The 72,089-nt window shown below is 42.7% G+C and overlaps 1 protein-coding gene across 1 annotated transcript; it reads right to left on the reverse strand.

The window, feature by feature from the left end:
* Positions 1–36,321: 36,321 nt before the first annotated feature.
* On the reverse strand, positions 36,322–38,950 carry SCG2 (secretogranin II). The gene has a single exon (XM_065748113.1). The coding sequence runs from the start codon at positions 38,657–38,659 to the stop codon at positions 36,767–36,769; it is 1,893 nt and encodes a 630-aa protein (XP_065604185.1). The 5' UTR covers positions 38,660–38,950; the 3' UTR covers positions 36,322–36,766.
* Between the last annotated feature and the right edge of the window lie 33,139 nt (positions 38,951–72,089).

Here is a 72,089-nt window from a genome sequence, read left to right on the forward strand (position 1 = left end):
CCGTGGTGCCATGCTCACAAGCATGCCGATGCGCTGGCGGCACAGTGGGCAGTTGGTCCTCTTATTATTTAGTTTATTTGTTATATGTTGTGAATGTGAAGCAAGATTTTAGTTTGTTTGGGTTCGAAAGGAGAACGGTCATTTGTTTTGCCGGAAGGCTCAAAATGTATTCACTGGTTCCAGCACTGTCCATCCAGCAGGATGTGTGTCCTGCTATTGAAACTGTCTCCTCAGTTGAACAGACTTAACCCAGTTGGAGTTCATGTCCTGATCTGCACCCAACATCATGTGAGACTGTATTTTATAAAACAAAGCCTTGAGGATTTGAGCAGCTTTAGTCTCCTGGAAGAGAGGAGAAATACGTGGGATCACTGAACTGATACATTTTGTTCATAGACCTGAATGGTTTTTGCCTTTTCACTCTACTGAGACAGAAAGAGAATGTACTGTCAGTATTTTCGTACTGATGAGGAATCACAGCTACTGTGAAGCCCACAAATTGCACATCAGTGCCTGTCTGTAATCCTGTGGAGCCAGATTCTGCCATCTCTATAACTACTGGATCAGTCAAGGCTGCTGGGGCTCACGCAGACTTTGCTAAGAAAATCTGTGAGTTCTTATGAGGTATACTGAAGAGTAACTGCAGATAATCTTCTTTCATATGAGAGCATCCACCAACTGACTTTCTTTTCCCAATACTGGAATATAAGCCCTTTCCTTTATATGGTAGAAAATATGGGAGCACACTAAAAAAAAAAAAAAAGAGTATTCAGGTATTTTTGGCATCTTGTGTGTATTCGTACTGTGTGATTTTAGAAATCCTTTCTTTCAAAGCCTAAAATTTTGCTGTATAGTTGTATAACACTGAGGCTTTTTCCCAGTGGTTGCTTTCACTTCATGAAAGCTGTATTTCAGATCAACACTGGTGTTCAGTGCTCTGCTGTGCTATTGCCGTAACATATTCATAGTTTCAACCTCAGCTAGAAATTGCTTCTCATCTTTTGTACACTCTCATCAAGTTTTGTGAGGAAGAGTGTCTTGAATGGAGATACAGGCTCTGAGCTTGTCATTGTATTTTGGTTCTCACCCTGACTTCCGAAGCCAGTTGCTTGATATTTCAGTGCCTGATCAGTTCTCATACTGAAGTAGGTCTCTGATGCTCTTTTGAAGTGGCAATGCAAACATAGACAAAGGATTACCACCCTGTCAGATTTGTCAGGATGCCATGTTCAGGCTATTCTGCCATATCATAGCTGCTACCATGGGGATATTTTTATCTGTTTGTTAGAGCTGTTGAGGTCCTGAAATGGGAGGACTGTGCCATAAAACAAACCTCCTTCTGTTCAGGCTCTCTGACTGAACCTTACCTTCTCCCTGCCCAGAGCTAAGCACATTCATGTCCTGTCATTGCTGCTGTGTAAGGCAGCACAAAAGTGGTCTCTCGCCTCTGGAAGGAGGGACAACTGGAGGACCAGTGTGCACTGCCTCCTTTTCCTGAGTGAGAATCACCCACTTCAGGTATTAATTATTCATGCTGATATTTCTGCACCATTTAGGAAGAATCTGGTGGCCCAAATGGCTCCAAGAATAGCTTCCCTTCGTTATTTTTTAATGTGAACATTTTAGTTTGCTTCATCATCCAGGGATGTTCTGGCTAAGATGGCATACAATCTCCCTGCTGAAAGCAGATGAAGCATTAAACGTTCTACCCTGCTTCTTTTACTTGAATGTCCAGCTGACAGATGGCAAAAGAGTCCTGCTGCTCCATATCGTATTATCTCTATCTACTCGGTTCTCCAGAGGTATGGATATAGCATTGTGAGATGCTAATATTGTTTTGCAAATGAGTGGCCTGCAAGCTGCCTTGTGCATGGTGCACTCAACGAACGTTTTCTGCTGGATCTCAGGAGCTGCAGCTGCTGCAAACTCTTCCCCTATCATGGAGCACTACCAAACAGAAACGTGTCTTCTTTCTGTGCATATTTCCTTGAAACATGCAGACCTCTCTGGTGGCATCACTTGTCTCTCATTTAATGTAAAACACAGATGAGAGGCAGGCTGACAGTGTAAGGCAAAAAAAAAAAAAAACAACCAGAAACCAACAAAACAAAAACATCCAACAAGCTGCTGGGGAGAAACTGTTTTTAAACCTGCAGTTGCATCTTTGCTTTCCCAGAAATAATACATGCAGCAAGTAGCCCTTTTTCAGAGTGTCCATTTTGTTTGTTTGTTTGTTTTCACAACAGGCTTCTGAGTTCTGAGAACAATTAGCTGCACTACTTCCCTGAGATAGTTGTTCTACTTACTCTTTTTTTTTTTTTTCTTTTATAAGTGTACTGCTGACCCAACTGGAGCCCTGTCCTGAGAGTTATTTGTGCAAATATATAGAAGAGGACTATTTCTCCATATGCAGTCTCAATATGATGTAGAAAACAGCAGGTGGCTATGAGGAGCCAAGCTCAAGGTAAGAGCGAGAAGCATTAGCCACAGCAGAGCAGCTCCCAAGCCACTCTGTACAGTTTGTAAGAGGAGAAGCTGCAAGAATTTTTAATTTTGCTTTAAATGAAAGTCTGTTAGCTTTTACACAACAGAATTTATTGGTGGACACACAGGCAGATAGTTATTGGCTGAAATAACACGACAACATTTCCTGCTTTCATCCCTTCTCTGACTGCCAAAAACTGGGGCCTAAACTAATAGACAAAATATTTGGGACTGTTATCATAGAGCTGTGAGCTGCTTTCAGATGCATCAGCTTCCTGCCCTGTGTCCCCCAGCCTTCCGCCCCAGGGACATGCATTTCTCAGCCCATGCTGTTTCCCATATGCTGGCAGGCTGCTGCCTGCTAGCTCAGCAGGGCAGAAAGCCATAGGAGAACATGGGAGATGTGCTCCACAGGATGCTGGAGGTCCTATCAGAAAAGTGTTTCTCTGTCTGTCCCATCTCTTACCAGTCTCACTCCAGCCATGTCTCCTGCCTGCTACACTTGTGGCTCATTTGGTTCTCCCTGGACCCACGGAGGAACAAATTCAGCTAAGTGAACAAGAAACTTCACTGGCTTAATGGGGAGCTCAATTCTGCCAGCTTGAGGGAGGTGCCTGGCAGGTGTCAGGCAGAAGCTGGACTACATTACTAAGAGCAGGAACGGGAGGAGGAAGAAATGTGGAGGAAAGGGAAGATTGCCTATCTCACTATGAACAAATACTGGGCTGGCTCTACTGCTAGTTAAACTAGAGGAATGGTCTGAGCAGGAAAGCTGATCCAGGACAGAGCTTCGGTTCTTGAATGGTTTGGTGATGGTGGAATGCCAGACATGCAAATCCTGCACTTCACAAAGATAACAAGTGCTGCACGCTATCACAAATCAGCCTCAGAGGTCTATGTCTCTTGTTTCCACACAGACAAATCAAAAATGGAGTAGTCTCAATTTTTTTTCAGGATTTGCTTATGAGCTATTAAGTGTGCTTGATTTTGGCTTCACACATCTGTAGAACAGAAGTTGTATTTACATTTTGAAGATGGGGAAAATTGCTCCATGTGATATTTGATGTATTGCAATGTATCTGGCACCTGTTTGTTTGGTTTTCAGGGGCTGGCTGAGTTTGTCCACTCACAACTACAGACCTAGGTGATTTGTTTTGAGGTCATGCACACTTTTAATTTTTTTGTTTTGTTTTGTTATTACTATTTAAATACAGGTGTGCTGGTAAAGATTTATTGATTTAGGAAAGTGCCTACTTTGCTGCTGGGATTTTTAATTGTCACCATGGTTTTATTCCTGACATAGCCTGCATTAGCTGTCCCTGATGTGATGAAATTTGCTCACCAATGTGCTTCCCCTTCCAATGGTCTGAGACGTCCACCTTTAAGCTGCAGTCTCAGTGGTGGTGGTGGGAATTCTGCCTGATTGAGAACTCTTTGACCCATTTTTCAGTGACACAACTTGCCACATGTGTGTGAGCTTTCTGATAAACCTTCCCACCTGTGCATGCAGCTGTGATTGCTGCCTTTCAGAGCACAGCATTCTGAAATGTGTTTCTCCAAGAGTTCAGGATCTGCCTGCAGACAGACATGAAGAGCTGGGAGAATTAAGAAAAAACAAACAAACAAAACATTTAAGTACGGTTGTTGTTTCTTTCCCTTTTTTCCCCAGATGTGTTATAATTGGTGATTCCAGTTTATCCTGCCTTCAGAACTTAATGGCTGGAAACCTTGAGTAGGAAGAAGCCTGGAGAGATTAGTGAAGCCACTGTTTTCTTTGTGTAAATTCTAAAATCTTACTGGTAGAAGAATGAATTTAACCTTATAGGAGCTCACTGGTGTATTTGGCACTGTCCTCCTCAAGGATTTTCAGTTAACATATAAATCAGTACATCCAATAGCAAAAGAGCAAAGTAAAACTCAGTTGGTACCTGCTTATCCTAATAGCTGGAAGCCTGAAGGGCTGCAGCCCTGCAGTCACGTCCGCCAGGGCTAAGTGCAGATAATGTGTGTTTATTCGATAGCCGAACCACATCTTACTCTCATTAGTTGAGAATGATTCATGAGGTCTGAGAATGCTTTTCCAACTTTTTTTTTTCTTAACTTCAGAGTGGCTAAATCCATGCCTGAATTACATGTGAGACCTGGCCTGATCTTGGAAGCAGTCTTACTTGTTCCATGCTTTGCTTCTTCTTGCTGAAGTTGCATTTGTTATTTCCACTGTCTTTCTCAGGACTGGAAGTGCAGGCTCTCATCAGGAAGAAACTATAGGAGAGCATTCAGGTTCTGTGAGTGACATAGTGCATCACCCGGGGAAGCCACAGCTCTGAACATTGCAGGAATACTGGGGGGGCCAGTGAGTTACAGCAGCAGGAGCCTGGGTGGACAAAAAGACCCCACTAGGGGTAGGTGCCCTATGTGTTTGCAATCCAGGATCTCTTTCTAGATCCCACCCACCAGCTCAGGCTGCCCAAAGCCCCATCCAAACTGGCCTTGAATGCCTCCAGGGATGGGGCATTCACAGCTTCTCTGGGCAGCCTGTGTCACCATTTCATCGTCCTGTGAATAAATACATTTTTTTTCCATACTCCTAGATCCAAATTCCTAGCTTGTTATGATTTGTGATGGGTTTCTTTTTCAACAACAGGAATCAGTAGAATAGCACAAGAAGTAAAAAAATGAGGATGTGTTTTACTGATCAAAAGAGTCTGATCATTTTAAATTTGCTGTTTCTTCTAAGTAGGCACAGAATATCAAAGCCGCCTATGAACCTTCCATGTGCAGTTATTTTTCTAAATTAAATGACTTGAAAATTGAATGTGTTCTGCTTTCTAGAAGCAGCTTGAGATAGTAAGTTATACTAAAGTGACAAAGCAGTTTGCAATGTGTAATAAATATGTATAATTACTTGAGGAAAGTGGACTTACTGTCATAAAAAGAAACTGAAAAGCTGTTAACATCACTGTATGTCACGGTTTGTGCTCTGTGATGTCACAGTTCTGACAGCAGTTTATCTCTAATGCTGGCATGTTGATAAAGAAAACACAATAAAGCTTATAATAATATTTTTGTTTAGCATAGAGGTTTTCATAAGGCAGCAGTAACTTGAAGCTGCAGTAACCTGAACTTTAAATCCATATTTATTGAGAAAAACTGTTGAATTGTTCTTTCTGGAAGAGTCTAAAATATAAAGGTGTAGGCAGAATGTTTGTGTTTTTATTTTGCTAAAACATGGAATCGTTAAGGTTGGAGAAGACAACCAGGTTTATCTAGTCCAACAATCCACTCCCCACCAATACTGCCCTCTAAACAATGTCCCTAAGTACCACATCTACCCTTTCCTTGAACACCTCCACAGATGATGACTCCATAACTTCCACTTACTATGTTTGCTCCCACTTCCCCTCCTACCCCACAGTGTCAGCATGAGGACATCCTTTCACAGAGGCATCAAATGAAGAAAGTAAAAAAGAAGCTGCCCCAGCACCTTCTACCTCCTGCCCTGATCAAGACCATGCAAAGAAGTAACAAAATTGACTGAGTGGGGCAAGGTGGTGTGGAATCAGTAACGATATACGTGATATTAGCTTCTTAACACACTGTTACTGTACATTTGTGTTGGAGAAAGACTGATAAAATGGGGAACTTCAGTGACATGCTATAGAAAACAAACATTCAGCTGGGGAAGAAATTATGAAGTTGCAGCAATAAAACTGGGGATGTGAAAGACACTATTTCATAGTTTTATAGCAATGTATTAGGCTTTCAAGAAAATACGTATTTCTGGGAGGCAGTTGAATGGTTGAAGACCTGGTTTCCATAACATGTGTATGCTTGTGTGTCCACTCATTTTTTGAATCAAAACTGCTGGACAGTTATACAAGGTTCTAGGACAGATTTATAAAAATTGTATGCCTGCATTGAAGCAAGTCATTCCCTCCAGAATTCATAGAGAATCTGAATAATGCAAGAAGTGTATGTGGAAGTGCATTATCTAAGAGAAGATACTGGTTTCCTGAGTTTGTATTTCAGCAAGAGAAGAATATTGGCCACAGCTCAGAAGACCATCATGAGCGATGTATACTCATGTGACAACAGCCCTTCATTTTCCACAGGCAGGATGAGACCTGTTTGCATCAAATATGGCTGTGGTGCTGGTCCACTGGAGCTGCGTCGCCACATGTGCTGCTTTCCATCAGGGAGGAGCTGAGCAGAGACCCAGGCCCATCTCACAATCCCAGCCCACGTGGCAGGCATGGGTCCGCCATAGCCCCGTGCTCCTGCTCTGAAGTGTGTTGTTGTGTTGACCTCTAGTGGCTGCAAGGAAGAGAGGGCCAGACCTCCAGGTGAATGAAGCGTACAAACTTGCAGCTACATGTATTAGGGTAGCATTCCATAAAACCCATAACTCATACATCCATGTTCCTCTTGCCCTCCGTGCTACAGATTTTGTGATCCTTCATAGCATGCTTTGGCCATTTCACATTCTCAATGCAGTCTTCTGCCTCCAGGAGCAACTACAGACTGCCTTTGCAGGGGGAAATGGGAGCAGGACATTCCTGAGCTAAGCTCTCATGAACCATTGTTTTAGAAATAGAGATCTGTAGATTTGGGTGTGGCATGCTTTGGGCGTGTTCCTCTCTTCCAGCCAAGAGACAGAAATTTTGATTGAGCTAGGAAAGAATACTGTCCATTTCAAATGATACTGTGAATCGACTCTCTGTGGAGTATTTTGCCCTTTCAGTGAGAAGTACCACTTACTGGTTTTGCTGATGAGACAGGTAAGCCAAAAGGATCATTCATAATCCTGTGTGAAAGCAGCAGTTCTTCTGAACAGTGATGGCCCCAAGGCAGCTCTTGATGTTGGGTTTCTGGGCTGGAGGTCAGCCCTGTCCCCGTGCCTTCCAGTAGATGTTCAGCCTCACTAGAGCCTGAGAAGGCTGTCAGAAGTAGGCAATGTTTATCCCAACTGAAGTTCAGAATTTCACTGTAATTGAAGCTTGTACTGAAACCCTGTTTGGAAACTGTAAAAAATGGGCTATCTTGCATCTGTAACCAAAAGTGGGCATAAATAATTGATAATAGATAAAATTTGCTGAAGTATATCATGGATGTCATCTGTCTTCTTGCCAGTTTTCATACTGAATAATCAAAAAGTTTTAGTGGAGATGGATGATGGCATTTAACACCATCCGTTCTGTGCACAGTGTTATTATAAGTTGCCTGGAATTTGAAAATTGTGCTGGGGGCTAAAGGAGATTGCAATAGGAAAACAAATACCAGGAAAACCACCAATACAGCTCTTTGAAAGAGATGCAAGTGGAATGATGTGTCTGGCACATGTCACAACAGTACTATGGAAACTTCCCAACTTGCCCTCCAGCTGAGACCCTGCTTGCTCAGGGCCTGGCTGGGATTTGCAGGCTGCTGTACCCTGGTGTGTGTCCCATCTGGGTCTGAGCTTCTCTTGTAGAGATATTGCAGTGCAGGAGCCATTGCTCATCTGACAGGAAAGTAGCTCTTACTGGCCTCAGGGTGCTTGAGGCTATGAAATACCTAAACTAGGGCCTGTTTTTTCAGATACATCACCTGGCTTAAATAAAAGATTACCTCTTCTCACACTCTTGTCTTCTTAAGAAGAAAAGAGTAGGGTGCAGAAGATGGTGACTGTAACCTAGATACAGGTAGAGTGTGATGTCAGTTAATGTCAGTGAATCAATGAGGCAGCTTCCTCCATTTTCTGTCAGCTTTTTCCTGTAGTTAGACAGGAGCTATTTAGTAACCCAGTTTCCATGTTTATTTAAGCTTGTTATGTACTTTAGATGGTAGGAATCAGATATAGTGCACTAGTATTAACTTGATCATAATGAGTCTTGTAAAGTAAGGCCATACATTTAGATTTCTTGATCTTAATCTCGTTTTTTAAAACCTCTTTTTTAGTAAATAGCTGAAAGTTTATGGCTAAGTTTAATGATTACTCTCATTATCATCACAGCAGCTTCTTCTACTTCCACATTATGTCTAACTTAACACACCATGACAGTGGGTAAAATCTCATCTCTAGAAATGAAGAGTAAAACTCCCTTTCATATGAGCTGATTATTCATCTTGTGTATCTGACAGCTGCAGTGACACATTTCACACTCCTCTTTGACCTCCCATTTGGAAGAGTACGTCAGGTAATTGATAAGCTAATTGCTAAAGGGTCCTAAAAGGCTCTAAATTTAAAAGTGGGTATTAGAGGTTGTTTAGAGGGTGGTGATGGACAGGAACAGGTTGCCCAGAGAGGTTGTGGATGCCCCATCTCCAGAAGTATTCAATGCAAGGCTGGATGTAGCTCTGGGCTGCCTGGTCTAGTGGTTGGTGACCCTGCCCATGGCAGGAGGTTGAAACTAGATGGTCTTTGAGGTCCTTTTTCAACCCAGGCCATTCTATTATTCTATGATTATGCATTCAGCCAGACAAAAAGTACATTACAGGGATAAAGCTAGTTACGTGTAAGCAGGAGGCCTGAAACTTGAGTGTTTCCAAAATTGATGGCAAAATATTCTTACTACCTTCTGTTGTAAACAGTTTTAGTCTAGTAGACATCAGTTTGTGCTTATACTTAAAAGGAAAAAAAAAAGTAATTTCTACTGCTAAATCTTTCTGTGGTCTGCTCTTGGCAGGCTGCCTTACTACTTACATGATCTGTGCTGAAACAGTAAACTTGAACAATGTAATGCAGTTATCAACTCCTGCTTCCAATGCCCTCATTTATTCTTTAAAAGGTGTCCAGCCAATGGAAAACAATAACATTAATTCAAAGAAATACTGTATTTTTCTACTTGTTATTAACAAAATCACAGTTCTGGAAAGCTTTATGAAACTTGTGCTAAATTTGATCTTGTTTCTGAAGCTGTCTTCCTAGAGTATGTAAATATTGAAACTGACGGAGGAGAGAATGGAATGAGTCAAAGTAATTTGTGTTTATTGTAGGAGTTGTATTGTTTGAGGTGCTCTAAGCAGAGAAACAGTATGGAAATGTCAAATCTTCTACAAATCGGCAAATTTTTATTGGAGAGACTTCTGGTGTTCAAAGATCAAATTCTGTTGGTAGTTTAAGAAAAAAAAAGACCCCTTTTCCCCCAAAATTTTACTACTTCTTTTGCCGGGTAAAATTCAATTGTAATGAGAGATTTTGTTAATGCAGATGTTGTTCTGTGTGTTCTGTGTATCCATGTCCATGAAATGTGGTTGTTATAGCAACAGGTTTAACTATTAAGCAGATTTTAATCTTAGAGCTGCTTCATAGCATATAACATAACTACGTAACAAGGATTTTGTAGCATCTTCAAATATGCTAGGCAGTATAGGATACAATACCAATTACCTCCCTAAGTAATTTAGCTGCAAATTATTATTTCTCTCTGAAGGCATTATCTCTAATGTGTGCATTATTAGTCTGCCTGATTCCTTCTGCCTGAATGTGAAAAGCATTATTTACATATACAGTATTAAAATGTGTCAAAATGCTCAGATTTCCAGCAATTCTGAAACCAAATTCCAAGCGTAGCCTTTCAGCATTAGAAAGTCTTATCCAAACCCTGCAATTGCACTTTGTAACTCACTGTGCATTGTTAGCTGTCATTATATTCCCATTGCTTTGAGGCTGTGCTGCAAGCTGTTCCCAGCCAGATGAAATGAGTACTTTGAGATGTCATTTTGGGTCTGCTTTTTGCTTAATATTTTCCTGAATTTGTACTCTTCTCTGCTGCTTGAGTTTCTAGTTCAGAACTGATCTATTTGCAGAATCACCTGATGGTGGGAGTGAACTCTATAAGGGCAGCACAATGGTGAAATGCCACCATAAATATCAAAGAGCAGGCAGTGTGGAGTTACCTCCAGAGCAGATTAGTGCTCTGGTCACTGCTGCAAGCAGCAGCTCCTTGGGGTCATGGGTCACTTAGCATAATGTTCTCCTTCCATCTGAAGTCCACCTTTTTGAGCTCTCACCTTTCTTCTGGGTTGATGATTTGGGTTGTTTTATTGTATTTTGAGACCTGAAAAAAGGAGAATGCTGCTTAACGTGAAATAATTGCTTGAAGGAAGAACTGATCTTGTCTGCAGTTTTCACAGCAGCTTGTTGTGTTGGGGGCCTTTTGAAGTAGCTTTGTTGTTCTTCCTTTTCAGCTGAGCGTTTAAATTCCCTGTCTGGATGCTGTTGCACCAAAACATAAAGCCTTTTTTGTCTCTTAGAGCTTGCTTCCAAATTCTGGAAATGCAATGAGAGAAGCCCTCTGAAGTTCTGAGGGATGAGGGCAGGGAATTGTGCTGTTTTTCAAATAAGAATCATAAAATGGCTTGGGTTGGAAAGGTCCTTAAAGATCATCTAGCTCTTAACTCCTTGCCGTGAACAGGGTTGCAAACCGCTAGATGAGGTTTCCCAGGATCCCGTCCAACCTTGCCTTGACTGCCTCCAGAGATAGGGCATTCACTGCTTCTTTGGGCAACATGTTGCAGTGCCTCACCACTCTGAGAAAAAAATTTCTTCCTAACATCTAACTGAAGTCTCCCTCTTTCAGTTTAAAGCCATTTCCCGTTGTGGTATCACTATCAGACATGTAAAAAGTCAGTCCCCCTCTTGTTTGTAAGCTCCCTTCAAGTACTGGAAGGCCACAATGAAGTCTCCCCAGAGCGTTCTTTAAGCTAAACAAGCCCAACTCCCTTAGCCTATCTTCATAAAAGAGGTGCTCCAGCCCTCTGATCATCTCACACCCCTCCTGTAGACCCACTTCAGCATTTCCACATCCCTCCTGTACGGAAGGCACCAGGCCTGGACACAGTGCTCCAGATGGGGCCTCACGAGGGATGAGCAGAAAGAGACAATCCCCTCCCTCTCTCAGCTTTTCTTCTGATGTGGCCCAGGACACTGTTGACCTTCTGAGCTGCAAGAGCACATGACTGGCTCATGTTAAGATCTTCATCTACCAGGACCCCAAAGTCCCTCTCTACAGGTCTGCTCTCATTGAGTTATTTTCCCAGTCTGTGCTCATGTCTGGGATTGCCTCTACCCAAGTGCAGCACCTTGTGCTTGGCCTTATTAAACCTCATTAGATACATGCCCACATTTCAAGCACTTCCAGGTCCTTTGAATGGCGTCCTTCCCTTCTGTTGTGTCCACCGCACCACTCAGTTTGGTGTCAGCAGCAGACTTCAGAGGGTCCCACTCAGTCCCACTGTCTGTGTTGATAGAGATGTTGAAGAGCACCAGCCCCATGGGAATTGCTAAGTCATGGCTTGAACTGATGATTGAGCACCTGGTGAATAGACACAGCCAGCCCTGGGAGCACAGGTGAAAGCAATTCATTTAAGAGCTGGCTACCACAAGGGAAGGGTAGCTACCTGGAGATCCCTCCTTGTGGATTATTTGCTGGGCCCTGATCCTTGGGATGGGTGAGCAAGTTTTTCTTTCTTTAACTGGATTGTGACCATCGCTCTTCTTTGGGTAGTTTAGAATTGATTATCTGCTGTTGCCTTTCTGTATGGAAGACTTCCTGGGTTTAAAGCAAGTAATAGTCTATTATTCTAAATACTGCAGCAATGTTTATGCTTCTGGTGCTTTTTTTTTTTTTTTTTTTTTTTTGTGTGTGTGTGTGGTGCTCCCAATACATTTCAGTAAATGGGGTCCCAAAATTAAGATAATTCCAGAATTTGCTCATTTACTGCAACGTGCGTGGTCCAGACTTGTCTAGGGTTAAGTTACTAGGCCTGAAGATCAGCTTTTAATGGTAAGGTGACAGACAGTCTCCTGAGAAAATGCATTTGGTTTGAGGAAATGATGAGTCTAGGATGAAAGAAACAATGTTTTTGCTCTTTGCACTTTACTTCTGTTAAAAATAGATGGGAAATCTCAGTCATGCCCTTAATGGGTGTCTTCAACTTGTTACCATAAGTTTGTAAATTGTCTTTTGTCAGTTTGAAAAACAACTATTGCCAGAACTCATATGATACACTTACTCAATATTACCTTTTTAAAAATATAGTTCTGAACTCAGCCTTCGAACTCTTGACACTTCAGGTTTCAGAAATGTTTAATTTGTTTTGCAAATCTTTCTGCTATGCCCTCAGTCTATGATCTCTGTTGCTCACTCTGCATCTAGATGGGGAATAGCTGGATGTTTTTTCTGCTCTTTAAGTGACCTCTGGAAATCACTGATGCTCATAGAGGCTCTGGTTTGTGTGGGAGGGAGTAAGCTATGCTGAAGAATGTTCTGGAATAACAGAATTGTAGGATCATTGAGGTCGGAAATATCTCTAAAATCGTATTGCCTGACCATGAGTGCAGGGACATGGGGCAGAGCCAGGACCCACAGAGAGGAAGCACTCCTCTGGTGCTGCTGGGATCCAGGGGTTCCTGTCTGGAAAGATGTGCTCCGTTGTGTAGAAGCATCACTTCTGCCCCTGTGTGGTAGTAGGGGTGTGCATCACCTTTGGACCAGCCTTGAAACGCGTGTGGAGATGTAGGATCCCACCAGCCAGTCAGCACAACCTTCAACCTGCTTCCTTAATGCATTGTGTATGAATACTGATTGGCTTCCTACATGTCCTGAGGCAGCAAAGAAACATCTACCAGAGATAGTGACAGGTGATTCAGCAGGTGCTCTGGTGACTCATTTAGTGGCTGAGGAGATTAAAATCAATTCCTGCTTCAAAAAATGATGAACTGCCCTTTGGTGTCACCCATTAATCTACAGCAACTTCTTGGCTGGAAAGAAACAGTCCCTAATTGTTAATGTAGCCACGAGAGGGAGCTCATAAATCCATGAATACCATAAGAACTTCTGGAAATGGGCCAATTTGGGGATTTAAAATTCAATTATTAGGAAACAGTTGATTGCTTCTTAATTCAACTCAACTTTTTGCATTTTTTTGAAGGACTTTTTTTCAGAAGTTTTCTGAATTTCTTTTCCTCAACTTATCTGTTAAATATGCAACCACATTTAGGTGTTTTTTTGCAATTCTTCTGTTCAATATATTATTCACAGAATCACAGTATTGTAGGGGTGATGGCCATGCTCAGGGGCATCTGCTGACCATCTAGGGCAGGACACAGCAGAAGTACAGCGTGCGTTCCACATTTTGTTGCTCAAAGAACCTATAGGCTAATGTATTTTCCATAAATTATATCTAAAAATTTAATCATCTCTTAAAAAATGGGGAAAAATGATCACAGACTTCTCAGAACAGTAGAGAAACTGTGCAGCTGGTATGCCAAAGGGAATAATTTCAGTTAATTAATCAGCAGTGTAGAATTTTTCTTTTTTTTTTTTTTGTTTTTAGTTTTCTCTGCTAACGTCCTGATGACACAGGCTAACTGATCTTTTTTCAACATCATCTACATTCCTTGGAGTATTCTTGAAGCAAAAAGAGCAGTGATCCTCATCTTTCCTTGTATACAATTCTTGAACAATTTCAGAAGCTTTCTTTTTTTCCACCTAAATCTCTGAAATGACTAATCATTCGCATCCTGAGGTTATTCTCATCTACATCATTTTTCTTTTTTATTTTTTTTATTTTTCCCCTCTTCCCCTGGCATTTCTTGTTTCTGGTCCAGTTGAAGAAGATGGCTGCATTATATGCAGTTCTTGATGATACTCAAATGTTATTCTTCCGAAAAGGAATTGTTGTGTTGTTGGTCTGTTTTTTGAACGTTCTGGAAGATGCCTTAAACTTTGTTTCTTCTGCCTCCTGCCTCAACACAAGTCAGTAGATTCACTCTTAAATAAATAAAGAAAATAAATAAAATCTTGAATAAACTCTTACAATAAAATAAATAAATAAGTCACAAATAAACTCTTGAATGATTCGTGCTTAAGGATGTATTTCTCTACCGTCTGCCAAGCTAGAAGATTCTCAGTGTGTCATAGTTGGATTTGGCTTCCTTTACACAGGAATATTACGGCTCTGAAACAAGAAAGAAAAGGCAATGTTTGTGGCTACCTGCAACCAAGGAAGTGAGGGTTGGTGTTCTGAGAGCCGATCGAAGCTTGAAAAAACTAGAGAGAATGGACTTCTGGTAACTGCCCCTACAGCTGCATCCCTGAGTTCATTCCCCTCCAGATTCCCACAGCTTTCCCAATCAGACCCAAGGCTTACGCTGAATTTGTTGAATTTATTATGTTGAATTTGTCTTCTGCTGTATAATCTATAACTGCCATCTGTGTGAGTAGCCTAATGGGACTAGATGATACAGTGTAGGACATCTGGGTTGCCGTCATCTTTTGGGGCTGACTTGTTAACTTTCTCAGATTAACGCCTGAGAAATTACACAAACTTTTTGCTGAGAAAAATGTACCGTACTGATGGAATTTTCAATCTTTTCAAATGTCAGTCAATCTGATCACAGAAATTAGCGTTCTCATCTCTTGACTCCTTGACCTTAATAACCAACAGAAATATCGAAACAACCTTTTAAAACTGAGATTACTCATTTAAATCCAATTGAAAAACGTGGTGATGGCAAGGAGACAAATGTCAAGGAATCTGGGGGACTAAGTTACATTTGTCTAATTCAGGCTTTTAAATCTGGCATTTCCCTGTTGATTACAAGTTCTACTGCTTGTGGCAACTTAATTTATTGGCTCTGATGTTACAGATTGGTGTGAGCTTTTCTATTTCGTTCCAAAATATGTCACTTCAATGGAACATCTTGTGCTTTTCTGTTTCTTGTTGCTAAGTATCCATTCTTCACCTTTGTATCTTGAAGTATAAATTTAATAAATGTGTGATGCTTACTCGTTTTCCTATGGAGCCACCAAAATTCTACTAAAAGGAAGAAATGTATTTTTTTTTAGGTCAAACTGTTCTTTCCTCAACCTAAGCTGGATAGAAGCATACTGTTGAACTGGTTCTTCAGCTAGTCTAGAGGGCTCAGCATGCACTGAAATTAACTGATATTGGCCAGCTGAACTGTTGGCATAATATTATTTTGACCCTTTGGGAAGCGTGCTTTTGCTGACAAATGCTGTATTAGAAAGAAAGGGAGTTATAGAGAAAATAAAACATGAGAACACAAGTTCTATATCACTGCTTGTTTTTTTCCTGGACTAATAACTCCCCTGTAGATAGCCTGCCTTGAATCTTAAGGTGTGGGAAAATATTGACACTCTCATATAGTAACAGTGCAAAAATACCCCTCATTTTGCTTGAAAAATGAAGTTATGCCTACTGTGATGAATATCAGGGATACATGCTTTTGGATCCATGGAAAGCCTAAAGTCCACATACAATTGATGTTCTGCTTCCTTATATTAAGAGCTTTTAACTGTTGACCTCACCTCTGTTGTTGTAGAATTTACGCTTAGATTGATAGGGATTTGGCACATAAGAGCAAAACTTATCTGCTGTTTTGATTTCTCAAAATCTTAACGGGATTATGGAGAATCTGTGTTGTAGACAAAATGGAAATGTGCTGTATAAGGTTCCTATTTGTTGGATAAAGTCCAATCTCAATAAGTTAGATGTTGATTTTGACACCCTGCCCACGGAGAATTTTAAGACATTTGTCTCTCCCCTTAATCTTCATGACTTGCCCTTGCGTTTCTAGTGGGTTTAGCTAAGAATCTCACAACTTGGATTTGAAATTTAGCTATATTCTCACCAGGAGCTGGCTAAGGACATTCTGCTTTGAGCCCATTCTTTCATAATTTGTAATGAACCAAAAAAGTGCGGTGCATTTCTCCCCTGTGTACTAGTAGGAATTGCTAGTTCTCTAAATTAAAATAGAGCAACTCAGCATTTTTTGGCTTGGATCAACATCTGCATGATAAAATAGCTCCCTAAAACAAATAACATTGTTATTTCTCAAGACGAAACAAGGAAACAAAGGCCCATTTTGCAATGCAGAGATCCACAATGATAAAATCACACTTTGTTGGGGGGAAAATTAAATACTCCATTCTGAGTGAAACAATTTTCCTTGATGAGCTGTGTGTTTAAATGTGACCATCCCCATGTGGAGTCAAATACCTTGTGAAATGTTTTAATTTCAGCAGAATACTTTTTTTTTCCCTCACATATTCTTTGTTCTCTCAAGAATTTGGGATTTTTAGAAAGCTAGCAATTTGTTCCCATTCTGATTTGGTTTTGAGCCTCTCAGAGCTATGGGAAAGTACACAGGAACACTCTGTTCTTCAGGTGAGTAATGAACAGCCTCAACTGCTTCTGGACTTCCTTCAAACTAGAGAATTACTTAAGATAATGATAGGTGACCAGCTATTTTCAGAGAAAGGTTAGTGACAATGTGCATCTTCCAGTAGCAATGAAATTCTTAATTTCCAGGCTGGCTTTTCTCCAGTGTAGGACTCTGGTTTTGCTATCTAAAGAAGAATATTGCAGTATGCAGAGTGCCTTCAGACTTCCGTGAAGGGGCTTTGTTGGATGCAATATAATTTCTAAGAATCCATCCCTAGGGAATGCTCTCAAACCCTTTTGCGGGGTAGTCCCACATCCCAGAATAAAGGAAACTCATGATACACATCGTCTTGCTAGTAAGTTCTTCATCTTGGGAAATCCTTTACAAGGATTTATGATATCTTAAACTTTCCACTTCAGGTGACTTGATGAGACAGAACAAGTTGGGCACTTACTTTTTGAAGACTAAGCTTTAGTTGGAGATGAAGCAATAGTTAAGTTAAAGTAGCTTTCCAAGTACTCCTAAGAAGTGGTCTCTATAAAGCATTTCAAAGCTTTTAAACACATGAAAGAGTTAAAAATCGTTTTTTTTCCTATTCTTTTTTCCCAAATGCCTTGAAAGGTATGCTCTAATCTTCAGAATATCTCCCATAAGCTTTTCCCATGAATGTCCTTTACAGACTTTTATAAAGTCTGTCTACTGCTTTAGTATAATACCCTCACACCTTGTTTTATATTGACTCATCTTCATTAGAATGCCTTTAACTGTAATTTGCAGCTGATCTTTATGCTGCCCACAGGCATCAAAGGCCGTTCCTTAACTATCAAAATAAATTGTTTTCCAAAAGTTTCCTTCCGTTCCTGTGGATTCAGTGCTGGCACAGAGAGAGTGACTGATTCATTTATTTACCATTCTGGTTTTGGTAGGTGTCTTCATTTTTCTCTAGGTGACTCTTGTAGTTTAATGCAAATGGCAAGTAATGTGGACCAGTGCTCTGCTTACTGTGTAGGTCTGCACCGCTTCAGATAGGACAACAAGCAGATGCGTTAATCCAAAACAGTTTGTAACTCTGGACCATCTGGACCAAAGGTTGACCTATAGGTTAGGAATGCTGTCACGAGGAAGGTGCAAGTTTGTAGTGGGGAGAAGGGAGAAATAAACCCTTTCAGCTTAATTGCTAACTTATTTTGACTGTGTTTACCTAACTGCTGTGCCAAAAATAAAAAATAAAAAAACAGTCTGATTATGATTTATTCTGCTACTGAAAGAGGTGCACAGAATAAAGGTGGGTGTCAGGCTGCAGATAAAAAGAACAATGACTTAAATCAATCCAAAACCACTTACTCATGCCGAAAAGCAGACATAAGATCAAAAGTGATAAACAAGGAAACCTAAATCCCATATCAACAGTACAATATTAGAAGGGTGATTAAGATTATGGGCCTAAGGGAGTGTGCACACTGTAGTACTGAACATGGAGTACCCGACTTTTAGACTACCTAGAAAAACTGGCAGGCTTGACTGACCTGTGCAAGTGGTGTGTAATATATTACACTGATGAATCAAAGGACTGCAGACTGATAGCCTTTGGCATTAGGATGCTATGCAGGAAACTGCCTCCAGAAGCTACTAGGAAAGACATATAAACAAGTTACAGTTGGAGAAGAAATAAGATACTTGAGTCGGTCTACACTGATAGTGGAAAAGGGAGCACAGTTCTGCTATTTGGGAATTTGTTTATCTACCTACAGGTTGTTTTCCAGCATTTACCATCGCACTGCCTGATGAATTGAGGCTAATTGGCAGATTTTTCTTGAAAGAGATGACAAAAGTGATACAGATTTGGAGCTTCTAAAAATAATTGCAAGAAATAAATTTTTATAATTAGCACCCATTAAAATATCTTTATTATCCTATTACAGTGTCAAGTATTTGTGTCTTCTGTAGGAGAAATGTTATAACCCACACAAATTCACCAACATTTCTTTGGATCCCAGCATATCATTGGTTAAGCATGACCCATGCTGAGTATGTGCTCCCTGCGGCCGTGGTGACACACAGTGCCTTGTGTCACAGGTGCTGGACAAAGTGCTTGCTTTGAGAGAAACATCAAGAAGGAAGCACAATGAAACCGTGCTGTTAGAGGCTGTTCAGCTGCTTTCAGGAAAGGCACAATGGAACTGTGCTTGTAATACAAGCACAAGGTTCTGCCTGGAGAGAAGCAGCCTCATCCTGTGCTGATGCTGCTGGCTGAGTCACTCCTCGCCTGACTCAGCACTGCCCTGGCACATCTCCCCATGGGCACCAGCCTCTGCCCAGTCCAGAACACACAGAAGCACCTTACTGCTGGTTCCAAGCAGCAGTCTGTCTTTGCCCTTCCTGAGAAAGGCTGTGTTGTGCTGCCAGCTGCTACTGCGCTGCCTGCACTGGGAAATGCTTTTGACTTCTGCACTGCTGTTGTCATGGCTTTGCCCTGGTGTAAATGAGATCAGAAACTGGCTCAGTGCCACCAAACATAGCATTTGCAAGGACTGAATTATGCTTGTCATTGTTTGCTTTTTGTTTTATTTTTCCTGAACAAGAGTACCAATAGTATTGCAGACAAAATCCTCACCTTGAGAAAGATGTAGTGTAGGTGTTGCCTTTAAAAGGGAAATCCAACAAAACTGAAGAAAACAGTCCCTATATTTGGACACTGTTGCTCCAGATATGTTTTGAGAGCCTTCATCTTCATTTTCCTGATCAGTAACTTCTGTTACTGCTTTGCTGAGCAGTGGGCTGGGAGGCCAGAGACCCAGCACAAATCTCCAGCTCTGCCACAGGTTGGATGAGGGTAAATAGCTCAATCTGTTGGTGCTTCTGATCCTCTTCTAAAATAACTGTATCTTCTGCATTTTTGAGTCCTTAGATGGCATTGATAAGGTCATGGATTGGATCTGTTACAGTCTTCTACTAGGAGTACAGTACCTAGGGCAAGAATCTGGTTTTTAAATTGCTGAGAGTGAAGAAGGGTGATGCGAGTGGAAGTCTGTGCAGGAGGTTTGTCTCCTTCCTACCATGCATGTTTCTCCTATCTCCTTTATTTATGTGGTTGGGAATATTTTTCAGAACAGGGATTTTCCATTCTTTTATGTATAGCACATCTGTACTGAGTTTTGCTATGTAACGTATGTGCAAAACATTCAGAACTTGTGTGAGCTGGTAAGAATAATTGGGCAGTCTTAACAAAAGCTCCTCCTTCTAAAATGCTGCAAAGTTTTCTGAAAATGTTAAAATTAAAATACATTCATAAACGTTGTGCCCCTAGCATTCGCTATATGAGGAGACATCTTCCTGTAAAAGAGTTATTTTTTATTTTCATTATCTTTTTATGGTGGTTTAAATTATCTTGAGTTATTCAATAAAACCCACAAAATTGCTCTTTATGCAGTTACTCAGGGAGAGTGCTCCATTATATGACAGTCACATAACATCCCTTTCATCTATAACTTTCTGCTACTTTTGCCCACTAAGAGTCTGAGAAGATGAAGCAAGATTTAAATATCCGGATAGACTTATTCTAGCCTGGGTGATGATAGTGGCTGGGAAAAAAAGCCCAACAGTTGATCTCCGTGTGGTCTAAAGGGGCCTATTAGTTAGGATAAATAGTGTGGATGCGTCACATTACTCTAAATGGGATCGTGTGATTTGATTCGCTTTCATAATTTCAGAGCATCTAATTTCTGTCCTGAGCAGTGACCTTCTGGTGGGTGGCTCTTCCAGCACCCCAGTGTCTGGAAAGTACCCAGAAAGAAAAATGAAGACAGTTAAACTTTTGGTTCAGTGGGTTTTTGGCAGCATTTATAGGCATGAATTTGTGGGTCTTGTTTTTGAAGCTTGGTTCTTATGGATCCTATATTCTTTGAAGATTGGACTCTTTGGTCTCTTCATGCCTTGGTTCCCAGCTTAAAAAAGAAAAAAGGCAGTGTTTCTGTGTCCCACTGCAGTAAGCATAAATGTATTAAAAATCACAAAGCTCTCCAATGCTATGGTAGTGGAGGCTATATAATAAGAATAGGCAGATATCCAAAAAAGCTTTTTGTGTATTTGACTTTGTTGGGGTTCTTTAGTTGGGTTGCTTTTTTTTTTCTTTTTTGGAAATCTCATGACACTGAGCCAAGTTCTTTATTACAAATCAGCAGTTTCACTGATTCATTGAGAATAAAGCTGTCTGAAAAAAAAACTGCAGACATTTCTATGATGTGAGCTTCCTAGACTTATAGACACATGAGGAGGAGACTTTCCAGAGCAACCTTGGGCACGGGGATCCAGCAGAAGACTGTCCAAGCCAGTTTTCTCATCCTAGATACCAGTAGGGTGTTCCAATAAAAGCTTGGTCAATAGAAGCCCATAGTTGTATTAAGCATTGAAAAGTCCCCAGGTTCAGTATTTAATCACTTCTGAAAATGTGGCATTTTAAGGTATATCAAAGCCTTCTTTAAGATGGATTACATTTTTACTTTTGATTGTGCGAGGGCAGAGCTCTTTTTCAGCCTAAGATCCGTTAAAGAGCCTGTTGTACAGAGCTGGCTAAATGAATGTTAATGACAAACAGTCAAACACAGTGCAAAAGCTTGAAAAGCTGCAGGTGCAGGTCCCTCAGCAAAGCTTTTTGAAGTCAGATTTGACTTTGAAGAGCTTTTCAGGTTTTACCTTTACCTTCCAGCAAGCCTCCTGGCTAGCAAGAGAAGTTTTTCCTCTGTAACCTGGTTGAGGGCTGGCATGTGGATGCCAAGGGCATGTTCATTCCTCAGAGCTCCAGGAAGGCTGCAGAAGAGCTGTGCTGGCAGCTCCGTTCTTCAGAAAAGCTCCAGAGCAGTTTGGAATAATGCAGCGATTGAATTTTTCCTGTTTTTATTAGAGTTTCTAGGAAAAGGAAAAAAATACCTTCTTCTTGTGAACTTAATAGATTCATTTTTGAGGGGGAATTATGGGTTCTGGTTTTAAGTTTCCAAAGCAAGGTGCTCCGCTCAAGTACTCGATTAGCCTCAGATTAAAATTGAGATTAGTGACCATAACCACCACCTCTTTTCCTGTAAACTTGTGTCTTTCCACCTTTTTGCAAAAGCTGATGGCAGATCGTTCTCATTTCCCACGAAGATAGGGCTCTCCCTTCCAGTATATTGAAAGAGAAATTGTGATTGCTGATACCTTATGCCTATAGTCGCCTAGAACTCAGTGAACTTAGATAGCAGTGATGGATAAAGGAGAGAAAAAAATAGAATATAAATGGAAAAACTTGAATATCTCTATCCCTGAATGCATAGAGGGGAAGATGATTTTGTCTTGCCAATTTATATGCAAACGAGGAATTATTCTTTCCTTGACCCAAAAATATATGGAACAAATTGGTAATATGTTTTTCCTAAATCAGAATTAAAATGGTAGAAAATATTTCTAAATACAGTAGCAGAATGCAGTGCCCAACTTATGTTGATTGATTCTTGGGTGGGTAGGGGAGGGAGAAGTACAAAAAGCACAACAGAATGTTTTTGGCAGGATGAGATCAGCATAAAGCACTGAGGATTGACCCATAATGTGGCATCCCTTTATCTATACACATTCGAATGGACTTGCAGACCACCTTTAAGGAGTTTGGCTGTGCCCAATGAGAAGTCTTACATCTTGTTTATAGAATAGTGCTCTTTATAAGAGCAACAGATGACAGATTCTTTGAATTGTCAGTGATAGATAGATACAGAGCACGTGCAAATACCTATAGCATGAATAATCCAGCTGACCACAAATGTCTAAAACTAGGGAATAACTTGATAGAGATTTCTGAGTTTTCTGGTACATCCAAGTATGTGAATCTAACCTTTATGGTAGGGAAGCAAGGCTCAGTCTGTCAACTGGTCCCAGAAGCCAGCAGTGTCCTCCCAACTTGTCCGTGATAGTATCTCCCCAAAGTCCTCTCTCTCTCAAGCCATTTTTATACTATTTTCAGGTGGAGCAACTCTAATCACACCTCTCTTTGTTGTGTTTGGTGCAATAGAAAATGGAAAACCCCGCGGTGGTGGTTGTATGGTTTATCAGTTCTGTGGTACCACCAAATTCCTATCCATGTTATCTTACCACAGACTTTGGCTGTGAGCTTTCAGACTTCTTCCCACCCTCTGCACTGTATCTCTTAGAGTCAGCATACCAAGCTCTCCCCATGCTGCTATCAATCTAAGCTTTGCAGGTCTTATACTACTTAGGGAACAGTCACGAAACAGACTCCTTGTGTATTGACAGCATTCTACTCCTGAGGTTTCTTCAACACTTTGTTTTAGAAGTGGAGTATCCCAATTAGTTGTTTCCAGCAATTAGTCTATGTAATGCACCCCATGATTCCAGTCACTCAAGCTTTTTGATATTTAGATGAAATTGAAGAGATCACATGTAGTCTTGTCATGAGAGTTAGAGCTGAAGGGGCTCCCAGGTGCTCGCTATTTGTGGGGTAAGATGTTTGGCTCATAGACTTAGTATTTAGCAGGCCAGTTACCAGTCCTGGTGCTAACACTGCTTATTAAGGCCTTGGGCCTTAATTAATAAGTCCACAGGAGGCTGGGAGCAGGGGAAAACCCACTGGCACACATTGCCTTCATCAAGTGAAGCCCTGGGCTGTTTCTGCCTCATGCATTTTCTCTCTTTGGTTGAGAAAGATATATTATAGTTAACCTTTAGCATGTTCAATTCTTCCATGAACATCTTACGTGTAATTACTCATAGGTCTGTGTGCGCGTACTTGTGTGTGTAACATAAGCTGATTATTTTATTCAGTAAGAGTTTGTCTAAAAATGTAGATGCGTATATTGAGAGAAAACAGACTCTATAAATTACATCCTTTTATATAATCAATTTTCTGAATATCTTTGAGATCAAACACATCCGATGATTCATTTAGTCAAACGCGTGGTTCTTCGATCTGTTGCTCAATGAGTGTGCTTTAATCTAAACCCTCTCCGAGCTGGAGTTTCTGTCAGAGGCATAAACAAAAGCTTGCTCATCTCAGAGTTTGTCACTGGGTAAAAGTCAGAAAACATTACAATGCAAAAATGAAATAGCGAAATAACAAACTAATGAAAAGTGTTTTCTTGCCAAATTGTGTTTGATATGTAATAAAAATTCTGCAGATCCTGCCGCCCATAGTCATGAAGCATTTACCCCATCTGAATGGGACAGGCTGGGCAAATTGGTTGTTCTCCTTTCCCTACAAGCTAGGTTTGTAAATTTGGGTCAGTTAATTAATGACAGTTAATTATGTCCTGGTGCTGACAGGTGAGTGGAGGAGATGCTGTGTGTAAGAGGTGCAGGCCACTGGGGCTCTTCCTTGGGATGATTATCACAGAGGTGTCAGAGCAGATAATGAAAAACCTAGCAGGGAGGATTTGAAGTGAGATTCACACGTGAGTCATGTTGGAAGTGGGGTAACAGCTTCTGTGGTGTTGTAGAGGCAGGATGAGTCAAAGTGGAAAGATACAGGTTGTTTGAGCTGGCTGTGGTGGTTTGCACCCATCTCAGTACCTTTATGTTCGTGTTCCTTCCCTGTTTCCTTCTTGCTGTGCTCATGGCAACAAACCCCAGAAATCCCCTTGGCATGCCAGGGTGGTGCTGCTGAAGAATGTCCCTTGGGTACACTGAGCAAACAAACCAGGCCATGTGTGCTCATATCAAAGGGCCATTTCGATGCAGACTCAAACAGTTTTTTCAGTGCAGCTGCCCCACACCTTGATTGTGCTAGAAATGCCCACCTGTTGGTTATGCCCTGCTGGAAGGTAAGCTGGGAAGGCAGAGCATGAGCCAACGTGCTGCGCAGAGGGACTGGGGCTGCATCATCAATCCCTCTGTCTTGAGCCACTCTGTTCTGCCTCCCTGTTGCTAAGGCATGTTTCTATGGCAAAGGCCCTCCAAGAAAGTGAGAATTAGAGAGAGTTAATGTTCAGAACAGATGAGCTCGCTCTTTCTGACAGCTGGCTTCTTTGGGGGAAATGAGCTGCTGTGGAGAAAGAGCTGCCATCTCAGATGCTGTGCAGAGCGGGAGGTACAGCTGGCATGTTTGCTCATGGCTTGTGTTCATTTGTGCTAAATGAAACCTATTAAACTAAGCGCTCACTGAGATATATACTCGTTGTAGGTGTGTTCTTGGAGGATGAGCTGGCTGCAGACCTCAAGGCCAGCTGTCGTGCTGCTGGGCAGCTCTTGTATGCAGGGGTGCTGTCACCAGTAGGGCTTACACCCGGAGTGCAACCTTGGAGAGCAAGCTGTACTTTTTGGTAGCTGCTGTGAGAAACCTTGTGAAAACTATTTCTGCTGCAGAGCTGCTTGGGTGCAGAGGGCCAAAGTTTCCATCTTTGTGTTGCGTGGCTCTGTTTATTTCCTTTTCTGTTGTAAGCCTATGGATGGTGCTGTTAATTCATGGTGCAGAGCTCTTTTTGAGGCAGTAGGAAATGAAACTCTTGAGGTTAAGTAAGCGACTGGTTGTGACTTGGCAGTTTGTTCAGTATCTGCATTGTGCTCTGTGGTGCACAGCTGGTGGTTGGTCTTTATGCAGCTGGTTAGAAGGAAAGCAATTAGAGAAAAAGCCTCCATTAAGGTCAGCTGCTGTTCTCAACTGGTGCGACTGGAGGAATGCTGGGGCCACCTGCCCTGCAGCCTTCCTAGGGCACTGGGTGGAGGCAGATGGGGACAAGGCCATACAGCTTCCCCTGATCCCACCCTGCCAGGTTCCCTGCCCCAGAGTGCTAAGGGACTCTCTTGTTGGAATAGGATAGTTTTCTGGATTGCTTGTTTGGGTTTAGAAGCCTGATTTCTACTAGTATCCCATCCAAAATGATCTCATCACGCTGTGGACATAGCTCACCCTGTCAAAAATTGCTTCCATGTAGCTATGGGGACAGAAAGGAGATGTCATGTTCATCTAACGTTACCTGAAATTAAGTTACTTGAGCCAAGATAAGCAGATTTAAGCCTAAATAATTTTCTCAAAGCTATTAAATGTTCATACTACCAATTTCTCATGCCATCGTGATTCTCAGCTCTAAACTTGTAAGGGGCTTGACTTTCTTCCTAGGCAGAGTGATCACGGATGGCTTTGAGAGGTGCAGTAACGTGTTGTAATGGGTATGGTGATTCTACAGACTTCCTTGGGATGCTGACAGATACTGCATTTGTGATCTAGGCTCTAATTACTCTGGCAGTGTCTTTGCTCAGAGTTGCTTACCACAAATAAGAGTTATGATTTTTTTAGTAGGTGTTATTCATAATTTAAAAATGCAGCTTAAAGACATTACAGACCATTGCCAGAGTAGTGATGTATGGTCTGTAGAGGCTTACTCCCTGGTAGATGATATTGTAAAAGTGACTTACATTTCCACCCTCCGTTAAACAAAACTCTAAATGCCATTGCTGTTTACACTATTTAGCAGGGTGCTCAGGAGCGATGATCTGAGCTCTGATGGCCCTCGTGCCTCTGTAAGCAGCCGACAGATTCACGGGTTGGTGAAAGCTGGCTCATTATCTCCAGCAGTAAATCCCCCTCGTAAAGACTCTTGCCTGCTCAAGCTGCAAATGGAGTTTGCATATACTGTAATGAAACATTTCCTAAGTACAGTCATAAGTATTTTAACATCCCCGATACTTTTTCTCATTCCTAAATGCTGATAACTTTCCTCCAAGCTTTGCAAAGGCTTGCCTTCTCTGTAAACACAGTCAAAACAGCAGAGCTCTTGTGAACCTGTGTTTGTGGTCTTCTAGAGGGAGTTGTTGCTGGTGGATCCCAGACTCGTTTGGATGACAGCAGGGGATGCAGCTACCTCCTGCAGGGCCCATTGGTACCCAGGCGTTGGGTTCTCAGAGCAGAGCAGCTGGTGGTTCTGCTGGCTCCCTCTGAAGACCATGGGACCACCCTGGGGGTGGTGTGAAGCAGTGGGGTGAAGCTCACCCTTCCCTGCATCACACAGAGCCTTGTCCCAGGGATGGATAGCTGGGGATCTGCTTCTTGCCATACAAATCTTTGTGTGTGTGAGTGTATGGCGGCAGAAATCTGTGGAAGCAGGCATCTCATCTGTTCTCTGGTAAATAGCTGTCTGACAGGGCCACAGCAGACTGAGCTCACAGAGACCCGCGAGCCCTTTGCTCTGTCATTTGTAGTGCAGCTCTTTGCATTCAGGCATACCAGGAAAACACAACACAGTTATGGCTCAGCTAATCTCACTAATCTTCTTTTAATGAATCCGTTTCAACAGAATTTCATTTCCACTTGCAGTCAACCCAAAGAAGTCAGATTGTCCTGCAGAAAGAAATCACCCCAGCAGAAAGATCTCTCTGGAGATCAGGCCTGGGAGGCAGCAGGCAGGCAGCAAAACGGATGAATAATGATAACAGAGATGGAAATTGAATAACAGTTTACGCTGCCATCTCTCCTAAGTTGCTTGTTCGCTTTGCATGTGCCCAAGTGAATAAGTAATGGAGCAGAGACAGCTGCTGTTGCCAATGGGAGCCAGCATCTTGTCAGGGCTGTTGAGGTACTGGTCTGCATCTGTGTATGCCCTGGGAAGCGTTGTGAGATGGAAGGGGGCTGCCTGGAGCCTTTGGAGGTGACTGCGGCTCTTGTGTTGGCTGAGTGGTTGGTGTTCTGTAGTTTTCTTCGTCTCCTGATCTACATAGGTCCTGGGGTTGTGTCATCAGTCGGACTCCCACATCATACCTATAAGCATCCTGGTACAGCTGCACTCTTTGCCAAAATCTTGAGCACATTGTCTTCTTTAAGCATAGGAACAGGCTGAAGTATTTCTAGAAGCTGTGGAAAGCAGATTTGAACACAAGCTTAAAAAGATGCATTAGAAACAGAAGGGAACTTACAGACCCTTTCTCAAGGACAGGACCTCTTTCAAAGGCATGGGCTGTAAGACCAAGTCAAAGTCTGAGACCTGGTGGTGGTGTACTCCCATTGAGTTCAGTGCAATCAGATTTTCACCATGAATTTGTTTCCAGGTATTTGTTAGTAGAGCACAGTTAGACAAGTGATGACAGGCTCTGCTACAGCTCTGTGAAGAGGGAAATCAGAACGTAATAAAATCAAAATATTTTCCCAGTGAGAGTAAATACTCTGTATTGCACTTGGGAAATGACTTCTAATTTATCTCATGGACTCCTGAAGTCTTGGAGTATCAGAGAAGTGTTTGGCAACCAGAAGTACTTGTAGCTGCTTCCTGTATCTCCATTCATAGAAACTGAACTTCAGAGGCCAACTTCAGGGATCACTGTGACCTCATTTTTATGTTGATTGTGTTTATATTCTCATATATATATATTTTCATGAGATGTCTCAGTGAAGAGCCAGCCTATTTCTGCCCATAGGTACATTGCACAGCTTCAGCTCTCACTCAGCTTGTAATATCCTTGTGAGGAAGCCCAGCAGAAGCCCCACTTTCCTCCTGCTGCCCATGTCAGAGCTGGTGGCAGAACACATCCCTCTGTATCTCCCTGTCAATCCAGGAAGGTGAAACTTGGGCCCTGCAGTTAGGCTGTTGGTACTGGATGCTCCCACATCCCGACAGCCTTTGTTAGAAGGTGTACTGGAATTCCTGTGCTCACCTACTAAGAATTCATAAAGCAATTCATTCCCTGTTCCTTGGCTTTTGAAAGATGTAGAGTAGCAAGCTATAAATCAAATTTGATACTCAGAGGCTATGTAGGAGGACAAATAATCATATCTTGTCAGTCAAATGGCTGTTTAAATTGGTTTTCCATCTTGATACATAGGAAGCTACAGACACGAAAATGTTCGACTCAGTAGGTAAAATATGCAACTGGCCTAGAAAAATAGAGCATCTATTTTGAGGTGGTGCAAAACACATGTTCACCAAGACGAATATTAAAATATTCATTTCCTAAGGACATCAGCCTTGGACTATTTAGGAGATAGGCTACTGAATAATGAATTGCACAGGCAGAAAAGCGTGCACCGTAAAAGGTGAGCTACGAGGCAGTGTCATTTCCTCAGGAATAATGTGAACGTGCCAAAAGTCATGGTTTATGATAGCTAAATTCTGCTCTATATCTGCAGTGTGACAGGTGAAGGATGCCTTTCTGTAAGGCCTCATCTTCTGTATATTTATAAAACAATCCTCTGCTGCTTTTGGCTGCTTCTTGGAAAGGTGCTATAGCACAGGAATTAATTCTAAAACATGCCCACAATCTAAGGATTGTTTTTATTTATTTATTTATTTATTTATTTTTGCGCTCTAGACTGTTTGGCTGATCAGCAAGAACTTTTCCAGCAGTAAGCTATACTCGGAATTTATCGTGAAGATGATTAAGCAAGGTTTACTGAGTCATGCTCTGAGCTGAGCCACGAGGCAGGAAAATGGAAGGAAAGGAAATTACCCAACCTGATTAACAAATGAGTTAGCCACGAAAGTAACCACAGAGGTGTCAGCTCAGAGATAGAAGGCTCCCCAGTGCCTGTCGCTGCACAGGAGGCCACAGGCCTGGCAGCGGTCACCTCTCTGGTTTCCCCCAAACAACTCCATCAATCTGTCACACAGCCAGGCTGCCAATTCCCATTTATTTTCCTGTGGCAGGTGGTGGTAGGCAGGTGATAGGGATGGGAGGCCTCCACAGCATCATTCATCACTTGTCTTTGGAGACCATTTCAGTGAGCACTGTATTAAGTTAAAAATGTAAATGTTGCTTTTATTTGGGTTAATGAAATAAAGATAATCTCATTTTTTAGCAGTGTGCTTCTAGATTGGATGGATGGGCGGAGGTGTTTGAGCATAGTATTTATTATATTGATTGCACCTCAGAATTTTCTTGGATGGCTGCTGTCAAAATATTGTTCCTCAGGGACTTGATCCACCTGCTACGATTCATCTTGGTGTATTTTTAATGTTCACACTTATTATCCCCTTCGTTCTTGTCTCAAGGATGATAACCACAAAAAAAAACCTAACAACCGTGCTGGAGGATATATTCCTGTCCTTTCACAGTTTTGTGGTTTTGGGGTTTCTACTGCAGGCTGTTTGGAAAGGAGACGAGGGCTAAGGGGAGTGCTATAAACAGTGTCTGCATGTGGTGTGGAGAGAGCTGGGGTCTGACATGGCCACCTATGCATGAAGCACAGGTCAGCTTCACAGAGGGTGTATGAGCCCACCTTCAAAGGATGTCATGGCCACTGTGAGGTGACTGCCAGAGGTGGAAGCTGTGTTCTCACTCCTGCCAAGCTTTCTTCCTGGTCACTAAAGAGCACCTCAGTTTAGAACAACGCCAGTGTTGTGAGGGGGAGCCCCAGGAGGGCAGCAGGCAGACTTCTGTGGCACCACAGCAGCCCCACGTACCATCTCTCTCTGGCAGTGCATGGGCTGTGGGGGCACAGCCTCAGCCTGTGCACTCTGGCAAGGAGAGAGCAGTGGTGGCAGCTTCCAGATAGAGATGAGAAAGGCAAAAAGAAGTAGGGGTGAGCTAACTTCAACCTGACCCTACTTCTATACGGAAGTCCAGAGCCATGTGTTAAGATTAAGGACTCAAGTTCACACAGTACCAGCATTTCAGTTGCCTGAACTGACTAGTAGAATCTGATGGTATTTGCAGACTAGCATACAGAATATGGTTTTCAGATTTTGTTCCTTATTCACCTTGTACTAGTGACTAGTCACTGCTGTAAAGCTCCTGCCTTCTTGCACCTGTGTTTGCAAGAAGATGAATTGACTCAGTATTGGCTCTGAGTAAATTTAATTTTGAGGAGAACAGTTTTCCTGTCAGACTACGCTTGCATCCTCAAACAGCGACTTGACACATCTCCCCTTGTCGTGCCATGTAAATGGCAAGTGAGGCATGTTGGCTTTATGCCCTTTAATGATTTATCTTTATTTTTGCTGTGTTTGTACCCAGTGTTCCCGACCTGGCTTTCACATCCCCAATATGGGAGCATGAATAGCGGTAGCATGTAAAGTGGTTTGCTACTCTGCTGTGAAATTTACCAGCAGGTGGCAAAACACATAGGTGCCAGGGTAGAAAATGTGTTCCTTGCAGAAGTGATAACATTATGTCTCCAAACAATTCGATTCCTTCTCTTACGTCAAAGAGGAGAGAGTAGACAGCAGGCTTCCTTCCGAATTTAGAGACAATGCATTTACAACGTGAACCTACATGGAATCTCAAATCTGAGCTGGAAAAAAATACCCTCAATTTAAAGGAAATGCAATTCTGGAAAGAGATTTAATAGACAATAAGGCACAACTGTGGTGAGGATAGTGATAATGTGCTACACCTGGTGATAGGAACACAGTGTGCCTTGTCTGCTGCATGCTGCAGTACCCAGCATGGTGCTGGCATGTGCCTAGAGGAGGAAAACAAGCCAAGAAGGCTTTGCCCATGTGCCCCCAGCCAACACTCAGACAGGGATGTATCCTGCTGTGTCCAGAGGGTGCAGTACTGCAGTGGTGGTGGCTGCCCACATGGGCCACCTGCTTCAATGGCCAGGTTTAAAAGAAAAACCTCACAGCTACGTCCAGGGAGACTTGTTCCACCTTAAGTACAAAGCAAAACAAACCTGCCAGACCCAAATTTGGTGGCAGAGGTGGCATAAAGCTCATTATTTCCTCTGTCTGCTGCCCTGCTCGTATTCCAACTGCAGCACCGTGCTGTGGGCACCCTGCTGCCCCTCCTGCCAGGATGCAGTGAGGGGCTCTATTTTTAGATGGACACCAGGAAGGTGTTTGGGAAGCACATCATGGAGCTGCAATTGTATGAGCTGGGGAGTTGCCAAACAACAATTTCCGTGCTCTCCTCCCCTGGTGAGGCAGAGGCAGAGCTTTGTGGAGTGCTGCACCAGCTTGCTGGTCATGCACTGAATGACTGTTATGTAGAATCAGAATTGAGTTTCAAACTGCTGTAACAGAGGTATTCATCAGCATACATTACATTTGCAAGCAGGGGTTACTTTTCTTTCTTTACTAGGGGAAAACATTGCAAGTGAGCCCATAATTTTGACTATGCTGATTCCAAGACATTTGCAGATAGCAAGTGGTTTCCTGGAATAACAGTGTCTCTCAAGAGAAATGTCAAGTGCATTTAATCAGGCACATTTAGAGCTCTGCAATATCTGGAAATGAATTATTAACGCTTCCAAACCTTTTTGAATGATCCAAAAGTCATGCTGTTCAGATCATCAGCTCTGATTCAGGGCTTCTCCTTTCCACTCTGTGCACTGGAAGCTCTGCACCTTTCTGCTGCAGCCAGACTGAGCTCTTCAGCTCCAGAGGCACATGGGGAACAGAGCAAATGCAAAGTGCAGCTGGCACCTGGCTGTGTCTGCATGGATTTGTACCTCACTGCAAACAGCCCCATGTCAGTGTTGTGCACCTTGGGGGGCAAGATAAGGGATGCTTCAGGAAATGCAGTTCCCACAGAGCCTATCATGTCTGCACAATGCAGCATTAGTACTGAAGATGTGGAAGATTGGTCTGGGCAGAGCCTGCTGGAGAAGAGTTTGAGGCTTCGGGCTCCCTGTTAGCTAGCAACAGCAGAAATGGCAAAATAATGGCAGGAATTGGAGTGCTGCTCAGGACACCTGCCTTCCAGCCACAGCTCAATCATTGGCATGTTCAGTAAGTCTCAGCTGCCTCCTGTTGCTTTGCCTGCAAAGCAAAGAGAATCTTGTAAAGTACTTAGGAGATGCTGGTGGCTGTCGTATGTATGCAAGTCAAACTCCTTTCTCTGCAGTGTAGAAATACTCTCTAAAAAAATAATTGCAATAATCCAATTTCTTCAAATGAGATAATGTGGTTACATTAATTTTTGAATCAACACATGTTCTCATTTCAGAGCCCCAGCTGACAAAATAATGGAGCCAGCAAGATGCAGATGTAAACAAAGCACTTGAGGTAGTGTGTGACTTTAGTGGGGGAAAAAATAGCAAAAAAAAACCAAAAAGGTATTAACTCTCCTGGATACTGATACAGTGAATTCTGGTGGATGCACAGAGAAGAACTCCCTCAGATCTTCAGAAAGGTGTTTGGCAGCTCGTTAGGTTGAGACCAAATGCAACATTTCTGTTCAATCTGCTTGTTGTAGTATGAGAATACTGTGAAGCTGACTGCAGCCTTTAGGGGTGAGATATGAGCAGAAAGGTTTTTTGTTGCTAGACAGAAGCCACAACAAACAGCGTGCAGACTGGCTGCATCCAGGGTTCTGTGAAACTGTGGCACAAAAGAGGAATTAAAACTCTGCCTCTTCCTTTGCCTGAGGAAAGCTTGCAGGGTGGTCCGTTTTGTGCATTAGTATAACAACAAACTTGATGTTGTGTTTGTTGTGCATTGCGTGTTCCTTATTAACAGTGTGACTTTGTCTCACTGCACTCATAAAGCAAAGCATAACGCATGGGAGATCCAAGTGCAGTGGCCGGGGGCATGGGAACAGAAAAGCACTGCAGTGTATATGTATCTGGGCAGGGCAGCGTGGCTCACGGGTAGCAGTGTCCTGCAGTCAGGTGTGACTGTCAGCTCTTTTGCAGGAGCTTTGGTTACATGTCCAGAGACAGCTATAGCTACCAAAGCAGTGCTGCCTATATAGTATTTGCTCATTTCATTTAAAAACGAAGTTGGGGATAAACTAATAGGAGTAAAGTATTTTTACAATGAAATTTGTTATCTATTTTCTGAGTCTGGAAAAGGAAAGGATATAAATGTTGCTTTTCAGTTTGAAATCAGCTTGAAACCTCCATGTAGTTCTATTGTACAATATGCAACACTGTTATTTGAAGCTTAACAACCTTTTCCTTTTTATGAAGACTAACCACAAACAACAAAGCCCTTAATGGCTTGCACACCCTGTGTGAAGATCTTACAGGCTGGTGCAGTTCTTTGTGCTGAAGCTTCTGTTTTCTGAAGTTTGTTACTTCCACAGCTGAAATGAATGTCTTGCTTTTCCTCATCCCCTCGTTTCAGACCCTGATGTCCCAGCTGTCTGTTGGGAGGCCAGAAGGAGCACTGCTTCTGAACGGGTCCCTTAGACATCACAAAGTTCATACAGCTGCCATCAGTGCTTAGAATAATGTGAACAAGAGGTAAGCTGTAGAGGGAGCAGACTATGGGAAGTCTCTCATAGTTCCCTTTGTGTGAGCGGCTCATGTATGCAATGAGGAAGGCAGAACATAGTGAGGCAGGGGGTGACATCCCTTCTGCATTGAGGTAGGTTTTATTTTCTTCTGCACAGTCTCTGAAGTAATCTGTCCCCTTATAAATGGATTTGTACAATACTTCAAAGTGCTTCAATCCCTTAGACCCTCAGCTTGTTCTTGTACCCCAGTTTTTCCCTGAGTTTGCCTTGGGTATGAGCCAGGGGGTTGTGTTTGTGCCAGACAGCTGCCTGGGGCTTTGGGGAGCCTGAGGGAGGACTGTGGTAGGAGAGAAAGGAGATTAATGGACTTAAAACTGCAGCTGGCCTTGCTTGACTGTGTTTCCTCTGTGTGGCATCTCAGTCGTGTCCCTGCACACCTTATAGCTGGAGGTGTGGCTTTGCTGGGGTGTTTGAGCACCCCTCACCCCTTCTCCAGAACTAGTCTTTCAAAACCAAGGAGGTTGGCTAACAGTAGGCATAACAATAGCTCTGTTAACAACTGCCGTAAAATGTAGTTTTGATGCAAACTTGTATATACATCGACTTAAAAAAGCAACACAAGAAAAAAGCCAACCTTAAACCACAACGCCTACAGCCTGCTGACTTTGTTTTCTACTTGAGGAGAACATCAGGGTCTGTGAGTCAGGTCCCTCAGGATACCCTGAGCTCTGGGAACCATTGGTAGCATTAGGAGAGCTGCAGTGCTGCAGGCATCATCAGCACCAGGGAAAGAAAGGGCTGAGCCCACACGCAGCACAGTACCAAGACCCAAGGGCTGTGGTAAAGGCCATCCAAGCTCTATCTTAGCACAAAGCAGAAACAAAGGTGGTTTCTGCAGAGCAATTTTCATTACCATCTCTTCAGCGCTGCTGGGCCACCACAGCCATTGCCTGCCACCCTACTCCCAGCTGCCATAGCAACCTGGGCAACCTCATGTGGTGCTTCTCAGGGCTCTCTTCCATGGAGAATGTGGTGAAGATGCTCCTTACTAAATCCACCCTTGTATGTTGCTATTGAAAGAAGGGAAGGGGAAAAGGAAAAAGAAAAGGTAAGGGAAAGAACCAGTGATAATATTGTTGTATTTTCTGAACCTTTTCCTGATAACTGTTTTGTAGTCATTTAGCCTGGTATCCTGCTGGTGCTCAGCATCTGTGTGGAACAGCACATCTGCATGCCTGTTGGCCTCCATGTAGGCTGTGAGTACCCGGGGCCCTGCACAGGCTCCTGCTGTGGGACTCTGACCCAGCACAGCATCTGTTCCCACCACAGGCTCACCCAGCCCTGCACAGAGCAGTGCTGTCATCAAGGAGGATGACACCATTAGGAATCAAAGTGGTAAAAATGATGTGTGTTTGTATGTGTATGAGTATATATGTATATTTAAAGCACAGTGTTGTTTTAAATGAAATACAGTGATTTCATGTCACTTGCAAGCAAGTACCACTTGAAAAGCAACAGGTTTGTCTTTTCTTAGAGTATAGAAGCAAAACTAACTGGTAATTTTTTCAGTTCTGTGCTTAGTGTTTTGACTTATCCATTTAACAGAGAAATGAATAATTTTAATGTGGCCCAAAGCAAGAGCTCTAGATGAACTATCATCTGCAATTGCTCCAGGTAATGGTGATGCTGGAAGTGAAGCCTTATTTCTGCAGCCTTTCTACTTCGCTTTGTTGAACATTACCTCACCAAAAATCATCCCCACCCCACTTAGCAGAGATGAGATGCTGAAGAATAGTGCAGGGAGAGCTACTTTTAAAATATAATCCTGGAAATGCTTATGCCTGAGCTGTCCTAGTGAAAAACATGTATGACTCATGGAGTTACACAAGCGCATTTAGTTCTGGAAAGTAACTGTAGCTTTTCCAGAACATCCACTACAGTTCTTGTCAGGAGCTTGAGAGACCTTTTACATGGCCAGGATATCAGGTAACGTAGCAAATGATAAAGATTCTGTATGCTTATGTGTATACCAAACAGTCATTTCACAAAAAGTATTTTTATTAGACAAGAAAGTGATGTTACCATCAGTGGTAGTTCTCCGCTCGCCTTGCCTTGGGGCTTGTTTCTTTCTGCATTGTAGCTGTTGTGAAAGGTGGCAAGGAATCCATCTGTAGAAATCTCTTTCTGCTCAGATAAGAAGGTTCAATTTGGTATTATTCAGAGCTTCGCTATAGAATTTGTCTTAGCTAAAAAGATCACTGATCTTCCCCCCACTGCCAAGAGATACAAAATAATTAGTCAGCTGGGGCTCAGTTTTCAAACAGTGTAATGCCCCAGTTCACTTTTGATTTCAGCAAGATCTTCAGGTACTCAGTACCTGAAAGATAATGCAGCCAGTGGTGTTAAAACCCAGGAAACCAGAATTATGCCATCAATTTAATTCACAGTAAAAGAAAAGACCTCAGAAAAATGTTGTAGAAGTAAAAAAAAAAAATAAATAAATGTTTCAGTCTCTGATTACTATGACTTTTATCAACTTCCAGAAAGAAACACAGTCTATTGTCCAGAAATAATTTATTCATTAGCAATAAAACACTGAATAGAAAAAGCCTTGTAAATAAAACTATATATATAATGCTTTATTTTTTTATTCGATACTCCACAAAAAACACTACAGACGGTAACAAAATAATCCAAGTAATCTTAAAAATTTCAAATGATAATTGTCACTCTTCGTTTATCATGTTTTATTAACAATGCAAAGGTCATTTGTTTACATATTACAGTTTTACTTGATTTCATTAAATTGTTTCTTAAAACACCTGAAGCAATTTGGTATTTGCCCCATAATTTATAACATACATAAGTATACCAATAAACAAGATAACAGCTCTGAGAAAGATATGCAGACTGTTCAATGGTAAGTAGTCTACCAGAAGTTGTGTAGTGGGAGAGCGGGAGTAAATCACAACTGAACTGGGATTGAAGTCAACACATTGGAGAGAAATAATATTTGGAGAACAATTACATATTTTCCATTGCCCGTTTAGTAATGTGATCTCTTTCAAGCTCTGATTTCTCCTGTTTTAGATACTCCAGCACCTTTGCCAGCATATCCTCATCCAGATACTGCCTGTTTTGTGTGTCGTCGGTGTCCCCAGCTGTGGAGAGCCTTTTGCTGAGCGTAGCCAGCCTTGCAGCCTCCTGTGGTCCCAGCTGGCTCAGGTGCTCTCTGATGGCCTGCTCCAGCTGCTCGTCCTCCTGCAAGTCGCTTTCAGAAGCTGGAACAGGAACTCGTTTCATCTGGTTCGTATTGATAACTTCGGGATATTTTGCCAGCATCTTTGCCAGGTAATCAGCCAGCTCTTCGTCCTTCTCATCCAGTTTCTCATACTCCATTTGTCGCCTTTCCAAATCGTTAATCCACGCAGGTTTAGGAACTGGGCGTCCTTTCAGTCTTCTGGGAATGTAAGGCAGTCTTGGCAAATCGTTTTCTTGATTAAGACGATTTAGTAAGTAGGAGGGATTCTGATTACCTAAATTGCTAGTTCCCAGAAGGCTGACAATGTCTTCAATATTGAGGTCTTCAGGTAGATTTTCTGGAAGTGCATTAAGAGGCTGCTTCATGTACCCATTTTTAGAGTTTACATTATTTTTAAATATGTCACTCTGTCCTAGATTAGTTTCAGTGATCTCATCGAGGTCTTCTGGGAATTCTGCTTCCTGCTCAGCTTCCAACCTTTCACTCTGAAGCTGTTTTTTCTCCCCAGCTTTCAATATATCTATTAAATCCTCTGGAGGAATTTGTAAATTCCTTGACATTTCTATTAACTGAGCTATAGACTGAGGATTAAGTTGCTTGTCCAAAAATGTGGCAGCTCTTTTCTCCTCAGGCTCTCCTCCAGTCCTTAGTTTCCTGTTTCCAGCACTGCCCATCAGCCTCTTCAGGTAATAATTCATTAGCTTTGAAACATCCTCTGTCATTTGATCTTTATTCTCTCTTCTCATTTCATCCTCAAGGAAGCTGAGTTTCCCTGACCTCTTCATTTCATCATCAACCTCCTCTTCATGTTTGTCAATTTCCTCTTTGCTATCTTTTATCTCTTCCTGGGTTTGGCTTTCCACTTTCTCTTCTATGGGATTCCAGTCTTCTCCTCCAACCACGTCTTCATAAGCAATGTTATTTACTTTATACACATCATCTTCATCATCTGCATACAATTTCTGGTCTTCATCCAGCCTTTCCTTCTTGTGGTTACTAGGTCCTGCCATCTTCCCCAACTCCTGAAACACCGACTCCAGAGTAGCAAGGCTTTGGGGTGTGTACTGCTCTTCCACTATTTCATTAGTACGCTTGAAAGGACTGTCTCTAGAACTGTCTTCGTAGTGGCCAAGAGGCATTTTGAGATATTTTTGCCACCTCTCAGGCCACTTGTATGCCTCGTAATCATCGGTTATTCCAGCTGGAAAGCTGCTATCTGAGCTCAGACCATAAAGTTTATTTTCCTTTGTGGCAGCTTTTGACTCCTTCTCAGCTTGCCGCAAGGCTTCCAGCATGACCTTAACCCACTGAGACTCATCTTCAGTCAAGGAATCCCTTACGTTTTCTGGTGGGTGAACCTGGTCTTTGTTTTCTTTCTGTTGCAGGAGATATGGGACACTTTGAAAGGAGTTATAATCGGGGATGCTTTCTCCCTTGTTAGCTTGCTTGTGAAGATCTTCTATGTATTCCAAAGCTTTGATCATATCAGGACTTGGGAGCCTCTGTAAGTTTTTCATTACATAGTCTGGGTCTTTTTGAAGCAGCTGATACTGCTGGAATGAAGCTGCATCAGCCCAGCAGATTAAGACAAAGAGAAGGATGACAGCACAGGCTGCTCCACGCTGGACGGTTTTAGTTTCTGCCATATTTAGCATACTTCCTTGAAATAAAGAAGAAGAAAAATATAAGTGGTTAATATATGGAGACAGACTTAGCAAACAGAAGCAAAATAGAGACTGCTATTTTAAACTGAAATGCATTATGAAGAATATCAGTATTGATGGAAGATGTGTATTTTGATGGAAATTTATTTTGAGATTTTCTGTCTCTTTCCTCAGTTAAGCATGAACTACTGGTTTGTGGTGTTAGAAATATCTTTATGTGCAGTTTTCTTTACAGACACCAGTTTTTGCAAGGGCAGAGCTGAAATACAAAATAAAAAATCCTATCTAGCTCAATAAATGCTCATAGAAGATTCTAGGTACCATTTTAATGATTAAAATGAAGACTTCAGACAGAATGCCCATATTAAAATACAGCTCAAGATATTAAGACTGCATATAGTATTATTTTGTTAGATTGTTCCATAGGGCATCTCATTTTCTGATTGAGTAATACCTCTTAATGGTGCTATACTGCAATCAAATTAATGTAATGAAGTGGAGAACATGATATATAAAATGACTTGCAGGTTTATTTCTATCATTACTCTTAGTGTTATTGCTTTCTTTTGTGCTATTTCTTAAAAAAAAAAATAATAATTTCTGTTGCAGTTGAATTTTAGTTATGAGGCTCTCTGAGTGACGCATGAGAAGTAATCCTCTTTATGAAGGAGAAGCTATAATTTATCCTACAAGTATAATGTAATTTTACTGAAATTTTCCAAAACAGTTTTGGAAATTGGCTCAAGGAGGCAGGTGCTGAGTGTTGATTTTGTTCTGATTTGTTGAAACAGGTCCCAGGACAAGCAGAAGCTTGCCATTGGCATAAATATAGAATATAGCAGTAGAAACCCCCATCTAATCTGCATGTCCAGTTTATGTCAGCCAATAATAAACAGTTTAAAGGAACATAAGTAAGTGGAGAAAATGTGCATCAGACTGAATTAACATAATTACGTCATTGCTGCATATGAGGACAGAGCTGCACAAGCCCAGTCCTGCAGTGAGGTGAGCACACTCGGCTCCGTGAAGTGAAAAATTGCAGTCACTTATTTCCCAGGAAATGCTCAGGAGCTCGTACGCTGGAGTCACAAGACAGATCAGACTCTTCCCTGATGCAGTTACGTTCATAAATTAAGTATAATAATGAGAAATAAATGGTAAAGATAGAAACTGCTTTGCTTAATGGACTTGTTCAGGCTCCTTTGTTTTTGGCTTGGTAAAGCTGTCCTGTCAAGAACTTGGTGATTCATGTCAGACTGATAGAGAGCTTCGTATCCCATCGTTTATCCACTGCTCTAAGTAGAAAATGCTCATTTGAGCTCTTGTACATTTTTCCGCTGCTTTTGTGCCTAATATAATGTGACTTAACTGAATAATTAAAATAGCATCAGTTAAGAGCCACTTTTTTACCTCAGTGTGCCTGAGCAAGCTAACAGCCACAAGAGCAAGCCATTTCCCCAAACATTTATGAATACTCAAGTCTGCGTACATTTGAGAATTGATTTCATAAAGGATTAGTTCAGAACAGTTGAGGGGAAAGATGTGCCCTCTAGCTCTGTGTTTGCCCTGAACCAAAAACAACACATACTGTGTCATAGACAAGGCACTGTTCTATATATGAACAAATATACCTCAGGGGCAAGAGCAGGAAAAAAAAAAATGACAAAGAAAATGTTATCTACATGTTGTCTACTGTAGCTATTTATTTATTTATTTATTTATTCTGTCAAGAACAGGTTTGATGAAAACTGCAGAACCTCTGTCCTTTTTGAAGAAGGTGGAGTTGTTCTGTAATTATCTGCCAGGCACATCCCATTAAGAGAGCCTAGTAGAGCAACCTCCTTCTCTGCACACAGTCATGTATTACTCTGTCCTTTGTAGGAGTCAGCAGCCCCCAATTAAATCTGTAAGGCACGTAACCCAGCGAAGTTTTGTTTACTGCTCCATGAGGATGTTGCTCAGTGGAATAGTCCTTCTGCAGGAATAACGGAACACTGGTATCATTCTGTGTGGTTGAGTACGCTTGTCTCTACATCAGTCTTCAATTCTAACTTACTGGTGGATGATATTCAAAAGCCTTTGTCAAATGGAGTTAGAAATCATTCTTTCAAAAGCTTTGACTTCAGGTCATAAAATGTTGTCATGGAATATACTGCTTTATTCGGGGTAAGGGGCTCCTCCCCTGTTTTTCAGGCTTCAGTTTCAAATTTTTTTGAGTAAACAAGACATTTCAGAGTACCTTTAGAATGCAGAGTAAAACATTCCTATGTCTCTCAAAGGTCAGTGGTGCTAAAATGTTGTTTTGGCTGCAAATGCATAAATGTGAAGCTTGCATAGCTGAGGAGTGCATTATTTCTTCTCTATTAGAACCCAAGAAACACTAAAATCATTCTCTGGCCAACAAATACACAAGTTTTTCATTACAAAATGAAAGGATTGACTTTGCAATTTAACATGAACAAAGGCAATGAAGACTGACATAAGAAGTTCCCTGGAAAACAGACAAAACAATAAATCTCCTTTTCTGGGATGTTTCCATGGTAGCAGCAATTTTCTCTCTCTCTCTCTCTCTCCCCTCTCAGATGTAGATGTAATGTTTCCAGTGAGAATTTGCTATGAAAACTCAAAACCTTTCCTGAAGAGGAGTCCTTAACACTCTGAGAGGGACTCCAGCTCCAGTTTTCCATAAAGAAAATAAGGAAATATAAAGCCAGCACTTTTCCTCCCATTTACTGTGGCAATAAATAGCACAACTGTGAGAAAGTTGCCTTTTTAAAGCCTATCTAACCATCTATCCTGTGCAGGGGGACTCAAAGCAGAAAGAAAATGAAAAAGGGGTGAGGAGGAGGAGGGGAATAAAAACACAAACAAACAGAGCACAAGCGGTTCTGAGCGAGGATAATGACTGTATGCACATGGAGAGCTAATCAGATTGCCTCTGCATCCAAGGTAACCGTGCATCCTGTATTTTGACACGGCCAAAGTGCCGCGCTGATGAGCCGGCGCAACTCAGCGCAATCACGGAGCTGTTACGCTCCATCGCTTCAGGCTTTGATAACACAGAAGAAGTAGATTTAGAGATGTACGGGGCACACACTCAGTTAGCATTGCAAAGACCAGCTACAACCCCATCAACTTTCTGCAGTCGCTCGTGTTTGACTTCTTGACAATTTCTTTTCTTCCATTTTTTTTTTATCCCCTCTATTCCTCCCTAAGCTCCGCGGAGCTCCGCCGCTGCCAGGAGTGGGGCACCCCGCTCCCCAGCCCCGGCCCCTGCCCGCCCGCAGCTCCTACCTGCCCGCAACGCGCCGCCGCCGCCGCCGCCTTCAGCACCCGGACAGCGCCCGCTTATACCGCCCTCGGCGCGCTGACGTCACCGCGCTCCGCTCCGCGCCCCGCCCCACGGCACAGCCCCGCCCCGGGACGGGGACCGGGGGTGGGGAACGGGCGGCCCTGGGAGGGGGAGCGGGGGCAGAAAGGGGAAAGGGAAAGGTTAAGAACTGCGGGGGGGGGAGAAGGGAAAAGAAAGAAAGGGAGGATAAAAGCGGAGGGAAAAAGAAAAAAGAAGGAATTAAAAAAAAAGAAAAAGAGGAAAAAAAGAAGAAAAGGAAAAATAAAAATGTGAAAATGTAAAGAAAAGGAAAAAAATATATACTGAAAGTGGGTGAAGACTAAATAGCGAGATGAGTGTGAGGGTGGGTGTGAGCCACGCTATGCAAGGACAAGCCCCTGCCATGCAGCACAGGGCGAAGTTTGGCACATGTGTGTGCACATGCATGTACCTGCTGTGCAGGTGCCTTGGCAGGCACTGCCCTTTTCACAGCTACCTCGGTGGGGCCTGTTTTAAAAGCCATCCAAGTATAGCACAGGGACATGATGTGGGATAGGGGACAGTGGGCCCAGCAGTGGCCCCATGGGGACTCAGCTCAGCACTCCACAGCTGCACTGGCACTGCACTGCCTGTGCAAAGGGCACCACTTGCACCTGTGATGGGTACAGGGAGCAAATACCTCTGCCATGAACCTGGCGGCGTGGCCTGGGATGTATCTCCTCAGCTGCTGGGCTGGCTGGGCTTTGGCTCCTTCCTTTCTGTTCCAGAAAGCACGTTTTGCCTTGGCTTTTAATGGGACTCCTTTTCCCCAGAAATAAATCTTTTCTGACAATTTTGACCTTTTACAGCACAAAATGGAGGGGAAAAAAAAAAAAAAACAACGAAGGAAAGAAAGAAAAAAAGCAACACCCTAGGATGAATGTACCTTCTGAACCAGTAAATGTTACAAAACTAAACTGACAGAAGAACAGCAAGGTAGGATTCATAGCCGCCGTGTGCACAGACACCAGGACTGTGCTGTGGCACAACTGGGGGTCAGGCCACCTCTCTGTGGCTGATGTAGAGCTACCACGAAAGTACAGAATCCATTTCTGTCTGTTCAAAACCCTCAGCACGTGCAGGTGGCCATGGCTGGTGCTGGCATTTCTGGGTCTGCTGAGAAAACGGTCATTGTGAAGAGAACAAAAACTCGAGAAAGAAGAAAGAAGGTCAAGAATTCTGTTGTACCTCTGCCTGTGCTTCCAATGGACTCTTTCATACATTTTCCTACCAAAAACCCGACATTGATCTAGCAAATTCTTTCACATGAAGTCACTGTGCTGCCCCTGTCCATCCCTCCCGACCTCCTGTGTCGGCACGCGTTTCAGACCACACTGATTAATTGGCACATCAGCACAATTCCTTCCTCTGCTCCTTAACCGCTCACTTGAGATTTGCAGCGTGTGAAGGCAGGCAGAGGCTTGGCTCAGCTCTGCCACAGCTATTTTGGTTTCAGCAGATAGAATTTACAGAAGGGTATCCACAACCGGGCTGTCAGTTTCACTCCATTTAAACACGTGAACTGTGCATGGACACTGTGCTGCTGATGGCCTTAATGTACCTTTTTTCTTTTTTGCATATTAAGTGCATTGCATCCTTTTCCTTGGGATGAGTCACGAAACGGAAAATTTGATCTGTGTTGCCATTAGAAGTTCCATGGCATTTTAAGGAAGAGTAAGATCACATTATAGCATCTCTGAAATTTTGGTAATTGCATTAGAACCAGCTTCGTATCAACCTCTAAACCATAACAGCTTGGCAATCTTTTTTTCTTCAGAATTCATTCAGACCATATTTCTTCCTCCTGTGTGTCCTGGAACAGAGCAGTAATAAATATAGTGTTTGCTCGGAGTAGCTTGCCCTGCCTTTCACAGCTGCACATCACAAGGAGCTAGAAGTTAAACCTGAATCTTACACGTTCAGAGAGACTGTTTCATTATATGCGAGAACCAAGGCATTGCTGCAGGAGGGACCATCACTGCAGCCAACAGAGGCAGGAAACCCAGCCCTTCTGCTTTGCCATACTCATCTCAACATCCATCACCACGACAGCCAATGCAGAAAGAGAAGCCAGGAGGCCTGGAGGAGCTGTGCCAGGAATGCTTCTGGCCAGTGATGAGGTGTGGCAGGTTTGGTGACCTCACACTCAGTGCTGGCACCGGGGTGGTGACAATGACCCCACTGCTGCCCCCGTTCAGGGACCCTGAGCCCTGCCTCTGCCCAACCCACACGAGGGGAAGCAGCCATCAATATATGGCTATAGTCATGCAGAAATAAAGTTGGGCTGCTGTGCCTCTGTTCTCTAAGCCCAGACCAGTCTGCACCAACTCGCTTCAGCTCTCTCCTCAACCTAATTGGTGCCACCAGACAATCAGTAACTGTTTAAAAATAAAGCTTGGTTGTGTCAACATTGATTTCCCCCCTTCCTCTGTTTCCAGTAGCAACTAAAAATAATTTACAACTCATTTACGTGGCCTTTCTTACACAGGAAGGGCTGATGTCATATTTAGAATTCATTCTTCATCTGACTTGAATATCTGCATTTATTCTGACTGTAATGAGAAGGGGGAGGTTTTCTTCCATTAGAAAAAAAAAGTTCATCCATCATCACAGATAGGAATTCCTTTAAGTGATCTTAATTTTACTTGACCACCTCTCAGGTCCAACATTAGACTTGTTTATTTTGTGCTTATTTTTCACGCTTGGAAAAAATCAAGCGAATTCTTTATACCTCCCTACATTTAGTCCATACTAAGTGGTTCAAATTTCATAAGCAAAGCTGGAAAGGGAAGGAAGTGAGAATGGTGTACGGAAAGTGAGGGGTCTGCAGAGACCCCACCCCACGGGCTCTGGGGCTGCTGAGTTCCTGCTGAGTGGTGGGAGGACTGGGAGCTGAGGCTGGCCATTGCTTCTAGTGGGAGAGGAAGCAAGAAGTCACAGTGAAGGGAGTGTGGAACAAAGCAAGTGAATCAATGGGGAAAGAACTGACTGCTGTACTTGTTCCAGAGCAGCCTCCACTTTGATTACCACGAACGAGAATAGCAACCCACCAACAGATTGAAGCATGTGTGTCTTCTCCCATAGCCGCCACAGTATTTTTATCTGCAGGCCTCCCCCACACACATACTCACACATTTCCTCCCGTGGAGTTTCAAGGATCTTCACCAGCCTGTGTCATCTGCTTACCAACATTAGCTGTAAAAGTACCAGTGGAGCAGGCAGAGCGTTACGTTCAGCAGCCGGTGAGGATCAGGAGTCTGCTGGGAGCCGGCTGGATCGAGCTGCCGTGGTGTCAGCTCTGTGTGCGTCAGCCTGCAGGATTTAAAGTCAAAACACACATAGTGAGGGAGGAAGACAATGAGAAAGTCTGAGTCATACACTGCTGAGGGTGAAGAGAACAGATTAATAGACAGCAAACATGAATGAAACCAAACGGCTCGTTTTAGTCATGCGGCTCCTTCTTAAACCCAAAATAGCATTTATTTTTAGTCGCTGAGGATGAAAAGAGGTTTTCTTTGCACTTTGCAAAAGAGCACTGAGAAAAGAGTTTTAATTAGCGTGGCCCAGGCTCTGCTTTCCTTGATACCTGGGAGCAGGAGCAGCAGTGTGCTCAGGGCACAGCACTGCCCCAGCAGTGTGTCACCCACGGGCTCTGCTCACCCATCCCTAGGGCACACAGTGTGATGTCACGCTCTGGCCCTGCCAGCCTTCCTCTGCCAACACCGAGCCAAAAGAAACAGTGATTGCTTAGGGGCAGGTCTCCAGGAGGGGCTGCACCGCTCCCACTGCTGAGTCCTGCCACGGCTCAGGAGGTTCCAGCTGTGCAGGGCTGTCCCAAGCCACCAGAGATCACTTACCCAGCACCCCCCAGTGCTTCAGAGCTGCTGCAGGAAGCCGAGCCTGGCATAAAAGGATGGGAGCACAAAGCAGGCAGGGGCCTCATACTGAAAGTGGGGGAAGGAAGAGAAGGCACCGTGCAGCTGGGGCTCCCCAGGGTCAGAGCATGGCCAGCTCACAGGGTGCTGCTGCCATGGAGGAACACGATGCATCCTCAGTGTCTGTTGGACAGAATGGCCTTTGGTTGGCTCCTGGAGGCTGGCACGAGGAAACATGAGGGGATTATGTGGGAGCAAACTAAGTTACAGTCACAGCAGTATGCTCACATGTTTTTGTGACTTCTCATTTGAAATAAATGGATAGAAGTGATTTCACAGCTGCGCGTAGGGATTAGTTACATTATTTAATCCTTTGCTAAATCATCTCAGCAATTCTGTTCTATAGAATCTTCACAATCTTGGGGCTAAGCCATTTCTATCCCTTAATTACATCAAAGCCTCATTAGTTTTTGTGTTAATCACTCACACACACTGTGATTTTGGGTCTCCCCGTCCCTGTCAGCACACCTCTGCTTTGTCACCTGTCTGACAATGCGAGACAGAAACAAGAGAAGCAAAATTGCCACCCACTAACCCTCCTTTTTCTTATTCATTTTTTGAGACTGCATCTATGTCCAAAGCGTGATGTCCCACACCTGTGCACCTAATGGAGGGAACATCCTTCCCTCCCCAGGCCATTAGGGCAGTGGATGCTTTGGCAACAGCGGAAGCAAGAATCTATTTGCTAAAGCTATGAGAGCAATAAGCCACGCTCTGCTTCCTTGTCATAAAAGGTTATCACCATTTTCTGTTGCACTGTCTTTGCTAGCATCATTAGTTTCCATGGTGCTACTACAGCATTTTTTGTGGTCATAGGTCTGTTCTTCTTTGACTAGTGTGTGCCTCTAGGTTCCAGCTCTACTGCTACAGAAATCTGTATAGAGCTGGGTCATAAACCAAATATAGCATTTGGTCATGAATGTGACAAAAATAGAAAAAAAAAAAAGAGTGACTGCAAAGCACAGCACAAAGCCAATGACATAGAACTTCTTCCTAAGGAAAACTTTTACACAGGAGAGGGTAAAAGTTGGATAGTTTGATTCCAAACTGCCAAGTTATCTCACGTGGATAAGGTAGGAATACTTCATGTCATGTCCAGTTACCTGTATATTAACTTAAAGGTTAATTTAAAACAAACTTGAGACTAACAGTGAAGAGAGAACACAAATTCACACTGCCTCATGTGCTGGCAGCTAGCACCATCAGCATTAAAGCTGAGGGCTTACATTTTGGGGCTTTGCATTTCAGCTTACACAACCAGGGAGAACCAGCATCGTAGCAGGTGTGTCCTCACAGGCAGATGTGTCAGCACAGCACATTTGTCACCTCATAGACACTCCCTGGTCCAGGAGGGTTTAATGCTGTCACCAGATGTGCAGGAAGCACATTCTGAGCAGCAAGAAGAGCAGACATCACCACAGGCTCACCTCAAAAGTGCATGTGGGCAAGCTGCTGCTCCCACAGTGGGATGGGCCACTGGGGGCGGGTGCAGCTGGAAACCTGGGCCCAAAGCATCCCCTTGTGCCTCAGAAACAACTACCTTTAATAATACTCATCAGGAAAATACAGCATTCATCCTTGGTGGTAAATCAGAAATATTTTTTCCGGGACTCCTCTCTCCCCGATTAAGCACTGTGAACATTCTGTTTGCTATCACTCAGTTTTGAAACGCTCTCTTGGGCTAGGGATAAGTGCTAGGCAGGCTGCTCCTCCCCAGCAGAAATCAAAACACAAGCGTTGCCATCAGTTCTCCAAGCAGGCTGAGCACTAAACAACAGCTCGTAACACCTCTGCAAGCTGGGAAGAACATTTGCCTTGGACCTCTGCGCTGTTTTAGATAGCAGTCTTGCATTTCTCTCAGCTATCACAGTCTTGACTGGCAAGTAAAATCCATATAATTAGGAGAAAATGCTGCAATTTTCCCCTAGGGAAATCCCGTCTGCGTGCCACACATGCTTGTTAAGTGCCCTCCCAGGCCCCGGCTGCTGTCTTGCTCTTCTGCCAAGCCCCGAGTCACCGCCTGCTCCCAGGCTGGGAGACTGCACTGGACTAGAAGAGCTCCATAATGGGCAAATGACCAATGCTCACCTTTCTGTGCTTGTCAGGGGAATCCCAAGAAGGATGAAACAAGGAGCAGGTTTTCATTTCAGGGCCTTGAAGAGTAGCAGTGGGACCGCAGTGCTCCTCCAGCATGGGTGCAACCTACAGTTCAGGGAGAACAACGAATAAATTTAGGAAGGGACAAATGCCCAGTGAGAAAGCAGCCCATCCAGCATTTCATCTGAGTGCAAACAGCTTACGGTTACAGGCATAGCTGGGAACTCCCAGACTGAGCCCAAAATAGGACTCTATGATTGAAAGCATTTTTTCTTGCCTCATAATGGAAAAGTTGAGTTTAAAAATGGAATATATAGAAGGGAAGAGGAACAGCATAGTCTCTGGATTAGCAGAGATTAGCACAGCTTCTCTTGTAAAATATTAAACCTAAGCTATTTTTCCAATTGAATGAAATGTACTCAAAAGGAACCGTTTGTGTCCAGGTGACAGAAGGCTTGTCATGAAAACAGCTGCTTTGATGCTGGAATAACAATGCAGATTCAAAAGGATTCAAATATGAAATGAAACAGACACATTATTGTATCTCATCCCAAATCTGCAGCATCCTTAATCTGGAAATTTTCTCTTGAATACATTTAAAAATCAAGCATAAACTCTATAGATGCTGTATACTTGTGTTTAGCCAGCCAGAATATGCCAAGGCAGCTCTGGCTGCAGGACATGCACTTCTCCAGCAGGATTTATTGCCTTCCATTTGAAAGAGCTGTGGTTGAGACTGTTTCACTCTGAAAAAGCCTTCAAATCCACACAAGGCTTTTCAACTGAGTAGAGAAGACTGACTTTTGCTGCCACAAGCATCAGTGAGTATCATAACAACGCAAGTAATATTCTGCCTCTGCCTGCTGGTAGTGACAGTGAATTACATGATGTTGCCAGTAGCTTCCCCAGTGCTATCCTTACTCCACATCCTGCAGCTTCAAGATGAAGCAGGTTTCCCAGGTGCAGGGACACCATGCAGGGACAGTGCCAGAGCTGCTCACAGGAGCCAGGCACTCCCCCTTCCTACATATACTGCTGTAATTTTTCTACCTCTTCTATTTCACCATCCTAGGAAATTGCCTAGTGTGTCAGTGATGATCTCTTGGGGGGGTGGGGGGGGAAGGTCTGATTTCAGAGCAGTCCTGCAGCACCATGCTGCAGTCAGTACCCAGAGCCATCCCACCACCGTGTACAGAGAAGACCAGATCCAGGAGCATCTCACAGACATGAGCTGCATCCCCCAGGGACATAGCAGCCATCTTCCAGAAAAGGACAGGCATTCCGTCATCTGTATCTACCCACACTTGACATGATGCTGGACACTGCAGAAGTGGCCTGGTTTGTCTGAAATAAAATGCTTCTAATTCAAGGCAAAAACAAGTCCAGCTTTTTAAAATCAGGTCGCAAAGCAGTGCAATGAATCACTGTCAGCATTACCTAGAGCATGGTCTGCGTGTGCTCCTGCGTAGGTAGGTACTCAGCAGGGAGTTTTTTGGCCGCCTGTGGTTTTCCACTAGTGCATCTCAAAGATGAATCAAAAGGACAGATACCACATCTGGCACTGGAGATCTTGTCTGATGAACTAAATGGATTATTGACCATGCAGGGAGGCTTTTTGCCACATTGCACAGAAGGAAGAAGTGCAACCTGAGGAGACATGGAAGACATTGGGAAGAGAAAGAAAGGGCGCCGTTCTCCTGGATGCAGCTGCAGTACACGAGCCAGTGCAGCTGAGAAGACGTATGCTCCTCTGGAGACCACATTTACAGTCTCTGAACTGGAAAAAGCAGATGGTCTAGGGGTTGAGGCAGGAATCTGGAGTCTCACTTTCAGGGTCTGTGCCAAAGGGGTGGGACCAAGGGGTAATTAAGCTGATGAACAGTGATATTAAATGTATGAAATGAGGCTTACAATATAAGAGAAATCTTATGGAAAATAACTTGATGTGAGAAGCATAACAGAGCAACTCCCAGCACAATTAACCTGTAATGAAGCAGAAGTGCAGAATCTGCTCCTAGGATTAAATCCATTTACAGCTGCAGTTTTCCCCAATTTTTATCCATGAAGCCAAATCATCACCATTTATTTGCTTTTAAAAAGTGCTACAACAGGAGAATTGACAGTACATGCCTCAGATGCATAAAGACCAAACTCATTTGGTCTTACTAAAAAAAAAAACCATGCTTATGTGCTTTGAGAAGTCAGGGTTTGGTGAATGACAGCCTTTAACCAAGATTTTAAATTACTACTGAATATTCTTAATTCTAGTTTTACGTTGTTACTTTTGACAGCCATGGTTCAGAGACTGCACTGACAGTTGGCAGCACTGAGACAGCGGCAACTTGGAAACAAAAATGAACTGCAGAGGCTTTTCTGTGCCAGTGGCATCAGACAAAACAAAACAAAATCAAACCTCACTCTTATAATTATTAAAACAATTCAGTCACCGCTCTTGCCAAAAAAGACACTTGAAGAGAAAGAATCTCAAGAAAAATAACCAAAACAAAACAAAAAAAAACACAACAGGTAATGCCATTCAAGCACTCAATTCATGAAACAAACATGCAAATTGATCATCAAAAGCAACATCTATGATGGTACCTACAGTTCACTGATAAATATGGTATATCGTCTGAAGACTGCTGTGACCTACAGAATAGCTTTTGATGTCATACTTTTCATTGTGCTGATGTAAGTCTTAAATTCATAAAGCAATATGAATTTTAATGATGTTGAGCAAGTCTTGCTTGACATTATCAGCTGCACTAGCCTAAAAAAGATGGATCATCAAATAACATTTATTTGCACCTACAGAAAAATACACATACCTCAAAGGGATTATTTTCTCAGATGTAGGTTTATTTTTAGACAGAAAAATGGTGGGGCTTTTTTGGTTGTTTTTTTTTTTTGTTTGTTTTGTTTTGTTGTTGTTGTTGTTGTTTTTTGTTTTTGTTTTTAATCTTTGAATCCTTTGATAATGAAGATGAAATTACTGGGATGACCCTATGTCTCTATGAGTTCTCACAGAATTTCAAGAATGGCAAACCATTTCTCTCCTAAAGTTATTTACGAGTGTTGGATGAGTGTAGAGCTGTCTTGCATTCCTACACACACTTAGAGACTGCAGACAGCTCTTAAAAACCTAGGACAGTTATGATATAAAACAAATTCTAACTATGGCATCTTAGAAAGGACCAGAAGTTCTTGCTTTGCTTACTTATAAGTATACCCATTTCATTATATAAATGGAACTGGTAGATGTGAATGTGATTAAGAACAAGTGCAGTACATGCATGGATGCCAGGTGGGGGTAGTAAAATTTACATTTCACAGACCACCTTAATGATGACACTTCCTAATAACTAATTTCTCTGCAATCATAATCCTTCTTTATCATGTTTTTATAGTTTTCTCTACTGTGTCTAAGAAAATGAAACACTGATTGGTACCATAAGAGTCTGCTGTGAATTATTTATACTGCAGTATTGCTGTTTGCACAAGGATTAAGCCATTACAACAGTCTGAGGGAATACACATCAGCCTTTGTGTCATTTCCTCTGGTCTGACTTAATTCAGATTAATGAATACAGCCTAAGTAGGAATCTGTCCCACTTTTTCTTCCACCCTGATTGATGGCACTTAACTGCTTCCTGCTACAGACTGATGTCTTTCTTAAAAACTATCCTGAAATACGTAGGTCACTCTGTAAGTAACATCTCCTATTCATTTCCATGGAATCTACAGTGGATACAAAGAGCACAGTAACACTATTTGATAGAGGAAATTCTCATCTACTTTTTTTTCCCAACATAGTCACCAGCATTAGCTCAGCATTTTCACCAGCAATGAACAAGAGCCTGCATCCCACACTCATCAAAATCTGTACCAGTGGAGGTGACCTGCTGAAGTGCACCACCCACTGCCTCAATTACATCCCTTTGCTTCATACACACTTCCACATCGGACACCATTTTGTCAGACTGCCCCTCTGCTGCCACCTGTCACATGGCAACAAAACATCATGGAATACTGGCAGAAAGGTTCAGCCTCTACTCCTATACCACCAACATCTGCATCTGATGTTGCGGGCTGACATTAAAATAGAAGGTATTACTTTCTGAGCTGCCCTTGTATTTTAAGGCGGTTTGCTCATGACTCAAAAAAACCAAACCAAACCAAAACAAAACAAAAAAAAGAACAACTTTCATCCCAATCAAAGATGCTGCAATGTGTGTGATTGGTTAACAGTCACGATCTCATGGAAGAGTTTTCCATTATTTCTCTTGTAAAACCTAGATCAAAGGTCCACAGCACAAACGGAGAGAAAAGGACAGCTAACTTGTAAGATGGGAGAATGAAACAGAAGTTTCTAAAAGTTAAGTGCTCACTTTTGTACTGACGTATTGGCAGCACAGCATTAGTCAGACAGCCAGAGAGTTCTCATTTAATATAAGCATATTAGCATGCACTGCCTGACTACATTTTGATTTGAAGCTAAGTAAGGCAGGATCATTCTCTAATAATTCTCTAAGCGAGTCAGACTGATGCATTCTCCAAAGAATCATGCCTTACAGAAAAATAATCATGAAATATTAATCCTTTCCTATTTCGAGCTACAACTGCCACAAATGAATTACCCTCTCGCACACCCCTCTCTGAAGCAGCACCCTCAGAGCAACGTTGGTCGCTCCCTCTGCAGCAGCACCACGGACAGCACTGCACCAACCGCTGCCGTTCAGAGCCAGCGGGTCCCACACCTACAGGCAGGGGCATGCTGCCAAGGAGAACTCACAATGCTCTGTCTGAAGACCAACAACTGACTGCCCGCAGATCAGGCGACACTCCCATGCCTTGCAAGTGATAAACAAGCACCAACAAGAACGCAGTGCAGAAGAGGAAAGCATGAGAAACATGTTTTCATCAGGGCTTGTGTGGAGAACACGCATACAGCCTACTAAAAGACCATTTTGAGTGCTCTGTGTGAATCTGGAAGCTATTCATTCAGGAATCAGACCCAACACTCTGAGGCTTGCAAGGCCTGTCACTCAGATGAAATGGCAAATAATAATTTCCCTGAATTGCTTATAGACAACCCAGAGCATGAAACCCATTTGCATAAAACAATCATTTTCATTTCACACACGCAGATCTCTGGCAGTCAAAACCTCACAGTAGATCATTCAGGGCTAACCAGTTGTTTGCTACAAATAACCCACCCCATTGTATCTGACATGGCACTGCCTCATTAGTGGGTATTATCTGTGCTCCCGGTTGTGAGCTATAGCCAGGATTCCCAGGACATAAAACCTGTTACAACATGTTAAGATGCACATTTTGTTATCACATGCATATGAATCAGGAAAATGAAAATGCTTACATGAATCAGTGGGTCAAGAAGCACTTCCAAACTAGTGGTAATGTTCATCAGTGGTCCAGATCACAGTAAGAGCCCTGAATATCTGTAACCCGGTGACTTGGTTTCAGTAACCATCTTCGTCTATTATCAAATTCAGTCAAGTATTCCTTGGGACTATGATCTTTCTCAATAGCAATTATATATTTAATCTGCTGAAAGAATGCCCTTCTCATTATTTAGCATTTGTTGCATATGTACTTTCCTGGAATTATGTTCTAGGAAACACTATAACATCATACCACAATATTTTCTACCTCCTGATACAATAAAAATTAGTTTTCAGACAGAACCATAACTATCAACTACTGCCTGTACTACCATCACCAGGAATTTCTCAGAACCAGATAGGTAAGCCTTGTTAATAGAACTGGCTTCAGTATCCATAAGAAGTTACCTAATTCTCTAAGTAATGGTTGCAAAGTGTCATCTCCAGCCATTGTATTGCAATACCCTCATGGAGACTGTGAAGAAACTTAGCAGTGATTATGAACTTTCTGACTGTATACTGCATATACTGGGCCAACAGATAATCTTGTACATCTATAGCTACAACATCACTCTTTCACTGATACCTTTATATCAGCAGAAAGAAATTGAGTTGCCAGTGAGTTGCCCTTCTTTGGTCTCTGCTAGCAGGTGACAGCCTGCAAGAAGACCCCAGACAGAAAATAGGCTCTCCTCTATAACAGAAATGCAGCAACATGCTTGCCCAGTCAATGAAAATAAAATGTTGATGGTCACTGTGTCTGTAAATCTCCATTTCCTATTTCTCAAGTGAAATTAAGATGGGGTTCCAGGCTCTGCTCTGCTTTGTGCTGCTGGGAGAGCATAGCAGCAGTCCGTCAAGTCACCACGCTGGCTGCAGTCTGCACCGGCACCCAGAGGTGGCTGTAACTGGGTGGAAAAGACAGCAATCTGCCACTAGTGCATATTCACTCAAAGCCATGGGTTTTCTCTCTCAAGAATTTGTTGCTGTTTTTTTGGGTACAAGGCTCCTTCCTAGTAACAGCCATGCTTCCAGCACGAGGGATAACTTACATGCAAGTTCGAACAGCAAATCTGGGAGCAAAGCTGCAAGGCGTGTTAGCAGGGCAACCACAAACATGTCTTCCTCAATCTGACCTGGATTTCTGTGAGACTCCTTCAGATCAGTAGGCCTCTCAGTGCCTGGTTTCCTTCTCTGCACAGTGAAGTTTCCACTCCCATCTCAGGGTTAAGCATTTAAGACTGGGAGGCCTCTTTACTGTCAAAAACTAGCATAACATTTTCATTAGGTTCTGAGCAGATAGGAGGGAAAACAACTTAAAGGGTAGAAAACTGCACAAAATAAGCATAACAATTTGAAAAATGTGGCAGAATAGCCCCCTGTGCTGTGCCTGAGGACAGTCAAGCTTTCTGTGATTTTGTACTGCAGTCATTTGCAAAAATTGCATCACAGCATTAAGGTTCGTGAAGCACGATAAATTCAGAATACAGCTGTTTACGTTTTAATTAAATAATCTCATATCACAGACTTTACATTTAAAAGCTGCCCCATTAAGCTAAAATGCTGAGAACGAAAAGGCCAGGTACTGCTATTCAGAACAGTGAATCTTTTTCTCTTGATGTGCCATACAGTTAAAGGCATCAACACTGTAACAAATATTAAGAAATCTGTCACTAGCTGTCATCTGACTGAAAGAGCAAGCTCCCCAGGGCTCACTGCTGACAGCACTGAGAGCAGCAGCTTCACCTGGAATCACATATCCACCCCTCCCGGGGAACACTTGGGCGTGCAGACCTTTCACACCAGATGTGGTTGACAGGCTACTTTCTACTGCAATTAAAAAATGTGAAAATGAGTTCAGCCACTCCTTACTGCCTGTCTCACATTCTGTGTTTGCAAGCGTACTCAAGCATGGCGAGGGATGGGTAAATATTAACCGAGCACAAATTAAAAGAAGAAAAACAGTAATTTCTTGATTAGTTGACTTTTATTTCCACATTCTCCTGACTAGAATGTAATGTGTTGGGTATTATTTACTCACAATTCAGATGGCTGGACCTGAAGAATATCTGCACTTCCATAATTTTCCCCCTAAACTGGGAATTAGCAAACTCGATCCCTGTGGGCAGGTGCAGGTGTGCTGCCAGTAAGCAGACCCAGCACAGAGCTGACTCAGGCCCACCTGGCCTGGGCCCTGCAGAAGTAGGGCAGGACCCATCAGGGCACTCCAGCTTCCTCTGCCCCACACCTCTCCTCCCTCCCATGCAGGAGGGGAGAGACCAGCAGGTGACAAACAGCCCCAGCTATGCAGACTCCAAGCCCGAGGCACCAAGGCTGCTCAAGGCTCCTTTGGCCCACAGCATCTCAGCCTTCAGAGCACTGTGAGACCCACGTGCTCCCAGGATGCATCACATATGCTGTTTTGGCACAAAATATGTTGCAACCTTGCACAAGTGCAGATTCTCCTGCAGAGAGGATAACCACAGAAATCAGGAAGCCTTCAGCTGCTTACTAAATCTGAGTCAGGCAGGTACAAAACATCCTAAGTATTTCCCCAATGGCAAGAAGACTCATCCGCACATATTACTTTCTGACAGTCCTACTGACCTCAAAAAATACCCTCTTAAGTTTGTTTTCCTTCAAAACTTGTTATTAAGTTCCAGGACCTCAACTCTACAAAAACTTCCCCCTACAAACACATGTAACAAAACACAAACTGAGATTCTAGCCAAGGATGAGCACAGGGTCTGCATGCCTGCTACCTCCCAGTGTGCCCACAACTCGGTGCTCCCATTTCCAGTCTCAGTGAGTGGGGAGAGAGAGGAGCAGGGAGGCAGGGGCTGTCCTCTCACCAGAGAGCATGGGGCACTGTGGCCCTTCCCTTCCTAATCCCCAGTGACTGTATTTTAACTCGCCTCTCCTCCAGAGCACACAGCAGACTGCTGGACTTTTTGCATGGCAGCATTTATTTCACACTTTCCCCAGTTCTTCTCTGCCCCAAAACAAAGCTCCATGCATGAGCCTAGGATTACCAGCTCCTAAGGACACACTGCAGCTCACGTGTCTGACTCACGCAAGGAGTGGTATGAGGCTGGGCTAATAATGCATTCTGTCCCTCAGTGTGTGACACAGCAGCTAGCACGACGGGAAGATAAATGGGTATTTCCTCTTGGTAGGCTCCAAGAGAAATCACATTTCAGACAGGCTGAATCCATCCATTCTAGTGATATGCCACAACATCCCAATTTGCAAGCTATGTCTCCTTACAGTGGCTAAAGGAAAACAGCTCAGACATCAGAGGTAGAAGTTTCTTTTTGCTGCTGGTGAGTTAAGAGTATGTTCAAGATAGCAGCAAACAATCTGGCTAACAACTCAGCACTATCTGCATTCATTTGTGCCTCTGTTCTGGTGTTATTCTCCCTAGAGGTCTTGCAGTGGCACGGAGATTCATAGGAAAAGCTGCAGTGCAAAACACCAAGTGGCCTGCACTCAGCTTGTTTATCATGCTGGCTGCTTTCTGGAGCTGAAAGCCTTAAATGCATCAGGTGAACATACTCGTGAAACAAGATAACAAGCTCTCCAGCAGTTTCTGTGTTTGTCCTGCCAGGACCATACAAAATCATACTGACCAAGAAAGACCGAGAAACACAGTGACAGCATTCAGATATGCAACAGGAAAACTTGTATTCACAGCAATTTGTCATCTGGATTGATTCTACATCCCTGCTAAGGTCACAGTTAACCCTTCAACAAACAATCTTCACACTACCAAATACAAATTGTTTCTAGTGAAGATACTTTTCTCCATTAATGGCAGCAAATACACAAAGGTGCTGGGGATGATGATGGCACAAAGTCGTATGCAGCAACTGCTCTCAGAAGCTAGCAGTCCCAGTCTACTCAGGAGCTACTGGGGCCAACAGTTACAGAAATTAATCGCTGCAGCTGCAAAATTACAAGGGGGAGAGGTGAAACTCAGAGCGTTTCTTGCTTCAGGGCAATTCTTGACTTTATTACTAGCTAATTTCACAAAAGAGGCCTTTGCAATTTAAAATCCTCTGTCTGTTCCTTAACCTTTGTTCCCATATGAGTGTTTTTCCACAGCTGCAGTTGAAAACCCCATTTCACTTTCACTGTTATTAAGCAGTATACTGAACACTAGAAAATCATCCTTGCAGAAATAACGCCACATGAGATACTGCTAAAATCACAGGCTTGGGTTCTTCTCACCCAGCACTCCCCATAGGCCACAGCACAAACTGGTCTTTCTACATTGCTTTCCAAAGGGGCAAACCAGGGCAGCCCAGCACACCCCAGGATGGCTTAAAAGAGACATAATGAATTACCCATTGTAACTGCTCCCTTCGCTCTGCCTGTAGATGTCTAGACTCCACACTTCATTTCTTAGACAGCTCAAGCTGGATGAGATGAATACTGTCCCAAGTGATCACATCTAAAGAAGTTATCGACTCAAGTGCTGGGCACATCTTAGTGACAACATACAGAAAACTCTTGCACCGTGGTGCACAGCCACTACACCCACTGTTCCCGCTTATCCACTCTTACTGAACTCCAGGCACTCTTCAAAGAAGGAAATAGAAATTTTGCAGCCCATCAACCTCAGAGATCAGTAACATTTTTAATTAAAAGGAGAGTTTTCAGCCTGCAATGGTCTTAAGAATTTTCCTGTTGCACTGGAAGGAAATGGGAGGTGAGGAACTTCCCTAACTACTGTTGCTACCACTCTCTGCTTTAAGGCTCCCTGTGCAAGAGCAATGTCAAGACAGAGTGAGTCTTTAAACCAAGCAGAAATTCTAGAAATGCTTGAGTTCATATGAAAAAATACTGGCAGTACTGTTAAATATCATAACCTCTGATTACTTTTAGTCACTTTTTACTTCATCTTTACTGTCACTGTAAGATCCTGCCTTTGCAATAACTGCATGGCATCCTGTAGGAGAATGACATTTTATTAAGTCACCTCCTTCAGTAACTGGTGGCAACATTAAAGCAGTTCTTCATTTAACATTAGTGATGAATGAATCAGCACAGGTATGAGCAAAAGATAGAAGAGCAGATTCTTCATATTCAATTTATGTCCACAAAGATGCCTCAAGAAGGCTACTCAGCAAATACTGTCAGCACTACAAGGGGTTAATCATCTCATGTAAGTTGCTAAGCAACGGGATTCTGCCTTTACGGCATGATTTGTCAGCCAGAGCTGTGGCAATGATGCCTCCTCTCTGCATCCTACCCAGAGTTTTCTAAAAACTTGTCTGCAGCAACAGCAAACCCCCCCAGGCTACTCACCAGCTTAGAAAAGTCTCTAGTTTTCTAATTGCTTTGATAGATTTCATTTTCTCTTCCAAAATAAACATTGATTCATTGTATTGTAATATGATTTAAATGATAAAAAAGAAAGAAGACTAATTAAAGCATAGCTTGGAAACTGAAAGAAGCCCCAGTATTCAGCAATATTCAATACCCTACTAGGAAGTTACTTCAATAACATGTCTTAAATACAACCAATAAAAGCCAATTTAAGAGTGCAGAAATTCAGAAGATACACTCAGACTTCAGGGCTGGTTCCTTGTTCCTCAGGAAGGGGGGCCATAAGGAGGGTACAGACAGCTCCAAGCAGCTGCACAGGAAGGACAAGCCACACTACACTAAGAGTGCATCAGTAACTGGGGTTCCTGAGGGCTGGTAATGCATCAGTTAATCAATCTCAGTTCTCTGTTATTATCTGACCATATCTTCCTTCATAAACATCCAAAATGGGAATGAAGGATCCACTCTACCACGAGCAAATCCAACAAACCCACTCATGAGCTCTGAGGGAACGCATCTCCAACTAGTTCCTTGGAAATATAAGTTTCAGGGACTTCCTCTGCAAAAACCCTGAAACTCACACAGGAAAAAAATCACGTTTCAGACAGAGCACATGGAGATCAGACATATACGTCAGTCCGCGCTCAGCTTCAGTCATTTAGTGTCAGTTAATCCCTGTGAATCAACAAAAACAATATTTCTGCTGCCAGTATTTTCCAGCAAAACAAAAAAAAGACTACTAATCAGATTTTCTGGAGCCAGGTTTTGCTTTGTTTTCCCCTAATTTCTTAGCTGTCTTACATAATAGGCCTACTCAGGGTATTAAATATTCTGGTCTGTGTGTTTCATTCAGAAGGGGATGTATGAACTGACCGAGCTCCTGGCTGCTGTGACAGCCACAGCTGTGCAGGAGCACAAACAAAGCACCAGAAGCACAGGACCATGAAGTCACTAGCTCTGCACTAGTTCTTTCTCCTTGCTAAGGCATCCAGAATAGACCAAGGCAGTCCCGCTGCTTTCTGCCATAGCAGCAAGCACTGCAATGCAAGGGTAGATCGTAAGTAGCCCAAGATTCAGCCCAGGAATGCTGGGTCACTGCCGACCCCACTGGGAGCACTGGCTGAAATCACTGTGCAAGAACTACTCCAAGTAGGCCCTGTATTCTATTATTTTTTTTTCCAATCAGCTTTGTCTAGCAGAACTGGCCCAGTGGTGATCTTTGGTCACTCTGAATGTTTACTAGATCTCAAGAAAGTCAAAAGAAACTGTTATGCTCTAACAGGTGGGCTGATGAATACTGCCACGTGCTGTTGATCAACAACTCCCATGACCGGGGTCACTTCATCTTGGAAGCAGAAAGGATGGCTACATAAAAGTAGTGCATAATGTTTGCTTTCTGGCAAGTCAATCTAATCTTTTGTCATAATACTATATGTGAGTGAAGGAATATTATTACATCGTAGCGCCTCTAATTATGACATTAGACCACAAATTCACAAGAAAAAGGATGTAAACATACTATTTTTTGAGGTTGGCTATCCTGAAGTTATTGAAAAGTAAACGATGCATCTAGCTTCAATTTAGTCTGGTGATGCTCATTTTGGTATTTGTTCCCTGGGATTTATGAATGGCTTTGAACAAAGAAGCCATTTTGATCAGAATGTAGGAGTTTACTGAGTCCAATTAGTTTCCATCTCAAAACAGAAAAATCTAAATTTCTCAAAATGAGACAACTGATAATAATGCTGATAAAGGTTAAAAGTCTTGGGTTGAAAAAAGAGAAAAAAATCCTTAAACACAAATTGTTTCATAAAATTCTCAGTGAACTCGATTAACCATCACAAGCTGTGAAACAGAATGTCACTTCCAGCTCATATTTAAGCCCCTCTGAAGTGTGTGGATTTGTGTTTCAGCCCTATTTTTTTTAAGCTGTGACCTGCAGGCCAAAGAAAACCTGCAAAATGTTAAGCTAGTTGCTACATCTCTACCTACTTCAATTCAACATAGTTCGTGGTGTTCTGGAGGAGGCAACATCCCCCCCCCATGGCTTCAAGTGCCTCCTATCTCTAAAGTTCAATCGAACACCAGCTACCCAGGAATCCATTCAGAGGTTTTCACGTAGTTCTGAGCAATAAATGTGGACAGTGACTCAGTGACTGGCTGCAGGAAATGAGTCACAGAGCAGCATCTCTCCTTACTGAGCTGGAGCATCCTACCCTGCGCCAGTTCCTCCCAATGCTGAAGTGATTGGATTATGCTCCTGCTGTATTCTCTGAAAGGAGTTAATGAAATAAAGCTGGAGGGAAGAGCTCTGGACTCCAGCCCTGCAGAGACAGGGCTCCCCACAGTGTACTAGGGGTACTGCTTCTCTGTGTTACATAGAAAGGCAAGTACCTTCCATCAATCAGAGTCCCAGCTGATGCAACCCACATTCTTACAGAAAATAGAACGGGAATGGGCCTCTGAAGGTCAAACGGTCTTCCTTCCTCCTGCATAATATTATGTGAAATAATTAATTAGTACAACATGAATTATTTCCATCAGACATGGAAAAGCATGAAGAGATCCTGACAAACAAAGCAAATCTGAAACAACCTTCTGCGTAAAGCATGTAGGTCACTCCCTGCTTCTCCCCAGGCGTGTTGTAATACAGAGAGACATGAATTTGGGGCACCATCATTTCTGATTACAGCCACTAAACACAGTATAAGCCAAGGCTATACATTCTTTAAAAAAATATCAAGCAAAACTGACAACAGCATGCGGTTACTCAGGAACAGCAAATTAATCTTTGTGTCCAATTAATCCACCTGTACTCTTTCTAGTCTCATTACCCATGCACCACAGCCATTTCCTCATTGTAGTATCCAGATTAGATCTGTTTGAGCTCACACTGCCTCTGAAACCTGCCTCCACTGGGGGAGATGGCTCAGAATATATCAAGCTCTTCTTGTGCAGTTGCTTCCAGCAGTCTTCCACTGAAATCCTCTCCCAGGAGTGACTGGGATAACCTGTCATCAGCTAGGTTAGCTTAGTTTAAAGATGCCTACTGGAGACAAAGAAAACTAGTGATTTACAGTGCTGACTGAACATATGCATATACATACGGTCATATTTTTCAGCAGCTCTGAATTCACCTAACCTTGTAATTTCCTAGTATTCTCATAAATCCACATATAGCTGCATTTGATATTTATGTTTAGTCAGACTCCACTTAGCCAAGGAAATGCCACTACGTGGAAGGAAGCCATCTGTTCTAAAAACAATCAGGTTGACCTTGTTTTCCAGGAGGCTTGGAGCTAAAAGACAGACACGTCCTTGCCTCTCTTCAGAGACACAGTATCGTACTCTCAAAACACAGAACAGCTTCATGGGAACATGCAGAGCTCCTGTAATAAAGCATAGAGAAGCAGTGCTTGCGGCATGCAAGGATCAGGCTGCCAAAGCAGAGGGTGCCCAGAAGAGCTAATTTTATTCTTGTTAAATGAACTGCTCAAGGCATGCTCTATTCCTGGCACAGGGCTGGGAGCAGGATCACAGCCACACCATCACTGCTGGCCAAGGTCCCCTGCTGCCCTGGCCGGCACCAGCCCTGCACACACCAGCCCGTGCTCTGCAGCAGGGTGCCCCATCTTCATGGGCACAGAGACAGGGCTTGAGCCACGACTGACTCTGAGAATGCCTCTGAGCTGCTTTTGGGAAACAAAGATCAGGTAGTAACTGCACCAAGGCCAGAGGCACTGTTTTGCCTTTGGTGCCTTACTGGTGATGCTAGCTTGCAGCTGGCATGTTGGAGCCATCCGATATCTTGGTAGACACAGGACATATAGCTCTTTGTAAATCACGTGGGGTGGCGTCACACTGAGGCCCTGGCCTCAGAAGTAAACAAATCTATCCTCAGGCAAGGGAGAAGCATCTCTTCGAAGTTTTTAACTCGTTTTATTTTACTTCAGAAACTATCCTTATGGAAGAAGCAAAGAATAGAAATGTCACAATGCAACCTTTGAGTACTCTGTCAATAATTAATGACAAATATAAAAAGTATGGCGGTACGAGAATCCCTAAAGGTTTGCTGTGTGAGTAAGACATTGACTGCAGCCTCAGAGAGGCAAGAGGTTCAAGGAGTCTGGACAAACTCTCCCAGGCAAAAAGCAAGAGTCCACAAGTGAGGTTGCCATGAACCAACCAGCATGGCATTGTGCTGTTTCCAGCAGCACCCTGCTCTGAGCACTGAGCAGAGCAGCAGCACACAGGCCAACATCCCAATGATAGAGCGTGTCGATCATGTTAACCTTTCTCCAATTATTATTTTTCCCAAACAAACTCAAACTTTTTTTGCTGGGTACAGAGAGCACGGGATTAAATGGCTGGCTGGATCAGTTATTTTTAAGATAAACTATACTTACTTTGTAATTAGGAGAGAAAAATGTGTCTGGAGAAAGTTTTCAAGCTTGTTTGTAAACCTGTCTGCCCTTTGCACAGAGAATGCCTCCAGCCTAGAAATGCCATAGTGAACCCTTCAGATGCCTTCATCCACACAGAGAGGCTGCCCAGGAGCTCAGCATCACGCACAGACTCAGGCTTCAGTGTCCCAGAAGATTTCTTCTGGCTAACTGCAGCTCAGTTTTGTAACATATCTCACACGGGCAATTTCTCTGGGAGGCTTTTAAAAACCTCTTCAGACATTACTGCTTTCTTGACTCTACATCATACAGAGCTACTTTTATGTTTTAATATGATATTTAACCATGCAACGCATCTGATTTCTCAGGGAACAATTACTCTTCAGTAGGTCCCTTTAATAAGCAAATCAAAAAAGCATCTTTTCTAGAGCCAGCTGCCGCACGACATTTGACACAAGGCCTCAGAAACTCTGTTCTTTTTAGATTTTAACTTATTTTCTCCTTTTGATTTTGTTTTATTCCCACACTTCATAAGTTCCTGTTTGATTTTTTCTATTTTCAGTGTTCCTCAGCATTTCAATACCAACATTGCTCTGAAAGATGTCTTTCATTATCATATGCTATACAAAATTCACTCCATCCACAAGCAGGATTTGATTTGCTGATACATTTTCCCCTGCTAGCATAAATAACCATCTTAAGCTGTGATATCCAAGCAGGGCTCTATCCCACGTCCCAGACTCACTGACTCGTGGTGCTTAGAATGCGACTCTCATAATATCTCTGGTTATTCATAAAGCTAGATATAACATCATTAATCTATTAGAAAATGCAGCCTTCAGTATTTAAGTTTTTCCAGAACTTAAAATGAATAGGAGCTTAAAAACAGCTTCTGCCTACACATCAGTGGGATATCATAAATCCATGAAAACAATGTCCAAAGGCAGAAAGGTTCTTCAGGCTCAAGTGGTTTCATAGTATACTTTGTGCTCCATTCTTCCAATGTCAGACAGAATAGCAACTTTCCACTCACATCCTTGTAGGTGATTGAAGTAAATACCTATGAGCAACCCCACTGCCCTAACTGCCCTGGCAGTCCCACTGTATAGGTGAAGTTAATCTAACATTCTGACACAGACAAGCAGCGTGCTCCTGGTTTCACTGTGACTTATGTAATGGGATTACTTCGAGAGTAAAAGTGATCATCTAACTCTATCCCAGGGTAAAAGACAGCAACTATCACCTGAGGCTCTGGAACAATGGAGATGAGCTGAACAGTGAATAATTTACCATGCCTTTTTATCCAGCCTGGACCCTGGCAGAGGTAGCAGTCCTACACTTCTGAAGCTGAACCTAATAAACTCACTGACCACTGCATGTCGGCAACTGAAGTTTAAGCTCATCATATCAATGATGTGAGTACAACACATCTTTCCAAGGTACTGAATCAGCGTTAACTCAAAATGATGGACCACTGCCTCCTGAACAACCCCCTGAAGAAAGATGCTGATGAGCAGAAGCATTGGTGAACAAACTGGGCAGCTCTGCTTCCTTTGAGAATGCATATGGTGGGTAGCATCAGGCTATGAGATACAGCAGATCTTCAGTCTTTCAGTAAAATATATAGCTTGCCCTGCTGAAGGCCCTTGCTTCTTCTAGAATGCACAGCTATGGTCTAACAGGCCGTAGCTTCAGAGATAGAGTAGCTGGTGATGAGAGCTGTATTACATAAGCTTTGCTTGAAATTGTTAAATCATATACATGCCTGACTGACACTTGATGACTCCTAATGCTATTTACAGGAATATTAACACAGCAGTGAGATCACTGTCCTCCACACTTGCTCCCCAGTACCTGGATTCTAGAAGATCCAGGTAAATCAACCGAGTCTTCATAATGAAAACAGAAATTTAATTATTCACAAGCATTCCCCTTGAGCTTTCTCTGGGCTTTTTGTGAATGATTAACAGAGCAGCTGCTCCAGACAGTTCTCTCAGTCCCTGCTTGCTGGCCTGTTAAAAGCAGTGACTCATCAGCACATGACGTCAAACCCTCCACTCCTCTGAAATGGCAGGAAGAAGGTTTCATTAAAAAGATAAAAAAAGGTATCAACACAACAGCCTGAGCTTCCTCCCAAGCACATACTGCTTGGCCAGGGGTCATCGCTGCTGCTTTGCCTAAAGCACTGTGCTCACAGCCCGCTCCCTCCCATGGTCAACTTTTGTTTTTGGTTCAACACAGCCTGCTCTTCAAGCACACCTCACGCAAGCTGGCGCGTGAAGACACCCACTCAAAACAAAACCCAAAAACATTAGGCCTCCTGCCAGAACCTGATGGTGCTTCCAAGAGCACACCCGGCAAGGCCGGGCCTGTCCCCAGGTGCTCACAGGACACCCAGATGAGCAGCCCTGGAAGCTGGCCAGATAACTCTCCCCAGTGCCACTCGATAAGGGCACTGTGCTAGCTCTGCGCCCAGGGCTGAGTGCGGGCAGCACATCTGACCAGGAGCACACTGAGCCTGCAGCGGGCAGCACGCAGCTCAGCTCCTGGCTGCTGCAGGCCAGCACCCTCACAGCCGGCAAGGCCAAGATCCCCAGCGTGCTGCTGGGAGCCACAACTCTGCTTCCTCGCAGGTACTCTGTTAGAGGCTCACACATACAAACGCAGCTGATGAGGTGCCAGGGCTGGGAGTGCTGCCCTGGCACAGCCCTGCTCCCACCTGTGTGTTTCCCTGCTTGCTGGCTCAGGCCCCACAGCTGGACATGAAAGTCTGAGGAGGAACAAAGCAACTGACCTGCCACACGCAGAGCAAACAGGCTGAACAATCAGGGAGAGCGGGAAAGGGATGCAACATCTCCCCTGCAAGGACAGGCTGAGATCTGGGGTTGTTCAGCCTGGAGAAGAGAAAGCTCCACGAAGACCTGAGAGCAGCCTTTCAGCACCTGAAAAGGGACTGTGAGACGGAAGGGGACAGCCTCTTCAGCAGGGTCTGTTGCGACAGGACAAGGGGAAATGGTTTCAAACTAAAAGAGGAGAGATTTAGATTGCATATAAGGATGAAGTTTTTTCCAGTAATGGCGGTGAAGCACGGCCATGGGTTCCCCAAGGGGGTGGTGGATGCTCAGTCCCTGGAGACACCCAAGGTCAGGGTGGATTGGGCTCTGAGTACCTGACTTATCTGTAGGTGTCCCTGTTCACTGCGGGGAAGTTAGAGTAGACAGCCTTTAATTATAGGTCCCTTCCAACTCAAACCATTTTATGATGATACTATGAAAAGCAGCACTACAGGCAGACAGCTGTCAGAACACCCAACACTCTTCTATGCAGAACTAAACAAACAGATAAATAAGAAATAGATCAATATTATTTTTACATTACTTTAGAAAGTTCACAACAAAACTGGCCTCTGGGTGCCTGTTTGAAGCCCAAGCACCAAAGTACTCCACAATCTCTGTCATCTCTTTCACTATGCATCCTCCTAGAATTGTTTAGCAAATAAGTCCTAGTGGGCTTGAAGTATGCACACACCATCCTCGGACCCCAACCAACATTTCACTTCTCATCAGCACAGTTCCTATTTCAATTTTCTGACAAGCAACCACGAGCCACAGCTGAATATGGCTCAGACATGGGAACCGAGGTTAAGAACACCCAGTACCCCATATCTTGAAGGCCCAGCTGCCAACCCACCCCGTTGCTCCCTTCTGTTACCCATAAGCTGCAGAATCCTTTCAAAGGGTGCTGTACAGGGAAATGCAGTAAGGAGATTTCTCTGTCTGTGTTCGCTATCACAAGGAGTGCTGGGCTCATGTCACAGGAAAGGAAGCTAGGGTGGGCCCTCGGAAGGGTTCTTTCTGGCAGGAGGTTCAGCTAAAATGTCCAAGAACATTTTCTGACTGGGAGAAGTCAGAACATCACCCAGATACAGCTGAAAGGCAGCTGATCCTGCCTGGGACTCAAGAGATGAACAAGTTTGTTTCTTGAGGTTGCCTTGCCACTTTTATGCCAAGTTTAAATATGAATACTGGAGTACACATTCCTACATAGCATTTTTGACACACTGATTATTTCCATCATTTCAGACAGAACTGTCATGTTAAATGTTGGGGTTTTCCCCACATTAACCTGATCAACATGTCAGAATGAATCAACATTTCATTATTACTAAAATTATTATTAAAATAGCTTCTAATATTTCACTGCCCTCTGCAGTCCCTATTTCTCCAGCAGATCATTACCAATTTGTGTTAATCCTGACAAACAGAAACTGTCTCTGAGGACAAGGACCACCTTATCATTGACAATACAGACCAGAAAAAATCCTTTCACTCTAAATGCAGCTGCCACCTTGAAAACCCAGCCAAGTCCCATTTTTGCTGTTTTTTGCAGAATATTCCTTTCTTGCCACTTTGTCAGATTGTTCTTTCAGTACAGTTCTCCAGCTCACCCCAAGCACATCCCAAGACTACTAAGAAACAAAGACAGAACACATTTTTTCACCTGAAACTTCTTTGAAGACGTTCTCCTCTGATTTGACATTATCAGCTCTGCTCAGCTAAGGCTGGTTTCTCACCATCAGCTTTCAGAGGACCATGAAGCATGATCTCTGCAAGGCTGTGAGACTCACATGGCTGCTAGCAAAGTGAGATTCTGGTCCAGAGAGCAGCTGAGAACCGTGGTGAGCCGTAACAGATTCGTCATTCTGTGTGCCTAGGGATTCCAAGCCCTGCATTGTTTTGCACAATTAGGTCTCAGAATCAGACACACAAAATTCACCTTTGCAGGAGGAAAAACATCAGCACTCGGAAGATGTTTATATTTCTGCCGTGACAGAATCTGCTGTGAAATGAGCAAGGAGCTCTGGAAGAGGAGAATTCTCAGCAGAACTTGAAAAGGAGGTAACAGAAGGGAAAAGTAAAGTTTAAGATACCCCTCCAGCTTTTTTCTATAGGAATATTTACACAGAGTATGTACCCTCCCTCACATTCCTGAGCTATTCTTTATAATGAAGGACTACAACCAAAGACAAATACCCTTCAAGTTCGACTAAACTGCTGGCTGGGAATTCCCAGCATGCTGCAGCATCCTATATCTGCCAGTTTGTTTTCAGTGTGGCCCTCCCACAGAATTTGGACAAATACTGTAGTGCACTAGGAAAGTATACTTAAATAAGATGCTAATTATTTCTAGAAGGTCTAGGATTAGTTTTGAACTATTTTATAGCAGTCTTTTTATTAAAACTCCTGGTTACTAGAGCTGCTAAATAAATAAAAGAACAAGGTTAAGTGAATCAGCCAACGGAATCTGAAGTAACTGTAGGTTTTGGTAATATATATTGCTGGTCTTCAGGAAGGTTGGCTTAAGAGTAATTTCAAGAATAGCTTCTTCCTTTCCTTTAACCTGAGTCTCATTAGTCATGTTCCAAGGCAACAGGTTTCCATGACAGCAAACATTAAGTCTCCTGCAGCACAGCCCTTTGTTCCTGCTCTAAACACTAAGCTTTCACTGCTGCACCTCAACCTAGACCTGCTAACTTCATGAAAAAACATCCTGAATAATCCTCATAGATATCTGAGTCAATAGCTGTATTGTATTTCTACTACGACCTTGCAAAAGAACATGCCCTTTACTGAATTCCGTAAGAATGTCGTCACATTCTCCAGAAGGATGCTTTTACCTGGTCTGAGCTCACAAGTTCTTGGCAGCTATTTAAAAAACAAACAAACAACTTTATGTAAAATCATGATGCAGAGTCCATGCTCATAACGTTAATGAAAATCCCACCACAGTGACTGTCTGCACAACTGAGACCTCTGGTTATAGACATTTTATGCACAATGACAGCAACATTCCCCTCTCACACAGAAGCTGTGCTAACAAAAGCATATCAAATACATTTTTAGTGGAGTAGAACATCATTAACAAGCACAGGTAGGAGTTTTCTCTCTTTAGGATATGTATTGAGCCTTGTTATTTTGACAGGACTGTTGATTTAATGCCTCTAGGTATCTTTGAAAGCCTCACTCACACTGTTAAACTCCTCTAATCTTTCCTTATAAACCAATCCCTCCTGACCCTTAATGCACCATTACTGCAATGCCTTATTACTCCAATGCAGCACACTGCTAAGCAGAAGATAAAAACAGCAAACAAATGAGTAACCTACTGGAAAGAATGTAAAGTAAATGAAAAAGAATGCTTTCACAAGTGCAGCATTATTCTGCCAACATAAATTTAGACACAGAACTATATCTAAACTTCAAAATATGCTTCCTACAGGTTTCTGAAAACAAAATTTTTCTTTGGGTGGGAGGTGGAAGGGAAAGGGTTTTGAAGATTCACTTTCAATGTGTTTTTGTTAAACAAATGCTGATAAGAGGTAACCAAAATGCCAGCTGCCCTTGAGTTATTTTTAAGAGCTGATGCCTTTCAATAAGCCACAGCAATTAGTAATGTGCAATGAAAAAAGTAACAGAAATGCTAAGAACTCAGGAATCCTGTGAGATCCTGACACTCTTGCTCCTATCTCATGATAATTTGTCATACTTTTTAATATTCCTTCTGACATTATTACACTTATTTTTATCTCAGTCTAATGTCTGTCTCTCTCTTAAATTGCTAGGATACGTTCAAAGATGTCACAACTCATGAGTTGCAATTAGTTGCATGACAGAGAACCAGTCCTGTCACAACTGGTAAGTAGTAATATCACAGTAAGAACCCTCCAGGCAGAGATGTTAACAAGAAAATGAAAAACCTTCTTGTGAAATGCAGCCAGCAAAAGCAAGGACAGGAATGTAGGCTAACGTGACCACGATTAAAGGTTATTTTAGTAAATGCTATTTTGCAAAGTAGGACATGCTTGAAGCTTGTCAGCAAGGTAAGAGTTTGGGTACCTGCAAAATATGTTAGTGAAATTGGGACAACTGGTCAGGAATGTATTTTCTAATGCTTTTTTTTTTTTTTTTTTTAAATAATTTCATTACATAATAAGCTCAGAAAGCTATTGAGCATGTCCCAGGACAGTCAGACAGACTGAAAAGGGAAACATCAGTAGCAAACAGATGAAATGGGTGGCAATGCTTCAAAGAGATTTGTAAGCATACACAGTGGCCTGCTCTAAGAAAAATCAAAGGACTAAGATATCAAGAGAAACATCAAGTTTCTGATGTACTGTACCCCAGAGTGCACTAGTCAGTGCACATTCCTGTTGACAGTAATGAACTTCCATGAAGACAGAGGCACAGATGTTGTGACACAGTGACGTACAGGCAACCTAGCAATAGCTGCGTTTCATTTGGGCCTTTTCTCTTTGAAGAAGCAACAAATTGTGTTCATGTATTTCTTTTACATAAGGTGTTCTTCACATGAAATAAAGGAGAAAGAAATCCACTGCAATTTTTAAAATGACTGAACAGGCATGTTTAAGATATTCTTATTTACGCCAATAAATCTTTTTGGAACTTTTGATATACTTCAAAACTCAATAAATTTAACAGTTATAGGAGTCAGAATCACAGCAAGGCTCAAGAAAAGAGTAATGGTAAATGAAACTACCAATGATTATATTGAATAGAAGATACTTATAAAAGTTAAGAGCTAGGCCTGGAAAGAGCACATTCTGAAGTGGTTTCTTAATTAAACACTCTAAACTTCTATTCAAATCAGAAAAAATAACATACAACTCCCACAATTTCATTAATTTACTATTAAAAAATACACATCTTCTAAGCTATTAAAAGCCCTTCAGTAATTTCACTAATTTTTTCAAAGCTGAAAGTATGTCTTTGACATCAACACAGAGAAAGCAGATGGATAAATTAATTATAAAAAGCATAGCATGATGCTATGAACCAACTGACCACAGTTTCACTAAGAGACTAGACACAGGAAGAAAAGTAAGCTGACAAAGTTGTGTCAAAGAGCTCCCACCCACCAATAAGAGAAAAAAAAAAAACTCCCTAGGAAGATACAAACAGGAAGGTGCAATGAAAAAAAAGGGAATAACCATGCAGGACATTTAAAGATTAGAAAAATCCTTGAAGGAAAGCACTAATTGCACATTGTAGAAATCACAGAAAATAAACGTTGAAGAGTAAATGCAAATCAGTGCTTGGATCATCCAGGCATATCCATCTGAGAACTTACCTGAGTTTTCTATAAGGTAATCTCATGGCTTGACAGGAACAAAATATCCAGCTACAAGTAATGGGATAAGATAAAGAGAATTTCTCTCAGCTTTGAAGTCTGTTAAAGACAAAATTAATCTCTGCAATGATGCGAGGTCAAACAGTTTATAGGGTTCAAACTGCACTGACTGCAAGATAGGGAAGTTTACCCACCTAGTTCCCTGCATACACATTTACAACATTTTATAACTCCAACGTCTTATAGCACATAATAGAGCGTACAGTCCAACCAATTCTTCTCCTTTTTACTCTTTCCTTCTTTTTACTCTTTCCTTCTTCAATTCTTCTCCTTTTTACTCTCTTATGAACTTATGAACTTATTATGAACTTTCCATTTGTGGAGCATGTGAAGTTATAAAAGGTTAATTAAATTGTTCAAACTTCAGAAAAATAGCTCATGTTCAACTACTAGAAAGCCTGTTCATCCCATTAGGTGTATGAATTGGGGAATGGAAAGCTCTCTTGATGAAGATGGTCTTTGGTTGAAACTTTGTCAAAAGATACATGAGGTCCTTCACCCTAAAATCCACAAAACTACTTCTTCCTCTTCAGGATATCTCATGCTCTCAGGCTGTATGTTTCCAACAGCTGTAGCCTTTCTCCAGGTCCAGGGGATCCAGGAAAACAGAAAGAAGCCATCTACCTGCAGTGGTAAAAAGGATTTGTGAAACTTGGGAAAAGTCTGTCTCGATCA

Source organism: Cyrtonyx montezumae, unplaced genomic scaffold (genome assembly GCF_038088225.1).
Source record: "Cyrtonyx montezumae isolate F1298 unplaced genomic scaffold, pur_monq_1.0 scaffold_5, whole genome shotgun sequence".
In the NCBI taxonomy this organism is placed as follows: Eukaryota; Metazoa; Chordata; class Aves; order Galliformes; family Odontophoridae; genus Cyrtonyx; species Cyrtonyx montezumae.

Excerpts from the sequence above, each read along its gene's own strand:
- SCG2 (XM_065748113.1), bottom strand. The coding sequence starts at position 38,659 with ATGCTAAATATGGCAGAAACTAAAACCGTCCAGCGTGGAGCAGCCTGT.